This window comes from Leptodactylus fuscus, chromosome 1 (assembly GCF_031893055.1).
Source record: "Leptodactylus fuscus isolate aLepFus1 chromosome 1, aLepFus1.hap2, whole genome shotgun sequence".
NCBI lineage: Eukaryota > Metazoa > Chordata > Amphibia > Anura > Leptodactylidae > Leptodactylus > Leptodactylus fuscus.
In genome coordinates this window covers 200,717,992-200,773,229 of record NC_134265.1, presented here as the reverse complement: position 1 = coordinate 200,773,229, position 55,238 = coordinate 200,717,992, and the positions used below count along the sequence as shown (strand labels likewise).

The following is a 55,238-nucleotide window of genomic DNA, read 5'->3' as shown; positions in this document are numbered from 1 at the left end:
GGTACTGTGTGCAGAGGCATGTATCTAATCCTCCAAAGTGTGGTACTGTGTGCAGACACATATCTAATCCTCCCCTGTGTGGTATTTTGGTGAAGATGCACGTATCTAATCCTACGGTGTGTGGAACTGTGTGTAGATGCGCGTATCTAATCCTACGGCATGTGGCACTGTGTGCAGATGCGCGTATCTAATCCTCTTGCGTGTGGTACTGTGTGCTGAGATGCGTATCTAATTCTCTAGCTTGTGGTACGGTGTGCAGACGCGCGTATCTAATCCTCCCCCGTGTGGTATTGTGTGAAGAGGCGCATATCTAATCCTACGGCGTGTGGAACTGTGTGTAGATGTGCGTATCTAATCCTACGGCATGTGGTACTGTGTGCAGACGTGCGTATCTAATCCTCCCCGTGTGGTACTGTGTGCTGAGACGCGTATCTAATTCTCTGGCTTGTGGTACTGTGTGCAGAGGCATGTATCTAATCCTCCAAAGTGTGGTACTGTGTGTGCACACACATAGCTAATCCTCCCCGTGTGGTATTGTGTGTAGACGCACTTATCTAATCCTACGGCATGTGGTACTGTGTGCAGACGCGCATATCTAATCCTCTGGCGTGTGGTACTGTGTGCAGACACATGTATTCAATCCCCCGGTGTGTAGTGCTGTTTGCAGACGTGTGTATCTAATCCTTTGGCATGTGGAACCGTGTGCAGACGCACGTATCTAATCCTTCAGTGTGTGGAACTGTGTGCAGAAGCGCGTATTTAATCCTCTGGTTTGTGGGACTGTGTGCAGACGCGTGTATCTAATCCTCTGGCGTGTGATACTGTGTGCTGATTTGTGTATGTAATCCTCTGATGCGTGTATCTCAGTTTGGATATCAGTGTTGGATTGTGCATGTGGAGTGACCGTGTGTATTGCAGTTGGAATATGAGTGAAAGACTTGCAGGTTTGTATTGGCTAAGGGGGGGGCACTGTGTTTGGAATGCTGTATCTCAGCAACGGTACGTCCGAGCGAGTTGGAGTCTCGTCTTAAACCATCCCGGATACCTGAAGTATCTCTGTACCAAATTTGGCGAAAATCAGTCCAGTCGTTTGCATTAGAGAACAGACAGACAGACAGACAGACAAGAATTCATTTTTATAATATAGAGAGATAAATATAGACTGAGACTCAAATTCATTTTTTGGCTTAATTGGCCACGATGCTTTATTAAGGGGTTACCTAAGAAATATATTTAATTATAAATAATCAATAATAAAAAGTTAATAATCCAGATAATCAATAAACTAATCAATAACCAACCAATAATATGAACCAATAACTGAAAGTCCATAAAGCAAGTCCTTCCAGCATTAGCTGAGAGACTAAAATTCCCCACTAATAAAGCAATGCGACAAGGTGAATTCCAAATAAACGGGTGGGCGAGCGGGGAGCTGCTCCATTCTTGATCCTGACAGAACTGGCACCTCATCTGGTAAGAGCTCCACCTTTTAACTGCTTCATTTCCCGCCGGCCGGCACAGCTGTCCAATCAGCTGTTCTGGCTGTTGTTGGGCAGATTAACATCTGGAAGATTTCACTCCTGACATTGGAATCAGCTGGCAGGAACCTGTTACTGGGCAGGAATAATAACCTGCTCGTGGATTACCACAGCATGTACCAAGATGCACCTTCAATCAAACTGAGGAGAATAAAGGGAAATAATCAAATAACCAAGACCATTTATTAATTTCAGAAACCAATTAATTAATAAAACTTAAAAACATGAAGGAGCTGGGACCATGTGCCCTATATGTAAAACTCCTGAGGGCACATACATTAGTAATATTGCTTGCTATAGTGTCGGCAATAGACACTATAGAGCCCCCAATCATAATAATGCGCCTCATCAGTAACATTATCCCCATAGAAACCCCAATAGTAATTACAGTGTTGGCCAAAAGTATTGTCACCCCTGCAATTCTGTCAGATAATACTCAGTCTCTTCCAGAAAATGATTGCAAGCACAAACTCTTTGGTATTAATATCTTCATTTATTTTGCTTGCAATGAAAAAACACAACAGAGAATGAAAAAAAAGTCAAATCATTGATCATTTTACACAAAACTCCAAAAATGGGCCGGACAAAAGTATTGGCCCCCTCAGCCTAATACTTGGTAGCACAACCTTTAGACAAAAAAACTACGAACAACCGCTTCCGGTAACCATCAATGAGTTTCTTACAATACTCTGCTGGAATTTTAGACCATTCTTCTTTGGCAAACTGCTCCAGGTCTCTGAGATGTGAAGGGGGCCTTCTCCAAACTGCCATTTTGAGACCAGGCTATGACTAAGGAACCAAGTGTTCTGAAACGCGTCAGCCGACACCAATTTATTTGATGCACAATCCAGGCAGGGAATGCCTTTTGCCCAATGTACTCATGTTTTTACTATGGACTAAATAAAAAATCTGATTTTTTAGAGGCTGCTGGATTTACGTTTGTTTCCTATTGGAGTGCTCCGAGCCGACGGAGCTTATCATCCGTGCACCTAATTTACTTCGCTACAACCCTGAGTGTTTTCTTCAGTTACAATATACTGTATATAACTACTTAATACAAGGTTCAAGGTTTCTTCTTTGGGCTGTGTACTTCCCCTTCCCCTTTCCCGAGTTTGTTTTTGATTTTGAGATCTCTCCACAGGTGTTCTATGGGATTCAGATCTGGACTCATTGCTGCCACTTTACAAGTCTCCAGTGCTTTCTCTCAAACCATTTTCTAGTGCTTTTTGAAGTGTGTTTTGGGTCATTGTCCTGCTGGAAGACCCATGACCTCTGAGGGAGACCCAGCTTTCTCACACTGAGCCCTACATTATGCTGCAAAATTTGTTGGTAGTCTTCGGACTTCATAATGCCATGCACACGGTCAAGCAGTCCAGTGCCAGAGGCAGCAAAGCAACCCCAAAACATCAGGGAACCTCTGCCATGTTTGACTGTAGGGACCGTGTTCTTTTCTTTGAAGGCCTCTTTTTTTCCCTGTAAACTCTATGTTGATGCCTTTTCCCAAAACGCTCTACTTTTGTCTCATCTGACCAGAATATTCTTCCAAAACGTTATTGGCTTTCACAGGTAAGTTTTGGCAAACTCCAGCCTGGCTTTTTTATGTCTCTGGGTAAGAAGTGGGGTCTTCCTGGGTATCCTACCATACAGTCCCTTTTCATTCAGACGCCGACGGATAGTACGGGTTGACACTGTTGTACCCTCTGACTGCAGGGCAGCTTGAACTTGTTCGGATGTTAGTCGAGGTTCTTTATCCACCATCCGCACAATCTTGCGTTGAAATCTCTCATCAATTTTTCTTTTCCATCCACATCTAGGGAGGTTAGCCACAGTACCATGGGCTTTAATCTTCTTGATGACACTGCACATGGTAGACGCAGGAACATTCAGGTCTTTGGAGATGGACTTGTAGCCTTGAGATTGATCATGCTTCCTCACAATTTTGCTTCTCAAGTCCTCAGACAGTTCTTTGGTCTTCTTTCTTTTCTGCATGCTCAATGTGGTACACACAAGGACACAGGACAGAGGTTGAGTCAACTTTCCATTTCAACTGGCTGCAAGAGTAATTTAGTTATTGCCACCACCTGTTAGGTGCCTCAGGTAAGTAACAGGTGCTGTTAATTACACAAATTAGAGAAGCATCACATGATTTTTCAAACAGTGCCAATACTTTTGTCCACCCCCTTTTTTATGTTTGGTGTGGAATTATATCCAATTTGGCTCTTTGACAATTCTTTTTGTGGTTTTCCATTGAAGACAAATTAAATGAAGATAATAATACCAAAGAATGTGTGCTTGCAATCATTTTCTGGAAGAAAATGAGTATTATCTGACATGCACGGGTGCCAATATTTTTGGCCAACACTGTATGTGCCCAAAACAATAATAATGCTGCATTACCTAGACAAAAAACATAAAAAAAACATATACTTTTCTCACTCCTGTTCTAGCTGTTATCTGAGATGTAGGCCACAGGCCTCAACCTTCCTCAGCGAACATGAGAACATCACTTAGTTCTTGATCCATTCTGTCCTAAGGTAGCCTGTATCATTTCAAGGTGAATGGCAGAGAAGAAGCCATCGGCTTACGTCTCCCTCTGCAGTAATCTGCTATATTGCCATCTTAAAAAAGATGTTGATACAGTTGATTGTAGAGTCTACACATTTGGAGCACCAGACAAGAGATCATATGCAAAGACGTCAACCTGGGAAAGCCCTTCAGGGCAGATTGAATGGCAGATGATAGAAGTGGGAGAGGCCTTTTTATTGTGTAATTCATAACTATTACAGTGATACCAAATACATCTGTTACAATGTTTTGTGAAGGCCATTTAATAAAATGTATTCTAAAATGTATTATTGAAATTCTATATATTAAAACACTAAATTTAGACAGCATAACCCAATGTGAACAATTGCAAGCTGCTATGTTAGTCATACAAATACCAAAACTACTGCAGGACTCTGTAAACAGCACCAAGACCTATATAAATAGAGCTGAAAATATATTGTTTGTTATACAAGATATATATATATATATAGTTCTTTGTATACTTAATTGATCATGCTTGTAAAATCCCATCTGTCCATATAGGGAGTGCTGCTGTAAATGTTGTATTTGTATTACTGCCATAGCAACTTACATCAGTTCACATTGGGATTTGCTGTCTATATTTTGTGTTTGGTTCGTCAAGCTGATGTACTCCAGATTTTTTTTTTTTTTTTTTTTTACGGCAACTCTTTAAACATTCCAGTAAGTTGGTGGAGTCAAAATGTGAGACCAAATTTATGCCACATTTAACGACATTTGAAAAATTTGACAAAATTTACAGCAGTGTAGACTCCAGCTAAATTCTACACCAACAGGTGGAATTTCACACACTTTTAATCCACAGAACAGATGCCCACACAATTGTAATCCATAGGAAGGGTGACTGCTCACTGGCAATCCACAGGATAGGGACCCACATCAGGTCAGTCATTTCCAAAGTCAACTATAGCCTGCAGTCACAACACTTGTACTCAATGTATTCCTTACTCTCACGCAGTAAGGGTCAGTTCACAGTAGCGTATGTATTCCATCCGGTTAGCGTCCGGACCCTCCGGAAGGAATACAATTGCAAGCGCTGTGCTATAAAAGCACACGGACCCCATAGACTATAACGGGGTCCGTGTGCTTGCTGCGCACTGTCCACACTAATCATTCTTGCGGGCACTGCGCAGCAAGCACATGGACCCCATTATAGTCTATAGAGTCCATGTGCTTGAAATGCACAGTGCTTGCAGTTGCGTTGGTATTCCATTCAGGGGGGGGTCCTCATGCGGACTCCCCGGACGGAATCCAAACGCTAATGTGAACCAGGGGTCACTCAAAAATAAGGTCACAAATGATACAACACAACTCAGCAGCGTTTTCAGGCTTTGGTAAAGGCTAGTACACACTCCAATTATAGTGCAGTACTCACTTAATGTAGTTAGGTGTCGTTGTGGTCTCTTGAGGTTACAAGCTGGTCTGTTCACAACATATTCTCTCAATTTCTCTTTGTCTTTTGGTCATCCATGGGCAGTGCTCACCTATCTACCAGGACAAAGCCTGTGTCTTTGGTTCACACAGTCTAGTCCTTCAGGGCAGCAGGGAACTGATAAGACTATTATTAAAGTAGTTGGCCACTTTCAGACCAATATTGAGAGACAAATGTTATGGTAAAATAAAAAAAGATATACAATTTTCCAATATACTTTCTGTATCAATTCCTCACGGTTTTCTAGATTTCTGCTTGCTGTCATTCATTCTGTTACCTCTAGGGGATAAAACTCTGACCCTGGTCATGTGATTTACGGTCCATGGTCATGTGATGAGCACACAGGTGCCGCTTGTTGTAGTCACAGCACAATAATTAGACATCTGCCTGGTAATCAGCTGTGCACCTGTGTGCTCATCACATGACCATGGACCGTAAATCACATGACCATGGTCAGAGTTTTATCCACTAGAAGTAACAGAATGAATGACAGCAAGCCGAGATCTAGAAAACTAGGAGGAATTGGTACAGAAAGTATATTGGAAAATTGTACAACTTTTTATTATACAAACCATAACATTTGTCTCTCAAAATTGGTCGGAAAGTGGCCAACCCCTTTACATAGCAGGAGCATACAATGGACAGTATAAATAAGCCAATAGTGACATCTATTGCACAGTTTAGACTTCAACACCCTTGTGAGATGAATCAATTAGTGTAGCCCAAAATTCCATCATAAGGGACCAAATAGACCAGTGATACTGATGGATATTAGTTTTTTGAATGCTATACTGTATAGTTAAAAAAAATGTATATTTTAATCTACAGTCACTTGCTTTCTCATAATTGGTTTCAGGAGTCTCCTAGGCTAAGGCCCCACATTGGTGAATGCAGCTAAAAAATGACAAATACAGAAGCGGAAACATAACTCATTTTTTCCTGCAGCATTTCTCATTGCATTTTTGCTCAGTGTTTGCTGTGGGGTTTTTTTCTGCATTTTTCCTATGATGGATGTCAGCAATGGACATTAACAACAGTAGTGAAACACAAATGTATACAGTCATATATTGTAGAATGTTGGAAGTTTCCATTTCTTATTCGTGCTTGATGTAAATCCCTATTTTTCTGGCAGAATTCTTTACTTCTCGATTTCTCAGGCTGTATATTAAGGGGTTCAGAAAAGGAATAATTACTGTGTAGAACACAGCAATAACCTTATCTTGTTCTGGGCTATAAGCACTCGAAGGTCTCAGATACATAAAAATAATGGTTCCATAAAACAGAGTCACAACGGTCAAATGAGAAGCACACGTAGAAAAGGCCTTTCTCCGTCCTTTAGCGGAACGTATTCGCAGAACAGCTATAATTATACACAAGTAAGATACAGAAATTACAAGGAGAGATGAGAGCTCAATGAAACCTACTAAAGAAAAGAGTATCATTTCATTAAGCCTCGTGTCCCCACAAGAAATCTCAATGAGCGCTATGACATCACAGTAAAAATGGCGAATGGCCTGAGGATTTTCACAAAAATCCAGGTGGAAAAATGAGAAGCCAGTCTGAACAAAGCCATTAAGGAAACCTCCAATGTAGGACAATAAAATAAGGGTTAGAAGGGTTTGCTTGTTAATTATTTGTAAATATGTCAATGGGTGGCAGATTGCCACATATCGGTCATAGGACATTGCTGCTAGAAGAAAGCATTCACTGCCACCAAATCCAGCATAAGAAAGCATCTGTAGGCTACATTCAGCTACTGAAACTGAACTTTTAACTGATACAAAGTCCATCAACATCCTAATGGTGACAGAGGAAGAATAACACACATCAATAAATGATAACTGTCTCAAAAATAAATACATGGGACAAGAAAGTTGTACATCATGGCTGATAAGTACTATCAACGCTGAGTTCTGAAGGACAGTCAAAGAATAAATGATGAAGAACAGGACAAAGAGGGCAGACTTCAGGTCAGAGCTGTCTGATAACCCAGCAAGTAGAAACTCGGTTACTATAGTTCTATTCTTATAACCCATTTTTCTGAGGATAGCCAGAGAGACTTATCCTACATTATACCACATCCATTACGGTGACGTAATAAAACGAATATAAATATGGCATCTCCATATCTGTAATGCTGGACAAAGCTGCCATGTTATTTTTTAATACAGAGCAAATTCTGTGAAAACAAAATACAAAAACATATGATAGAATTTTGTGTTATTTCACATGGACCCCAAAAAGGTAAATAAAAGCTAATGACATTTATATGTACCTCAAAATGTTGGAAATGAACAACAACTCATCCCACAAAGAATAAGCCCTCACTTAGCTATGTAGACAAAAAAAATTAAAAAAAAATTATGAATTTTGAAAGATTGGGAGGGAAAATATGAAAAAAGTCACCAAGCATTAACGTACAAACTACCTTTCATCTTCAAAGGGTTAAGGGCCCTATCATGAGGGCACTTTTATAGCTTGAACTCTGTGCCATTTTACAGTCCGTAATGAGAAAATCATGTTACACACTTCTATACTGTCAATAGGGTCAGTTAAAACTGACAGTATGTAAGAGTCATCAGTGTTCAGCCATTTTTCATTTTGAGGCCTAATGTACATGGCAGAGTATGGAGACTGAGGCTCCACTCCATACTGATGAATATAGGGCTATCCTGCTCTGTGTCTTTGGATCAGAACTCCCATTGAGCATCATGGAGTTCTCTCAGATGGAGCTATGATACCACTCCGAGAGCATTACGCTGCAAACCTGGCTCCAGCAAGGACAGTACAGTCAGTTGAGTGCATAGGGCCTGACAGGAAAAACTGATGAGGAACTGAGGAAAACTAATGCCACATGATCACGAAAAAACTGAATCGGGACCATTTCTGAAGGAAAACCAATTGTGTGTAGACCATCGGGGTTTTTTTTCTCTTAAGGCGCACATTTTAATTCTACTATCAGCACAAGCTTTGTGTATCATTTTGTAAGTTCGTACACTCCAAGTTAGCTTATCTGTGTAAGACCCAAATGAATCAATGAATTTGTATATTTGACTCCAGAATAGGGACACACTAACCATTTGCAATAGAATTTAACCCCCCTATTGCCTGCCCCGAGCTGGAGTCGTACAGCTTGGAAAGGCCACTGCAGTCCATTGCATGGAGAGCTGTCTCCCGGCAGATCCCCTCCAAGATCCGGTCTGTGCCTTTTCACCATGAATAAAGCAATTAACCCATCTCCATATATCCATGGAGATTGTGTATTTTTCAATGTGTCGTGTGATCTGAATGGTTAATTCTCTGTAGATCCGCACCATGTCCTCCATGGCCTAAATATTGTTATCTCTTTGCCTGTCTTTAATCTCTTCCTCTCTGTCTGAGTACTATACATGATACGAGGGACCCCTCAAAAACACCTCAGAAACTGTGGTCAATGCCGACAGCTTGTTCTGCGTGACACAAGGACTCTTAGGGGGCATTCACACGGAGTAACGCCGGGCATGTATTACAGCCGTACACGCCGGCGTTACGGCAGACTGCCGAACACTTCCCATTCACTTCAATGGGAGCGCTCATAAACGCCGCTGTTACGAGCGCTCCCATTGAAGTGAATGGGAAGTGTTCGGCAGTCTGCCGTAACGCCAGCGTGTACGGCTGTAATACATGCCCGGCGTTACTCCGTGTGAATGCCCCCTTAAAAAGTTACATTTTTGGAAGGGTTTTTACAATTGTAATGCAATGTTAGGGGGTTAAAGCCATTTATGCCGACCTGGTATAGAAAAAGGATCAGAATATTATCCAGTGCGAAAATTACTGGCAGTGACATATATTGTGACAGATCTATCATAGGAGGGAGATCTAGCCGTAATAATAATAAGCCGTAAGGTTTGTTAAATTATCCTAGCTTTTACTAATATAACATTTAGCTATAGACATGTTAATGGAAATTTCTATTGACAAATATATAATTGTAACATTAAAACTATTGTAGTAGCAAAATATACATATGATATAGTAGGATCATGGAGTTATGATGTACAGCAATAATACCATGTTACGTTACTTACAGCAAATGGGATAAGAAATCCAGTCACATGTCCATCACATATATGCATATGCATTGCTTAAGTCTTTCCTCTCTAACAATCATTTATGTCCATAGTGAAATCCCTTTTTGTTGCTGTTCAGCGTTTTCTGGTATTGCAAACTTGATCCAATATACTAAGCAGATATTAACCATTGTCATTTGTAAGTAACTTAAAGGGGATATCTGGACTCCGCAGACACTTCATACTGATGATGTATCCACTGGATAGCTCATCAGTATCTGATCTGTAGGGGTCCCACACCACTCAGCTTATCTAGATGCCTCCAGCCGTCAGAAGCCACAAGGATGGAAAACAACCTTTGAAACATGTACAGTAACTGATACCTCCTATCACAACAAATTATCCATTATGTGTCTAATGAAAACAAAATTACAAATATGTTCATTTCTGAGCAATGTAGTAGTACTCGAATTTACAATACGTATGCAAGTAGGTCAGTATATCAATGTGAAGTGTTATGTGCGTGTTAGTGCACCAAATCTTTCTATGTACATACGTGTCAGGTGATTCTCCTGAATGCAGCAGCATTCTTGTCTTTGCTTTACTATGGCTAGTATGTGAGCTATTTTATAAACATTATGGCACTGGGGGATTTATGATGAGTTTCTTTACATAAGGGAATTCAGCTTTCTTCTATTTTTCCATACCGGATTCTTTTTACAGAAATAACTTCATATGTATATTGAAATCTATTAGAGTTGGCCATTCAAATATTCACAGAAAATGATCATTTATGAGGTTGGTCCTTGCAAAAAAAAGTAATTATTCTGAATGTGAGTTAGTGCATAATGGAGTCAGCAAACATGTATAGCTCATAAAGCCATGTATTTCACAAATCACACATTAAGGCTTAGTCTAGGACTAATGTAGCATCTGTACTATACACAATCTCCAGACATTTTTGGATGTTCTGATAGGAACACATTTTTCAAATCTGATTTGTCACTTTACATGGTATTTACCGTATATACTCGAGTATAAGCCGAGTTTTTCAGCACAGTTTTTGTGCTGAAAAAGTCCGCCTCGGCTTATATTCCAGTCATTACAGATAATACTGTAGTTACAGACCCGGCATACAGACACAGGGGTGGGTGTCGGGCTGCAACATCGCCATGCTCCTGGCAGAAGTACCAGGGCCTTCTAGCAGAAGTACCGTAAGTACTTCTGTAGTTTGAAATGAACAGCATCGCCATGCTCCTGTCAGGAGCGTGGCGATGCTGCAGGCCCAGCATCCGACCCGGTGTCTGTATGCCGGGTCTGTAACTACGGTAGCTATAGTCTGTAGTGGTCTGTAGCTATAATGGCGCCGCTCTGCTCCAGAGCAGTCGCCATTGCAATCGGCACTTCCACTGTAATTCTTACAGTGGTAATGCCGGAGTTCCTGAGCACTGGATTTACAGTGGAGATGCCCTCCGCTGCAGGGAAGCGGCAGGCGCCGCCATGCCCCTGGAGAGAGGAGGGAGCAGGCGCGACTGCTCTTTCAAACTCGGCCCTGAAGCACTGAGGGAGATCCCCGGCCGCAGGAGCTGAAGGGGAATCCCTGGCAGCCGGCAGGAGCGCGACCTGAAGGAAGACCTCGGCCGCCGGAGATGAAGGGGAACTGCGGCCAGCCGCCGGCAGAAGCACTGAGGGGAATCCCAGGCAGCCGAGTCTGCCGGGGATTCCCCTCAGCGCTTTTGCCGGTGGCCAACCACAGTTCCCCTTCAGGTCCGGCGGCCGAGGTTCTCCTTCAGGTCCGCCCCTCAGTGCAGCCTGCAAAAGAAATGATGATTTTTGCAATATATTGCAATGCATTAGCATTGTAATGCATTGCATTAGTGATCAGACCCCCTGGGTTCAAGACCCCTAGAGGGTGTAATAAATTCAAAAAAAAAAAAAGTAAAATTTAAAAAAAAATAAAAAAAAAATTAAATATAAAAAATTCACACACACCCCCTTTCTCTAGAACACATATACTGTCCTATGAAAAAGTTTGGGCACCCCTATTAATCTTAATCATTTTTTGTTCTAAATATTTTGGTGTTTGCAACAGCCATTTCAGTTTGATATATCTAATAACTGATGGACACAGTAATATTTCAGGATTGAAATGAGGTTTATTGTACTAACAGAAAATGTGCAATATGCATTAAACCAAAATTTGACCGGTGCAAAAGTATGGGCACCCTTATCATTTTATTGATTTGAATTCCCCTAACTACTTTTTACTGACTTACTGAAGCACAAAATTGGTTTTGTAACCTCAGTGAGCTTTGAACTTCATAGCCAGATGTATCCAATCATAAGAAAAGGTATTTAAGGTGGCCAATTGCAAGTTGATCTCCTATTTGAATCTCCTCTGAAGAGTGGCATCATGGGCTACTCAAAACAACTCTCAAATGATCTGAAAACAAAGATTGTTCAACATAGTTGTTCAGGGGAAGGATACAAAAAGTTGTCTCAGAGATTTAACCTGTCAGTTTCCACTGTGAGGAACATAGTAAGGAAATGGAAGACCACAGGGACAGTTCTTGTTAAGCCCAGAAGTGGCAGGCCAAGAAAAATATCAGAAAGGCAGAGAAGAAGAATGGTGAGAACAGTCAAGGACAATCCACAGACCACCTCCAAAGAGCTGCAGCATCATCTTGCTGCAGATGGTGTCACTGTGCATCGGTCAACTATACAGCGCACTTTGCACAAATAGAAGCTGTATGGGAGAGTGATGAGAAAGAAGCCGTTTCTGCACGTACGCCACAAATAGAGTTGCCTGAGGTATGAAAAAGCACATTTGGACAAGGCAGCTTCATTTTGGAAACAAAAATTGAGTTGTTTGGTTATAAAAAAAGGCGTTATGCATGGCGTCCAAAAAGAAACAGCATTCCAAGAAAAACACATGCTACCCACTGTAAAATTTGGTGGAGGTTCCATCATGCTTTGGGGCTGTGTGGCCAATGCCAGCATCGGGAATCTTGTTAAAGTTGAGAGTCGCATGGATTCCACTCAGTATCAGCAGATTCTTGAGAATAATGTTCAAGAATCAGTGACGAAGTTGAAGTTACGCCGGGGATGGATATTTCAGCAAGACAATGATCCAAAACACCGCTCCAAATCCTCAGGCATTCATGCAGAGGAACAATTACAATGTTCTGGAATGGCCATCCCAGTCCCCAGACCTGAATATCATTGAACATCTGTGGGATGATTTGAAGCGGGCTGTCCATGCTCGGCGACCATCTAACTTAACTGAACTTGAATTGTTTGTCCAAAATACCTTTATCCAGGATCCAGGAACTGATTAAAAGCTACAGGAAGCGACTAGAGGCTGTTATCTTTGCAAAAGGAGGATCTACTAAATATTAATGTCACTTTTCTGTTGAGGTGCCCATACTTTTGCACCGGTCAAATTTTGGTTTAATGCATATTGCACATTTTCTGTTAGTACAATAAACCTCATTTCAATCCTGAAATATTACTGTGTCCATCAGTTATTAGATATATCAAACTGAAATGGCTGTTATAAACACCAAAATATTTAGAACTAAAAATGATTAAGATTAATAGGGGTGCCCAAACTTTTTCATAGGACTGTAAAACTAATACTGTGAAGCACATACACGTTAGGTATCCCCGTGTCCGAAAACGCCCACTCTACAACTTTATAAAAATATTTTTCCTGTTCGGTAAACATAGTAGCTGGAAAAAAAAGTTGTCTAACTGCCCCTTACCTGAGACTGTTCCCCCCCCACACACTTGGAAATCAATCTGACTATAGCCAGGCTGAATACAGGGTATCTGCAGTGCTCCTAATCCGTCGGGAAGGGGTCAATAGAAGCACTGCAGATACCCTATGTTCAGCCAGGCTGAATTCCAAATGGGGAACAGTCCTCAAGCTCAGGGAAGGGGCAGACAGACAACCAAAACATCCCCTCCCCTTCCCCAGCACCCAGCAACTACTGCACCCAAAAACTCCGACCATTTTAATTTTTTAAATTTTCCAATACGTTTTCCCAGTTTTTTGTGGTAAAATTAGGGGCCTCAGCTTATATTTGGGTCGGCTTATACTCAAGTATATACGGTAATTTAGGCCTGGTTCACATCTGCGTTCGGCATACTGTTCCGGGAGTCCATATGAGATCATCCCCTGAACGGAATACCGAACGCATTGACAAGCGGTGAGTTTATGAAAGCACATGGACCCCATAGACTATAATGGGGTCTGTGTGTTTTCATGCGTGGTCTCCACACGAGTCATGCGAAGAGAAAAGTACTTCAAAGAGGGCCTGGATGCCTTTCTTGATGAGAACAATATTATGGTTTGTGGACTCTAGATTTTAAGCACACTTTGATCCAGGGTTTTTATACTGACTGCCAGATTGGAGTCGGGAAGGAATTTTTTCCCCTGAAATGGGCAATTGGCATGAGCCTCATAGGGTTTTTTGCCTTCCCCTGGATGAACACTGTAGGATATTGTAGGGTTATAGGTTGAACTTGATGGACTGATGTCTTCATCCAACCTCATCTACTATGTAACTATGTAACTATGTAACTACTTTCCTCTCCACATGACTCGTGCAAACACTGCACGGAAAACACACAGACCCCATTACAGTCTATAGGGTCCATGTGCTTTCATAAGCTCACAGCTTGTCAATACGTTTGGTATTCCATTCGGGGGTCTACAAGTGGACTCCCCAAATGGAATACTGAACGCAGATGTGAACCAGGCCTTAAGCTTTAGGGTGCATTAACACAATGTATTTTGGCTCGTAATTTGGCATGTAGACGCCGCGGGAGCTTTTGCGGGCCGTATACGCTCCCATTGATTTCAATGGGAGCCGGGACTGTATACGCAGCGCTATTTTGCGGCCGTGATTTTGCGGTGGCCGCAAAATAGCACCGCGTATACGGTCCCGGCTCCCATTGAAATCAATGGGAGCGTATACGGCCCGCAAAAGCTCCCGCGGCGTCTACTTGCCAAATTACGAGCCAAAAGACATCGTGTGAATGCACCCTTACTTTTATTGTGAAATTTTGAGTGATTTTGTAACATATTGTACTTTGTTAGTGTTATATTTTGGTCGAGAGTGTTAGCATTTATTTGAGAAAATATAGAAAATTTGGTAAAAACTTGGAAAAACTTTAAAAAAATTTAAAAAATTAGAAATTTTCAGATTTTCAAACAAATAATCATACCACTCAAATTATCCATATCTCTGGTTTTTGTTGGACTCATCTTTTAACCCTTAGGAGATGCAGACATTTTTATTTTTGTGTTTTCGGTTTTTACTCCTTACCTTCAAAAAGCCATAACTTTCTAATTTTTCTGTCTACGTAGTCCAATGAGCTTGATTTTTTATGTGGCAAGTTGTACTTTAAAGTGGTACCATTTATTATTTTGTACAATGTACTGGGAAGATGGAAAAAAATTCAGAATGAGGTGGAATTGAGAAAAAAATGCAGTGCTAACGTTTTCTTATGGGTTTTGTTTTTACAGCTTCCACTCTGTGGTAAAAATGCTATGTTAGCTTTATTCTCTGGTTCGCTATGATTTCAGGGATACCAAATTTATATAGCTTTTTTTCATGTTTTAATAGCTTTACAAAAATTCTAAATTTTGAAGAAAAAAAAATTCTTTGACTCACCATATTCTGACCCCTGTAATTTTTTTTATATTTCAGTGTATGGAGCTGTGTAAGGCGTCTTTTTTTGCGGGACAATATGTAGTTTTTATTGGTACCATAATGGGGAATGTATGTTGTTTTGATCACTTTTTATTCCATTGTTTTAGGGAGGTAATTTGGCAAAAAAAAAAAAAAAAAAAAAACCCTGCTAAAACAGTCATTTTGATTATTTTTCCTGCTACGGGCAGAGATATATGGAGGGGAAAGGTTGTGAATGGCTTTGTATGTTAGTGTTAGTAACTTGAACTCTATTCACTAGGCAACAGTTAGCCAGTGAAAGGATTGACAGAGGGGAGCGGTCGATGAAGAATAGAGGAGAGGTGTATTAAGCGAGCAGCACAGTTTAAGATGGACTGGAGGGGGGCGAGAGTATTCGCTGGGAGGCCATGGAGAAGGGTGTTACAGTAATTCTAAGCAGGAGATTATGAGGGCATGGACTAGTATCTTTGCAGATTCTGGGGTGAGGAAGGAGCGTATTTGATGAAGTTTGAGTTGGAGGCGGCAGGAGGTGTTGAAGGTTTGAACATGCGACTTGAAGGATAGGTCAGAGTCCAGGTTTATCTCAAGGCAACAGACTTATGGGAAAGAGCTAAGCGTTAGAGATGAGCGAACACTGTTCGGATCAGCCGATCCAAACAGCACGCACCCATAGAAATGAATGGAAGCACCTGTGACGCTGACTTTGCCGGTGGCTGGTCAGCGTCACAGGTGCTTCCATTCATTTCTATGGGTGCGTGCTGTCCGGATCGGCTGATCCGAACAGTGTTCGCTCATCTCTAGTAACCGTGATTCCATTAACTTTGATATATGGGTCAAATAGAGGGGTCGTATGAGGTTTGTTTCTATCTGGTGAAAAAATACATGTGTTTTTATTTTATTTTTTTCATGAGCTGACACAATTCTAATCTAATGCTCACTAGCCAGTTAGTCCTTATAGAGCTTTGGAATTTTTCTCGAAATATTTCTTGTTACAAAAATAAACAAAAAATACACAGTTTCAGAGTTGTTGCTAAATCACTATGCAATGTGCAGTACAATTACTATAAAAAACAGGGCAGGGGATAGGCAAAAGGAGTGGGAGAAGGAAATACTTGTGCAAGTACTACTATTAACAATAAGAATGTAGATACCAACAGCAACATTACTTCTGCTCTTGACAGAGCAGCTAGTAGACGCAGTGCTGTACTTCCTAAGAATAAAGACTTTTTTTTTAAAGTAGTGACCCACAAACATTGAGTGAGGGTTTTGTGTGTTCTTCCTCAACTGTAAATAACTATCCTGTCATTCTGTACTGTCAACCATGTCTTCTTTTTTATCTTCACTGACACAGCTCCAATAATCTCTCAGCATCTGCTGAGAGAAATATTCCTCATAGCTCAAGATTTACTCTTCTTCCTCCTCTTTTTGATGAGTTAGATAAGCTGTTTGACCTCGTAGCTCCAGTTACCAGCCAACTCTTATCATTCGGCCCCCAGTGTATAATGTGAGCAACATGACCACCGGCACCTCCGGGGTTACAGTGTCATATGGTGCCGGTTTCGGGGGGTGCCGGTGTTCGTAGGGGGCAGCCCGGGTTCTGATCAGTGACCCCGGGTCTGCCCCTTCACTTACCCTGTCCTCGCACCTGGCTGATCCTGCCGTAAATGAAGCTGTCGGCCTGTGCGTCTACACAGGCTGACAGCTTCCTATACAATGCAATACACGTGTAAGACGTGTATTGCAGCGTATATCTATTGAAGCAGTGATCAGCCGATCACTGCTTCAATCCCCCATGGGGACAGAAAAAAAAAGTTGGACAAAAGTAAAAATAAAAAAGTTTAAATAAGTTTAAAATAAAATAGAAATAAATAAAGCCCCAAAAATCCCATTTTCCCCATATAAAATGTTTTATTATGTAAAATAAAGAAAAATAGAAAAAAACATTACATATTTGGTATCGCCGCGTCCGTAATAACCTGAACAATAAAATTAAAACATTATTTAACCAGAACGGCGAATGTCGTAAAAAAAAAAACGTAGAAAACCGCACAAAATAATGATTATTCACCACCTTTCCCTTACAAAATGTTCAATAAAAAGTAATCAAATGGTCAGATGAAAACCAAAATGGTACCAGTAAAAAGAAGAGGTCTTCCCGCAAAAAATAAGCCCTCAACCAGCTCTGTCTAGCGAAAAATAAAAACGTTATGCCTTTCAGAAGATGGCGATGCAAAAACAATAGATTTTTTTCCCTGAATTGAATTCTATTCTGCACAAATAGCAACGCATTAAAAAATCATATAAATGAGGTATCGCCGTAACCGTACCGACCCGCAGAATAAAGGTAACATGTTACTTATGCTGTACGCTGCACGGGGAAAAAAAAATGCTAAAAAGCAATGCCAGAATTGATGTTTCCTTTTACATCCCACCCAGAAAGAGTTAATAAAATGTAGTCAATAAGTTACAGGCCCCAAAATGGTGGCATTGAAAAGTACATCTAATACCGCAAACACCAAGCCCTCATATGGCCACATTGCCAGAAAATAAAAATAAAAATCTACCTTGTACAATGTGAAGACAAAAACCCCAAAAGTCGCCAAATCATTAGAACGTAAGTGGATGCGACTAGAAGGAAATGTATAAGCTGTGCGAGCGTTTTCAGGGGACCCCCCATATTTAGAGCTTATGAGAGAGAAGACACCAGCGCTGATCCCCCAGAATGCCCCTCTTCCCCGTCCGTGTCATAGGAGCTAGTGGGAAAATAGAATGGGATTTGGTGTGCCCAATTTACTCCGCACAGCTTACACATTCACTTCGGGGTTACTAATGCTCACTACATCACTTGATAAATTCTTTGAGGGGTGCGGTTTTCAAAATGGGGTCACTTTCTAGAGGTTTCCACTGTTTTGACTCCTCAAGGGCTTTGTAAATGCGACAGGGTTCCTGAAACTGATCACAGCCAGATCTGCCCTCTAAAAGCTCTTTGGCGCGCCTTCCCTCCTGCGTCTCGCTGTGCGTCCATATATTAGTTTACACCCACAAGTGGGGTACTATGGTAGTCGGGAGAACTTGCCTAACAAATTGTGGGATGCGTTTTCTCCTTTAACCCCTTGTGAATGTGCAAATTCTAGGGCTAAACGAAAATATTAGTAAAATAAATTCAAATTTGAAAATTTCACCTCCATTTTGTATTAATTCCTGTTAAGCACTTATAGGGTTAAATTACTAGGTATATGTTGTTTTGGCTTATTTAAGGGGTGCAGTTTTGAAAATGGGGTGATTTATGGGGGGCTTTAATACAAGGGTCTTTCAAAACCCCTTCATAACTGGATTAGGCCCTTTAAAAAATGGGTTTTGGAAATTTCTTGAAAATTTTGAATATTGTTGTTTCACTTGTAAATCTTATAATGTCCGTAAAAATTAAAAGGGTGACTAAAGTTTGATGCCGACATAAAGCAGAGATCTGGGACATGAGATTTATGATATAATTTTGGCGGTCTGACTATCTGTATGTAATGCACATCATTTCAAACTTTATAAAATGCATATTTTTCAAAATTTCCACCAAATTTCCAATTTTTTCATAATTAAACACAAAACATATCAACCAAAATTTACCACTAACATGAAGTACAATGTGTTACGAAAAAACAGTCTTAAAATCACTTTGGTAAGTTAAAGCGTTCCAAAGTTATTGCCACATAAAGTGACATGTCAGTTTTGAAAAATCGAGCTTGGTCAGGAAGTCAAAAAGTGCCATTGGCGGGAAGGGGTTAAAAAACAATGTTACTTACCTCTCCCAGGCTCCAGCGCACTCTCTGCTACTTTCGACCATCTTCAATGTTGGACCAGACATCACGTGAGCCAGGCCTGTGTCACGACGCATAACGACATCTGGGACATCATCAAATAGGGCGAACAGGAGAGGTAAGTAAGTGTTTTTAATGTTCCCTCAACTCCCCTTGGTTTCAGATCATTATATTCTGGGGTCTGAAAAGAGTTCAGAGTATAATGATAGCGGTGTTTGTTGGGATTCGCGGCCCGCAGCCTCACTTACCAATCCCTACTCTTGATCACAGCCGCCTCTGCTTCCACAGAAGGGGAAGTGCAGGCAGCTGTGAGCAGGAGCAGAGATCAATAAGTAAATAAGGCCCGTTACCTGCTGGGGATTCTCCAGCATGTAACGGGCTATAAAATTAAATAAATAAATAAATAAAAAACAGGCACCCACTGGGTCCCCTAATGTCTCTGGCCCTGTGGCATCTGCTACTGCTGCTACCCCTGTATTTGTGCCATTGTTCATTATACATCAGCAGCATAGACATTCCAACAATATTACATTTGATAAGATAAATCCAAAGCAGAAAATACAACAAATGGTTCACCATTTGTTACTATACTAATGTGAAGCCTGAAAGGATGATTAAAAACTGACCTCCTTTTCTGTTTTGGGGCCAGCACTTGGTGGTAACCACAAAAGAAAATGGTTGCTCTAGCAAGTGTGCCTTACCCAGAAAGTACCAAATAGCTTAATGTCATATGTAAAAAGTGCATTTTTCAGCAGTAATATTGCACTTTAACACAAAAAGGTTATGTTCAATATATCACTAAAGGGCCTTACAATATAATACGTTGTCTAGATATAATTTTGGTGCCTTTTCAGATTAATCATTTTTCCATGTTATATTCAGGTTTTGCTTGATAGGTTTTCAATTAAGCATTTAAGGAATTATCCAGTTTCTAAGATTGGTAACCTATCCTCAGGATAGGCCATCAATACTAGATATTTAGGCATCTGACACCTTGTACCCACAGAAAAATACCAATTCCAGGGCAGCGTGGGAGAGCCGTGATGCTCACTTGCCATACAAACTGTAGTGGCAAGAATAGGTATTACAGCGCTACCCCATAGACTTCAACCTGGCAGAGATAATATTGATGGTCTACTGGGAGGATAGGCCATCAATCTTAAAAACAGGATAATCCCTTTAATATTTTTCTTATTACATATAATATTCTGGAGTTCATACAGTACATTTAAGAACTTATTATCTTACTTTAGCTGAATTTCTTACTTAGATGTGAAATCATTACATGAGTGTCAAAATGAAACACTGACAACATTAACATTATTGTTTTTTTCTTCTCCAATGCTCTGTGTGCAAATAAAATCTTAGGTTTCCCTCTGAGACTAATTTTGTTTTCCATTTGTATATAATATTATTACTAATAAGAAAAGTCATTTTGAATGCCCCAAGAGACAGTCAGCTAAATTAAGAAATATGATCAGGAGACATGATGAAATTGATCTTAAATGTGAAATAAATAATTTCTTTAAGCTAATGTAGATTTACAAATAAAATGATATATCCTTAAAATATTATAGTATTATTTTATAATATTAAATTATTATAATGCATGAAAGGATATTATCAAAAATATTTTTTGTAACCACTTTCACCAAAAGTATATTCATAGAATATAGGCTAATTGCATTATTCACGGTTGGGGTCAAACTCTAGAACTCTTACCAATCACTAGAACAAAAGGAAAAGAGCAGAGTGGGGCCTTATTGTAAGCAAATGGCTGGTGATCCTACACTTGTATAATATAAAGTACCAGTGAGTAGCCAACAGGTTAAGACTAGAGGGGTAGCCACCTTTTTCATAAAAACCTACCACTAAAGGTTATCGATTCTCTCTTTGGCCAATTAGGCCAGAAATCCTTCTTTGAATGGGGTAATAAAGCAGTCACCTTCTTGCTCATGTGGTTAGGTACAGGAATGATGCCTTTCATATTATGTCAATCAAAACGTCCGTGGGCCTTGTTTCCCACGCCATTAGTGATATCTCTATGTATAAAGATTACTACCATTTGCTTTCTAACCTCCCACACAGTCACCTAACAGACTGACCCTCCCGCCCTTTGACTCAAAATATATCTGTAACACGGCGCTCCCGTCCCTTTCACCAGAGAACACGACTCAGTTAGAGGCTCCATTTTTTCAAACAGAGTTGGAATTAAGTGTCTTTGGACTTCTGAGTGGTAAGAGCCCTGACTCCCAAGACTACACTGTGTGTTTTTACAAAACACTTCTCCCAGGTCTAACCCGACGTCTATTAAAAGCATTTAACTCTGTCTCCCTTGATACTCCTTTCCCTCGTTCTTTTCTCCATGCCTACATCACCATCCTACCCAAGTAAGGGAAAGACCCCTCCTGTGCCCCAATTATCGCCCAATCTCCCTGATTAATTCGAATGTCAAGCTCTTCACTAAACGTATAGCGAATCATCTGGAAACCTTAGTACATCGGGATCAGGTGGGTTTTATCCCTCAAAGAGAGGCTTGTGACAATACCTTGAAGACCTTCTCTGCTATCCACTGCACACGCAGATCCCTCACTCTCCTGATGTTGCTTTCCCTGGATGCTGAGAAGGCCTTCGACAGGGTTGACTGGAACTTTCTTGCAGCTACACTGCAGCAAGTAGATGTAGGTTCTGTCATGCTCTCCTGCATTCACGCCCTCTATGACACCCAGCAGGCCCAAATTTGTGTCAATGGCACCCTCTCCTCCCTCTTGACCATCTGCAATGGCACCCGTCTGTAATTTCATGCCATGGTCATGGAGCATCTACTTGTGATCATCACAACCCTGACATCCAGGGTTTGAGATCAGGGGATATGCATCTCAAGATGCATCTCTCTGTTCTGCTCTTTATCTCTCAACTGATAACGACCCTTCTCCTTGTACGAAATTGCCACTTATCGAAAATGCCAACTTTTATAGCAACTACAAGATCAATCTCTCCAAGACCATCACGCTCAACATTTCCCTGCCTGACACATTCTGCTCTTCCTTTCCCTTCTCTTGGTTTGCTCAATCCATCAAGTACCTGTGGGTCCTTCTCCACAGTTCTTTGGTACATTCGCACTTAATTTTCTCCCCCTCCTATGCACCCTACAATCAGATTTGATGAAATGGAACACTAAAGGGCTTTCCTGCTTGGGTTGTATAAATCTATAAATCTCCTAAAGATGAATGCCCTCCCTAGATTACTTTACTGCTTTCAGGCTATCATCATTTTTTTCCCAAAGGAATTTTTTGTCTCCATCACAAAGGCCTTTACTAAATTCGTATGGGCCTCCAAACCACCGCGGATTGCCAGAAGTACCATCTCCAAACCTAAGCAAGCTGAGCAACCTAGCAGTTCCAGATTGTACTCAATGTTATCTGGCAGCAGTCACAGCTCGTATTCGACTGGCATAATTTCTCCTTCACTAAGCTCTGGGTTGCCCTAGAGAACACTTTGAGACCACTCCCTCTCCCATTTTTCCAGTTACTCCATAGATTGAGGGGGAACATGATGAGGGAGGCACATGAAACTAGGGGCAGAGTAAGGAGAGGGACATTAAACTAGGGGCAGTTGAAGGGGGGACTTGAAACTGGGGGCAGAGATGGAGGGGGGCATGAAACTGGGGGTAGAGATGAAGGGGGACATGAAACTGGGGGAGAGCTGGAGACAGGGGAGCGATGAAGAGGTGACATGAAACTGGGGGAGAGATGGAAGGGTACATGAAACTGGGGTATATGAAGGGGGCACTTAAACTGGGGGGATATTAAGGGAGATATTAAACTGGGTACAACTGGAGGGGGGCATTAAACTGTGGCAATAGCTGGAGGGGGACCTGTCTGCCTCTAGTTGCCCCCAGTTGAATGTCACCCTCCAGCTACCCCTATGGTTTAATGCCCCCTTCCAGCTGTCCAAGTTTAATGTCCCCCTCTAGTTGCCCCCAGTTTAATGTCCCACTTCAGCTGCCATTAATTTATTGTCCCCCTCCAACTACCCCACTGTTTAATATCCCCTTCCAGCTGCCCCAGTTTCATGTGCCCCTCTAGTTTCCCCAGTTTAAACTGGGGCATTAGGAGAGGGACTTAATAATGTGGGGCAGTTGGAAGGAGAACATTATTTTGTGGGCACATATAACGTAAAGGTGCCTATAGGAGGATTATACTGTGTGGGGGCACATTAAAAAAAGAAGAAGAAAGAATTAAAATGGGCGGAGTCAATGTAAAAGTGGGTGGGGCTAAATTTGCAGTGGCGCTCAGCACATTTTGTCTCTCTTTCTGTTCTTCAAATGTTGGGAGTTATGCAAATAGGAAAGCTTATGGTGCATACCCTGTCTGTATTTAAGGCCCCCCATTTTACCCAGTATATGCAAAAAGGGTGTACTCTTGGTATAAAATGGGCCTGTGTGTGGCTGTCAGCATAACTTTTGTTTTTGTCCATTAAAAACAGAATATCACAGTTGACAATGACAGGCTATTGTACATTTCGGTATAGCTTTATAGTGTCATACACAATTTGTAATATAATCAAACATACCAATATAAATGTGATGTGCATGGACATACACATATATATATATATATATATATATATATATATATATATATATATATGTGTGATAAGCCTGGTCATATCTTTATATATGTGCTATACTTCATTTTAACCTGACATATGTATGCCTTTTTGCCCTTAATATATGTTTTATGTCTGCATCACAGCTGCCTCACTATAATCTTATGCATGTGTGAATTGCTCCATGGCTGTCATTCCCCAATTAGTACTGCGCATGACCTGGCCATGGAACTACTGGGACATGCACAGTATTATGGGGGAGGAAGATCGAAGGAAAATAATCAGTAATGCGCAGCACTGGTTGAAGTTCAGTCAGCACATATGCAAGATTTCAGTGACGCCGTGATGTAGACTATTATCAGGAGGCTGTTGGATGGGTCCCCAGAACAACTTCATCTGGTGGGCCCTAGGCAGTTCTGTCAGATACTGTACATGGATGACATTCATGTGCCACCTGTGCCTCCACTGAGTCAGTCACTTCAGCTTGTGATCTTTGGGCTTACTGGTGCATAAATGAACCCCTGATAATACACAGGCATATGTTTGCAGTTTTAGAGATGAATAGGTCAGTGTTCTCACCATTAAAATATATATATATATATACATTCACTAACAATGTTGGATGTATTCTTCGGTAGGAACATGGGTGGTGAGGGAAGAGCCTTTAATAAATGTATGAGTGGGTGACGGGATCCCTCAGTAATTGTGTATAGGGGTGATCCCTCAGTAATTGTATGATTGGGAAGAGGAGGTCCTCATTAAATGTATGTAAGTGGTGGGGAGGGGGCCATAGAACATATATGAGTGGATAGGAGGGGTCCCTCAGTGAATGTGTGAGTTGGAAGGGGCCTCAGTACATATATGAGTAGTTGGGAGGGGTGCTCAGTAAAAAGTATGAGTGGTGTGAAGGGGGCTCAATACATGTATGAATGTTGGGGGGCTCAGTAAATGTGTGAATGGTGTGGGGGGCTCAGATCATATATGAATGGTGTGGTAGGGGGGCTGAGTACATGTAAGAATGGTGTGGGAGAGGGATAACTACATATATGAATGGTGTCGGAGGTGGATCAATCCATGTATGAATTGTGTGGGAGGGGGATCGGTACATGTATAAATGGAGTATGGGAGGGATCATTACATGTATGAAAGATGTGGGGACAGGGGCTCAATACATGTATGAATGTTGTGGAGAGGTTAGGATATGTATGAAGGGTGGGGACTCAGTACATGTATGAGTAGTGGGGAGGGGTGCTCAGTAAACGTATGAGTGGTGAGGAGGGGTGATGTATGAATGGTGTGAGAGAGGGATAATTACATGTATGAATGGTGTGGGAGAGGGATAACTGCATGTATGAAAGGTGTGGGAGGGGGGCTCAATACATGTATGAATGTTGTGGGGAGGTTAGTACATGTATGGAGGGTGGAAAGGAGTCTCAGTACATGTATGCAGTTTGTGGAAGGGGGCATAATACATGTATGAATGGTGGGGTCCTTATTTCTGATTGTTCACAGACATTGGGAACTCCTTTATTAAGTGTGTAGTTGTGTGTGTGTGTAGGGGACATAGCAACTGTTTGAAGTTCCCATTTTGTTTTGAGATATTTAACATATTTTATGTTCTTCTGTACAATCAGTGGCGTAACTACTGCCATAGCAGCAGAGGCAGCTGCCACAGGGCCCGGGACATTAGGGGCCCGGTGACAGCCGCTACCACTGCTATCATTACACTCGGGGGTCTTTTCGGACCCCCGAGTATAGTGATTGGCGGACCAGGAGAGGTAAGAAACATAAAAAACACTGTTACTTACCTCCACGATCCTGGCCAGGCCTCCTTCCTATTTGTCTGAAGTCTCTGATGTCACATGAACCCGGCCTGCTTCCCGGGTCATGTGACGTCCGATGTCATTGAAGAAGGACGGCAGCGGAGGCCGACAGCGTAGGAGCCGGGGGACAGGTAAGAAACAGTACTTTTTTATTCCCCTGGGTCTCCGATTACTATACTCTGGGGCCTGAAAAGACCCCAGAGTATAATAATTGTTTATGGGTGTCCACAGTGGGACATAATACTGTGTTCAGGGGCCGCTATTGGGGATAATACTGTGTGCAGGGGCCACTATGGGGGATAATACTGTGTGCAGGGGCCACTATTGGGGATAATATTGTGTGCAGGGGCCACTAAGGGACATAGTACTGTGTGCAGGGGCCACTAAGGGGCATAATACTGTGTGCAGGGGCCACTAAGGGATATAATACTGTGTGCAGGGGCCACTATGGGGGATAATACTGTGTTCAGGGGCCACTATTGGGGATAATACTGTGTACAGGGGCCACTATTGGGGATAATACTGTGTGCAGGGGCCACTATTGGGGATAATACTGTGTGCAGGGGCCACTATGGGGGATAATACTGTGTGCAGGGGCAACTATGGGGGATAATACTGTGTGAAGGGGCCACTATGGGGCATAATAAAGTGCGCAGGAATGCGTAGGAGGGGTCGTTCGAGGTCTTCGGCGTCGGTCGGGGAGGGGCCATTTCAAAAGTTCGCCACGGGGCCCCGCCATTCCTAGTTACGCCACTGTGTACAATAATATAATAAGATGCCTCAATCAGTCCTCTCTTGTGTTGCCCTTTTCTGCCTGTCACTTGCCGAACTTCTCTTCTGCACCCCATCATTCACAGTCAGTCCTGTGCTGAGTAATGAATGAAAACGATCCTGGAACTGACTGGATGAGGCTCAGCCAACCAATATTAGGCTTCAAATCCACACTGCTCATCTAAATTAGGCTAGGTTCACATCTGCATCAGAGTCTCCTCCACAGATTTCACTGAAAATCGTCTATACAGTTTTAACTAATGGTCACGTGATGTAGCTTAATGGGCCCTTCTGCCCCCACTGGTTCATATAAGATAAGATGAGATACTCCTTTAATAGTTCCACCATGGGGAAATTCAATGCTCCTAATTATAGTTCACACGGGGACATGGACGCTGATTTTGACAGCTGATTTCGCAGCCAAATCAGCCTCCATAAAATGTAGCCCTATGTGAATTGCTAGCTTTTTTTTTCTGCTAGCTTTTTTTTATTGCTAGCTTTTTTTGCTAGCAGAAAAAGAAGCGACATGACCTTTCTTCACGCGTTTAATGCCTGAAAAAATGAATTGGAGTCTATGGGGCACTGAAAAAACCGCTAGCGGTTTTTGGTCGCTTATTTTTGCAGCTGTTTTGGCAAAAACAGCGACTGAAACCTCTAGCGGTTTTTTTATCATGTACTTTTTTGTAGTGCTAAAAAAAAAAAAGCTTCAAAAAAACAGCGACCGAAAAAGCATCAAAAACAGTGTCAAAAACAGCGTCCAATGCAAAAAACAGTCTCCAAAAAAAGCGACGCTGAAAAATCAGTGACAAAATCAGCTAGGCTTTTTTCACGTGTGAACGTGAGATGAGAGCTCCCAATGTTTAAAATAAAGTCTACGTAGAGGCATATTTTGTAAGAAGGTCTTTTATGTGATATAAATGTTTATTTATTTATTTATTTATTTATTTTAAATTTAGATTGTGAGCCCCACATAGAGCTCACAATGTACATTTTTTCCCTATCAGTATGTCTTTGGAATATGGGATGGAAATCCATGCAAACACAAGAAGAACATACAAACTCCTCATTGTTGACAAACACCAGTCTGTTATCTCTCTATGTAAACACATAGATAACACTTTGTTTGTTCTGTACAAGAGTCTGCAGATTATCTGACTTGCAGAAGTGTTCTATGTTCTGTTCAGCAGGGGGTGGGGGAGGGAGAGAAATACAGGAAGTGAGAAGCAGACACTGCATGCAGCCTGGCTGAAAGGCTGACATGGGAGAACCCCTTTAACATATAGTTGTCTACTGACCATATGATAATGGTGTAACAGAATTTTCTTCTTCTGCAAATGGGGCCATGTTTCCTCAATTTCCGCTTTCAGCTTGTCAAGTAATAGTAATAGTTTTTCCTTTTTCAAGAAAATCTATTAACTCCATGACTAACCCAGAAAACAGCTGCCATCACTTTCCCAACCAAAGGAACGGTCTTTGCCTTTTTTGAAGCCATTTCTTCTTTAGCAGTCCACTGTTTTGACTGTGTTTTTGTTTCTTGGGTGTAATGATGTATCCAAGTTTCATCCACAGTAATTAACTCTGATTTATTGCGCCTAAACTGTGCCAACAGAGCTTTCATCCGAACACGTTTTTGGTCCAGAGTGAGCAATCGCTGCACCCATCACGCGTTGAATTTTCTCATCCCTAAATTTTCAACCAATATGTGGCAAACACGTTTTTTCGATATGCTCATAGCCTCTGCTATCTCTCTAACCATCATTCAACGGTTCTCTAGCACTATTTGGTGAACTTGAGCAATGTTTTCGTTCGTGGTTGCAGTTTTTGGTCAACATGAACGTTCATCGTCAACCAAGCTAGTACGGCCATGTTTAAATTCAGCTGCTCAAAATTTGACAGTGGTACATGATGGTGCAGAGTCCCTGTACACAGCATCTAACTCGTCTTTAATTTGCAAAGGCGAATTGCCTTTCTAAACCAAATATCTAATGACAGCTTGATATTCGATTGTATCTATTTTCACAAAATCACTCGCATCGACTCACTTCAATGACTATCAAAGAAAAAAACGCTGGTGCAAAATGACTGAAATTTTTGTGAGTATATTCCAACGCATGTGCGAACACATTCCCCAACTTCGGTTGATGAGTGTTGCCATCTACATGTGGAGGTCGGAAAATACCCTCGTATATCTATACAATCCCTAACCCCAAGAAAAGCTCCCGCCCTTACAAGGGAAGCCCACAGCTGTCCCTCTTCATAATGTCACCTCTATTTGTCAGCCTACGCATTTTGTCACCAGTATTCTGTGATTCATCAGGGGATGATCCAAGGGAGGCCACTAGGAGGCCCAAAATAGGTAACAGAAGGTGAGTATACATTTTCTTTTATGTATTTTTATGGGTCTGAAGAGGCTCGAGTATAATATGATGGTCATTTTAGTTCATCTGAACAAATCTCCATTTGTTTGGTTTGGTTAAAAAAAAACCTTATACAGTAGTTTAAGATTGTTTTGATAAAGACTTGGTTGTTAAAGCATATTATATATATTCAGCATGTATACAAATTTAATTGAACTGTTCATATTTCTTTATGGAGTTATATTATTTCAAACACATATGTAATGAAATGGCTACAGTATGCTATATTCACTGATGCTTTTCCTTCACGTCAACACTCAGACTGGGCCACAGGGGAGCAGGTGGGCCACTGTCCCATTGTGGGTTCCTATGCCAGGGTAGACTCCTAGCCCCCACCACATGCACTAGTGGTTCATGACACAGAACACAGAAAGATAGGTAGTGTGTAGCTTCTTATCTGGCCTATGCATCCATATGTGGCTGTTTACGTGAAAAGGGCCCAGATCGTCGATACTAATTATAGAGAAAATAGTCCAAAACATATTTGGGTAAAAAAAATCACAATTTTGTTTTATGCAAAAATTTTATTTAAAAATATGTCAAGTTTACAAATTTGTTGAGACTTTTAAGAATTTGTACACTTTTGGTGCAGATTTCGTTAGAATTAAAGTGACAAATTAAATCGACGATCTGGGCCCTTTTCACGTAAACAGCCACATATAATAAAATTAAACAAGTATCAATATATATTTTACTTCAACCCAACATAAGGCTGTAAATTAATATGTATGTAATATATATAATATCCCACCAATTACGGTATAGCATATGTTTTGTAATTCAGGAGAGATTGCAGGTAACTTGTCCAGTTCTTGTTCTGATATAGCCCAAAGAAAATATATCAACATTAATAAACAGTCTGCACAGGCCTGTATAGTACTAATAGCATTAACAAACTGTTACACATACGGATGGCTGCATTGCATAAGACACAAATGTCTCTAAAGACCGTCATTTTTAATTGTGTGCTTTGCGTCCAGAAAATAAATATGTTGTCCTTCAAGCACTTATGGGCACTATGTAATTCCCTGTCTTATGCAACAATAAATGATGCTGGAGAATAACATTGGTCAATTATTATTATTATTATAAATGTATTTGGTTCTTTTTCCCAATTCACATAGAAAGACATGGAGGAACCACTAAGGAATTATCTTCTACGTATTCATCAATATAGAATGTCTATAAATTTAACATCTTCTTCTTTTTTCAGAGGGACAAGTGAAAATCTCAGAAAGATAAAGGTAAGTCAATGTTTCATAATATTCTTCATCACAAGTAGCATCCATAATAAGACTTTTTGAAAAATTATTTTATTAACAAAATAACATCGGAATCACAATTTCCAAGGGAGTTTCAATAACATTATTGATAAGTAATGATTTTAACATGGATGCTGATATTCTGAAAGGATTTATTTATCATTATTATTATTATTATTATTACTAATTATAATTATTATTAGTAGTAGTATTATTATTAAGTATATTAGCGTGTATAATACAGAAAGATTTTTGACCAAATTTTTAAATTTAATAGATAATCTATCACTGTTTAACAATACGTTTTACACACTTTAAAAAAAAAAGTTTCAAAAAATTCTATGAGCCAGTTGTTCAAGAGCAATGATTTTTATTCTTTTGCTCTTGGGGGAGTAGATGGGAATTCAATGTACTGAATACCTTTCAATGATTGTAGTGTGAGGTATGAGGTGTGATATCTATGCTAGCTAGGTATAACTTACATCAGTTTTCTGGCCCAACGCACTTTTCTAAAAAGTGATAAGAGCAGCACATACCCCTTACAATTTCCAAATTTTTGTGCAAACCTGACCATAAATCTGCTATAAAAGAGTTGATAAATTCCTGCAGTTATATACGTAACTACTGTAAAAATGATCTGGGTATATTTAATCCAGATGTTCTAGCCCCAATGGCTTAAGTCAAAGCACCTTCATTAATATGTAATTATAATAACTCATATAATCAAGTAGACAGAAAACTTTAATATATAATATTGAAATAAAGTTAAATTATTTGGATTGAATAATCAATATCAGATAACTATAGTAAAATTATACATGCAGCAAACAGCGTAGAGTATGGCATACAAATTTAAATGTGCAATTCACATTTATTTAGGGACTTATATTATTTCAAACACATGCTGTATTTTAATCTACCGGTATATATATAATACTCAAACTCTGTAGTAGTCTGCTCTATACAAATCCACATTTCTCACCCGATTTGGGTGAATTTGGCACGCCCCCTCTCCACCCACAGGAGCAGAATACTGCGCACATTACATCTCGCTAGTGTCCCCCCGTCATGAGATTTGGGTCCCCGAATTTAGGCCCTATACATATAATGGGGAAATGTGAAAGTGAAAGTGCTGAGGGAAAAACAACAGTTGTGACTGACAGAGACGGATTATAGCGACGGCGCCAAAGAGTCGCTGCTAAAAGGGCTGCACCACCACACACAAAACACAAACATTTAGCAAGCACCATATAAACAGCACACATACACCAACCCACTAGCACAACACCACACAAATGCTACAAGACACCACACAAACACCAGACCACTCTAGACACACAAACACACTCGGATGGATGCACACTATACACAAGGAGGAACAGAGCACACACAACTACTGCATGCATAGACACTTGCACTGCACACACACAAACACATGGATCACCAACTTGTTTTTGGCCCTGTTTTTGGAGTGGAGCCTGTAATCAGCTTAGTTTTTGGCCCTGTTTTTGAAGTGGAGCCTGTAACCAGCTTAGTTTTTGTCCTTTTCGGTGAGTGGAGCCTCTAACCAGCAGAGTTTGGGGGAATTAGGGTGGATTGAGCCTAGTAGGAGCAGAATTGTGCAACGCTGATGGTGGAGGAGTATGAGGAGGAGGAAGAGGAACTGGAGAGGTTGAGCACACACATTGAACTTCATGTTGGGGTGCTTGACACTGGTGGACATGTAAATGATGGGTTAATCCAGTGACTGTTCGTTTTGATGAAAGTCAGCCAGTCAGCACTGTCAGCTGACAGCTGGCTGCGCTTATCTGTCATGATGACACTGGCTGCGCTGAAGACCCTTTCTGATAGCACGCTGGCGGCAGGGCAGGAAAGGACCTCCAAGGCGTAAAGTGCAAGTTCTAGCCACAAATCTAACTTGGAGACTCAATAAGTGTAGGGCACATAGGAATCGGAGAGGACAGGGCAGTGGTCAGCCAGGTACTCCCACAACATGCGCCTATACTTGTCCCTCCTGGTGACACTAGGCCCCTCAGTGGCGGTAGTTTGGCGAGGGGGTGCCATTAATGTGTCCCAGACCTTGGAGAGTGTGCCCCTGGTGGGTGTGGACCGGATGGTAGTTGTTAGCCTCTTGGAGGAACTCTCCTCTCTGCTGCCAACGAGAGTTGATGGAAACCTTTCCATCATATTCTGCACCAGTTGCTTGTGGCAATCATTAATGCAATTGGCCCTCCCCTCTACCGGAATAAAAGTCAAGATGTTATTTTTATACCGGGGGTCGAGGATTGCAAAAATCCAGTGTTAGTTGCTCTCCAGGATTTTGACAATGCGTTTGTCACTTGAAAAGCACCCCGACATGAATTCAGCCATGTGTGCCAGTGTTACTTGGCATGACTTCAATGCCCCCACCGGAATGGCCACCCTCCATTTCCTCCTCCTCCCTTTCGCCCCATCCGCGCTGCAGCAATGGGATGCACTGAACTTCCCCGCTAGCCTCCTGTTTGACAATGAGATCATTGCGCCAGGGAAGGTGGGAGGGCATACGAATTTTTAGTGCGTTTAGCGCGTGGTATTCGATTGGAATCAAATATCACAAGTACCTTACTATTCGATCGAATACCTATTCGATCGAACGGTGTTCGCTCATCTAATCACCATAGCATTTGCCAAAATAGACTTGGCAGTGGCATTAGCAGGGAAATTATCAAGACCATCCTACTCTTCTCCCCATGATCTTCCATATAGACAGACCACATCTACACCTAGCACATGGCCGTTGTTATTAATCATTACCAACCGTTTTCTCCTCCTCCTCGATGTCAACATCAGTAATCTATAAGGGAATGTGTTCCCAGGAAACAGCCATATGTGCCCAGTCATCTGGCAGATCTGCATCTTAACTCGCACTTTGTCAAGCTGCGAGCAGTGCAGTCTATGCCACACCACTTATTGGATTCCTCTGCATTTCACTGATGAAATGCGCTCAACCTCGAAGGGAGGATACCTAGCTGCCATTATTTCTCTAGGAAAACTGTCCTTGCTTTATATTGTGTTGGATAATGTGAGCCTTTCCTTGGCTATGTAAATACAGAAGAACACCATGGTACTGCTTACAGGAATCAAATGCAGGCAAAAATATCTGCAATGCAATAATGGTACTTGAAGCAACTAAATATCAATCCACTAGGTGGTGCTCACCTCAATCAAATCTCCAAATGTATATAGTACAATGTCAAAGTTGAAGTAAAGAGAGGCACTCGCCAAAAAATGGTTAAATAAAACATCCTTTATTCCAACACATGGTAAAAGAAACAGCAGGCAGGGAGGACTGGTAGGACTTATTTCAAAACCCCTTTAGCATAACGGACTCCTAATAACGACATTAGACTTTGTGTGGTGAAATGGGGTTGGCCACAGCTTAATTTATTTAAATTAAGTACCAAGGCATCAAGCCAACCAGTGCCTTCAGCCCTGAGCCTGTCTGTAATGAGCCGCTCCATGTCCATGACGGTAAGCGCTCGATCCTCTCGTTACGTTCTGTACGGAAGAGAAGGTGATGCCCAACCACGTGACCTCATATATATATGACCTCCTAACCCCTCCCATACAAACTTTAACCCAATCAGGGGCCATTAGGAGTCACCAATCAGATTAAATGTAAACCCTCAGTTACCATGCCAACCAGTCCTAGCCCTTTTCTCTAGTTGCTTTAAGGGCTACATAGAGGTTTACTTCAGCCATATGGATATGTCAGTCTGTAGAAATGTGCATGCCATCGACAACATATGGAAAAGGACAATTCATGGCTTTCACTATCCACTGGGTCAATGTTTAGAGCAGCGGAAGAAACAGTCCAGAAATGCAACGAGATCAGGTTCCAGTTACAAACTGTTTGTGACGGCCCCTAGATCCTGCTCCCTGACTGTTTCCTGCCCCCATCTTCACTATATCAAGGCTTTGCTTCCACTCCTCCACCCTTGTGTCATGGCTGTAAGGTGAAGCGCTCCTATGAAGTTTTACAGCTGATGAGCCTGGATACGAGGAGCCGCTCTGCTGTGTACTCACCAACTACCACGGGCCAGTTTTGCCAGTGACAATGGCGACAATATAGCGGCTGCACTGCAATTGGGTCGGATAACATATTGTCAATGTATGGCAGCACCGTGGCTCTGTGTTTAGCACTGTTGCTGTGCAGCACTGTGATCCTGAGTTTGAATCTGACCAAGGGGAACATCTGCATAGAGTTTGTATATGTGGGTCAGATTCCTCCTATATGCCAGAAATATAATGATAGATGAATTAGCTTTCCAATAGAAAAAAACTACTGCATTCCCTCACCTTTGAGTCACCGTCCGAAAAAAAAAGTGTTTGTCATTATGGTGCATGCGTTGAATCTGGTGGTGCCCTGCACTCTATTAACATATATAGTGGATTAAAAAAGTGCTGGCCTGAAGCTGAAGTGGACCAGATGCTTCTTTCTTGGGCTCTTTCATCCACCCTGGAATATTGAGCTTTTGGGGGTTGCCATCTGGGTCACCCTGTTACCTGCTTCCATCAGAAGTTCTCCTGCCCTATCTAGTCTTCACCTCTTGGTACCCACAGTTAGACTGTAGCTGGTTCTCCTGATGGCTGTTGCATGTGTAGTGCCACCATTTTGCTACCTTTACTGTGACCTGGGCGCTCCCTGGCCGACCTCCTCTCTGGTGGCATCAATGCTCAGCCACATATACAGTTCTCCAGCCTCTTTCATTAGCGTTGGACTGCAGACTCCTGTGTCTCACCCAATTCTCCACTGGCACTTCCCTGCTGCAAACATCACAGACCCAGCAGGCTGCTACTGCAGAGTCCAGAAAACCTGCTGGCACCCGCTCACATGGCACAGCCATCATATTAATAAGTGAAAAAAGGCACAAAGAAAAAGAATAATACTCAGCCCAAATGTAGTTGAATCTCGGTTTCCATGAGATGAATTTCTTGCCACCTGTGTGTCTTCTGTGGGGCTTTGCCCGGACAATATGTGCTCTCTCGGCTCAGAGCGATATGCATGAAAAATCAGCGATAAAAGGAAATCCAGCAAAAGCCACGGTGAATATATTGAAAAATCTTCTTTATTATAAATTACATCTTCTTAGTAAAAAAGCAATGGTACAAAACAGTGCAATCATGATGCGTCAGACTGACGCGTTTCGGACCTTTTCCTTCCTCAGAGTCTGAACTACAACTGTTAAGATCCCCACGCTACTTGTAATAACACTAATGAAATCACCTGTGGCTAATTTGTCAGGTGATAACGACCTTCCACCAGCTACAAGAAACGTGAGGATCTCGGACTAGGCTTCTTTAAAATTTGAAACATGCATAGATCACCTAATAGATCACCTTATGAAATCCATGTGAAGTCATTGATATATCTACTAGATCTATATATATTATTTTTTCTTTTCTATGCATGTTTCAAATTTTAAAGAAGCCTAGTCTCTATGGATATTTTCAATTTACTTACCTCTTTTTCAGTGGTGATTCCGTTTTTCCATCTTATGTTCATCTGAAGTATTTCTGCTTGTCAACTCTTTGGCCGATGGTGTTTGTTTATAGCAAATACAAGTTTCCAACAGGAGCATGCGCAGTATGGTATGGAGAATACATACTCTCCATCTTTAGTGTGGGCACAGCGGAACTGACACGAAGCAACGTAATGTGTTGGAGGACACTACGCAGATATACAGGAATCGTTACTATTTTGTATTATACATGAAAGTTTTTTCTTTTGAACTGTGAGTGTTTTCCTTTTGATCACAGAATAGTAGGAATATGATAGTCTTCTGCAAATTTGCTTTTATTTCTATTTTATCATACATGGATCAGCGTGAGATCTCTGTGTATACATGTAGATCTCTCCCGGTGTTTTAAATGTACACAACTGTGGGGTGTTGGGTTTTGATATTGTATTGTGTTTGTTTTTGTCTTGTTTCACATGATGTGGATTGAGATCCTCACGTTTCTTGTAGCTGGTGGAAGGTCGTTATCACCTGACAAATTAGCAACAGGTGATTTCATTAGTGTTATTACAAGTAGCGTGGGGATCTTAACAGTTGTAGTTCAGACTCTGAGGAAGGAAAAGGTCCGAAACGCGTCAGTCTGACGCATCATGATTGCACTGTTTTGTACCATTGCTTTTTTACTAAGAAGATGTAATTTATAATAAAGAAGAAGTTTTTTCAATATATTCATCGTGGCTTTTGCTGGATTTCCTTTTATCGCTGATTTTTCAACCATCATATTGCCCGTACGGCAGCATACCTGGTTACTCTGCCTCTAACCCAAGCAAGTAAAGTGCCTTTATAGACTATTCTACTTATGTGCCCAGGACCTGCTTCTCCAAGAGATCCTGCTTCTCCCCTGCCTTAGGGCATACTTATTTGAATGCTCTATACTTTATTGGGTCCCCTGCTGTCCCCCATGCTGCCCATAGAAGAGGAGAGAACCCACTTCTATGACTATGCCCAAAAACTTGAGAACATTGATTTGAAACTTAAAGACCTGCAAAATAGATCCAGGAGGGCTAACATCCGTGTCAGAGGACTACCAGAATCCATAACCACGTTACTTGAGACTATCACAACTGCCTTACTCCCATAGGCCAACTCCACATTGCTTCGGATAAATCGTATTCACCTGGCCCTGGGATGACCTAAAAATCGGAATGTGCCAAGGGACATTATCCTCAAGCTGCATTACCTGTAGCAAAATGACCAAATCCTCTCAACATCCTGGAATCTACCACCTCTGCCAGGTATGGACCCATTGGTACAGCTCTATGCTAATGAATTGTATGTCTCTAAAATAATTGGTGTGGGGAGTTCAATTACACTATTAATGCTACTCTACGTCACTCCTTCCCCCTTTGCAAACAAGCTTTCCTCCAAGGCTAAAGGGAAGATCCACTCTGCTTTACAGTCCATCAATGTTGTAGATACCTGGTGTGATTTTTAACTGAAATCGGAGGGGCTATACATACTTTTCCATTGCTCATCACCATTACACTAGACTTAAAAGGATTCTCCATGCAATTCCAGCAGTTGCCAACCTAACTCATTATATGTTGCAATTATGTTGGAGAGTTTGTTTGATCGATTGCAAAGTTCAATTTCACCACTGATACCCTTGTTTCTTAACTCCATCTCCCATCCTGTCCTATCCCCTGAGGTGTTGGTTTGGTGGAGGGACGTTAATTTTCGCTATTTAATTTCCTTCACCAAATATTTATATTGAAAACACATACTTTTACCTTTTCAGGACTACACAGGTCTTTCATTTGCTCCGTTCCCTCACCCCACTTAATCAGGAAATCTCCCCCACCAGCTTTGAGAGACTGTTTATTCAGAGCACTAGAGAGGAGTCCTCTTTAAAAGTATTTCATAGGACATATTTGGTCCCTCACCAACTCCATAATTTTATTTTTACAGTTTCACCCCTTTGCTTTAAGGGTTGTAATACCTTAGGTACCACCCTCCATATGTGGTACTCATGCCCTCAAGCATAATGCCTTTGGCTGGCTATCCATAGAATAGCACAATGGCTTTTTGGACAGCCTTTCCCATTTCAGACCCCCATATTTCTTCTCAATCATAAGCCCTGCAACTTGAAATACGCCCATTTTAAGTTTCTCAAATATATTTTGATAGCTGCCCGGATCCACATTGCCTCCAACTGGAGAAAATCCAGTTGACATCATTATGACCTTTAACAAGGTCTGGGCACCTTGGGCTCACTGGTCTCACATCCCCGGTCTTCCCTATTGTCTTCAGCTTCAACTATATCACTAGATTGAGTTCCCTCTCCCACCATTCCACCCCTCAGGCGACTCCTTAGATATCGTTTTTTCGTTGCCCATGGGCACTATAGCACTACTTCCAGTGGTGTAATGATTGTGGTCAAAGAGAGTGCAACCACGACCGGGCCCGGAGGAGTACGGGGCCCGCGACCAGCTGGAAATGTTTTTATTTTTTTATTTTTTTTTTACAAACAAGTACTTCAAGAAAGTCAGCTTTAAATAAGAGCGGGGTTTTTTTTAGCATTAGCGCAGGTTATTAGACTGCATAGTGGATGAACAGCAACCAAAAAAAAAATGTTTAATGACGACCTTTCACCACTCCAGGGCTGTGCAGTTTTTTGCACCTTTTTATAGGTGTTGCTGCACAGACCCTGGGGCACTTTGAAATTTATTTGTAACCTCCACTATTGAAGCGTTATGAACCCCGTTATTTTTAGCGCCATGTATGTTAATAAAGCCTTTCACTGTCATAAGGGCGTTCCCTGACAGTAAGTGAAGGATTACATCATTTGCGTTGGTCTGACACTGTCCAATTAGCAGAGGACAGTGTCAGAGCAGCTGAAAGTTGTAAGATCTTGCGAGATCATACAGCTGAAGCTGCTCTAATACTGTCCTCTGCTAATTGTACAGCGTCAGAGCAGTGCGAAAGACGTAGCCCTTCACTTACAGAGGACAGTATCAGAACAGCAACAGCTGAAAGCTTCAACAAAGGCATAGAATCCTTCCTGCTGCAAAATAACATTAAGGGGGCGTTCACACGGAGTAAAGTGACACCCAAAAACTCACTGTGCATTGACCCTAATGATTATGTAAGGCCAGCCGAACACATGAGATGTTGGATAGTTATCTGATGGTTGATTGGGCATTATAGTTATTAGCCAAATTCCAAATGGAATAATTAGTATTATTAAAATATAACCTTTATTACGTGTCAATGAAAACACATAAACGACCAAAATAATTATACACGGCATCCTCCAAGAAATGAAACCATGTCATTCACCAGTATTGAAGGTATGGTACGCCCAGTCCACAATATATGCTTCAAGAAATAGCAGAGACAGTAAAAGAGTAAAGTGAGGTAATACAGATGTGATGAATCGCATATACCACCACTGTACTAGTAACCTATTTGAAGAATATCAATCTGAAACTGTTCTTGCAATAAAAGTGCCAGCATTAATATGAGCGCCTAACACTAGAACAAAATGAATGAGTGCAAAGGAGTAAACTTTATATGCAATCCATAGCCAACCCTACATGCATGTTTCAACAGGGCATTCAATAACTGACCATTCCCTGAATCATCAGGGGTTAATAGCAATTAACATTCATACAAGTAAGTATTCCAAGAGGTAAATGGTATTCATTCACAACCCACACACATGCATACCAACCATAATAAATAGTATAAAGAATTAAAGAGAAGGAGTGCGTGTAGAGACTGAAACAAGCGCTGTGAGCGCAAGTACAAAGCGCCCTGGGGTGCCAGCAAACGCTACTTGGGAAGAAGCAGACCTCAGACAGTGTGCGACCCGTGTGAGAAGCCAACAGAATCTGAACAGCGCGCGCTACTTAGTCACTAACGCGCATGCGCTGTAAGCCGGATCCTGAATTAATAACACGCACACGCAAAGTCACGATCATTTGCGCATGTGTAGTACCAGTCCGGTACAGGAATGCACAAATCCAAAGTGCAGAGTTCTGATACCAGACTTAAAACAAATTATAGTTATTACAAAAAGAATAACATGCAATGGGTCTTTGAAAGTTGGCTTATGATCGGCTGATGATATTGGTGTTGGTATGAATGAAAAAATAAAAACATGTGTGGCTTTTGGAAAGCAGAGAGTAAAAACTGCATAAAAAAATTACTGCAGTGGGAAGGGGTTATGTAAGCACTGAGTAATGCCTAACTACCCTTGCAATGTTACTGGACAGCAGAAAGTTCCTAGGTTATTTGCTGTGAAAAAAGTTGTTCCAGGTACACAAGATATTTTAATGACAAACCTAATATTTTGCTCAAAGAGATATTCATACAGACTTGATAATTTCCATGGATTATCTTTTTGCATATTAGTAGTTTATAGATTCTGGAGTTAGTAAGAACAAAAAGTTTGCTATATCCCACTAGTTGCATTTAGTGGGTAACAATTTTTGTATATGAAATATATTTTTTTGTTTCTGTGAACCTGAATTTGTGTTTTCCAGGTTTTATGAAATGACGTCCAAGATGAATGAGACTTCGTCCATGCAATTCCTCCTTGTAGGCTTGTCCCACTATCCATATCTCCAGCCTCTCTTCTTTACAATATTCTTCATGATCTATTTGATGGCATTTACTGGAAATATCCTGATAACTGTAGTTATTAGCGTCGATCCTCGACTTCATACTCCAATGTATTTCTTTCTTGTTAATCTTTCAGTCTTAGATATTTGTTGCACAACTGCCGCTATCCCTAAGATGCTCCAGATACTTATTGTAGAGAAGAAGGAGATCTCTTACTCTGCCTGCATTTCCCAGTTATATCTCTTTACAGCTGCTCTGAGTACTGAACTGATTCTTCTGACAGTCATGGCTTATGACAGATATGTGGCAATCTGTTTTCCTTTACGTTACAAGACAATAATGAACAGAACAGCCTGCGCATGCTTGGCTGGCACTGCCTGGATCCTGGGTTCGGTGAACTCAATGACACACACATGTCTTATATTGAAACTCTCTTTTAAGGAAATTAATATCATTGATCACTTTTTCTGTGAGATTCCACCTGTACTAAAGTTGGCTAATTCTAACACATATGTCAATGATGTTGTTATTGTGGCATCTGATGTACTGCTGGGAATGATATGTTTCATGCTGACTGTTATATCATATACATATATAATTACAACAATTATGAAAATTAAATCTGCAGAGAAGAAAAAGAAGGCCTTCTCCACCTGTGCATCTCATCTCACAGTAGTGACTATTTTCTATGGTGGTGTGATCTATACATACGTACGACCTGCATTCAGCAAACACTTGGAAGCTGACAAAGTTGTATCTGCTCTTTATGCCATAGCATCTCCAGTGTTAAACCCTGTTATATATAGCTTGAGAAACAAAGAGGTGATCAATGCTATCAATAAAACATTTGCCAGAAAAAAATCCTGGCTAAAGTGAGAGCTCACTGGCTATTGAACAATATCCGTGCAAATGGCTCAACTGTGCATTCAGCAATGTAATAAAATTGTGTACAATTAAAGCAAGTTATTATATATACAGGCCACTCAGCATTGTATATTTCCCCATTTCTCTCTGCTGAAAATCATATAAATAATCATAATCATTGATTCACTTACATCCTACCAGAAGCACAATGTGGGGATGTAGCAAGCAATCCCCCTTAGGGAGGGTTTCCTCACCTTACCGAATCCAACACGGAACACCCAATGGCAGTTGCCTCTGAACCATGACAGTTTAACCTGTAATGTTTAACAAACGTGAGGTGAGAAGACCGAGGCCTCAGAGCAGATCTGATCTAGAGGCAGTGCCAGTGGCCACGTCTCAGCCCAAAATGTAGATACAGCTCTGGTGGAATGGGCCTTTAGAAATTCAGGGGGAGGTAACCCCTGAGCTGAAAAGGAGATCCTGATGGCCTCCTTGACCCATCTAGAAATTACAGGTTTAGAGGCTCTCAGACCCATGAGCCTACCAAACATATTAATTAGGAGGTTTTCTGACCTCCTGAAAGAACGAGCATGGGATATATGTATGGAGGCACCTCACTATACCTAAGGTATGGAGACTCTCTTCCTCCACAGAGGAAGGAGATGGGAAGAAAATCAGCAAGGAAAGCAAATGATTGATGTTAGGTGAAGATGGTACCTTAGGATTAAACCCTGGAAGAAATCTGAGTTGAACTCTGTCATTGAAGAAAGCTATATATGGCTCCTCATAAGAGAAGGCCTGAAGCTCACCCAACCTCTTAGCAGAGATGATCACCAAGAGAAAAGTAGTTCTTGAAGGCCAAAAACTTGAGATCTACCTCCTCCAAGGGCTCAAAGGGAGAATCACAAAGAGCAGAAATGACTGAGGCCAGATCCAATTATGGAACCGGGGTAGAATACAACAATTTAAGTCTCACAGCCCCCTTAAGAAAATTACTCGCCAGGGAGAGTTGAAACAAACATCTCCCCCAAACAGGCGGATAAAGCAGCAACCTGCACTTTAAGAGTGGCCAGAGAAAGGCCTTTATCCAAACTGTCCTGAAGGAAATCCAGAATCACCCCAACAGGAGAATCTGAACTATCAACTCCACGTGACAAGCTCTAAGACCTGAAGATATTACCATTTCTGAGGTAGCTTCTATTGGTAGTCTCTGCCCTGGCACAGGAAAAGGTCTTCAGGACAGCTTCTGACAGTCCACTAGATCTCCATAGGGATTGGCTAACTTCCAAGCTATCAGGTTGAATTTGCTCAGATCCTGGCACTACTAAGCTCTTTGAGAAACCAGGTTCTGGGTTGGGGAAGCCTACAATAAGTCCATCGATGCATGAGCTGGGCAAATCAAGACCTCTTTGGCCAGAAGGGAATGATGGCTATCACAGAGACTTGGTTCTGTCTAACTTTGATGAATACCTGAGGTATCATGTTAAGTGGAGGCCAGCCTGAACCTCCAAGGGATGGACAGGGCATCCACTGCCAAAGGATTTTCCTCCTGGTATAGTGAGCAGGCACCTGGTTCCTCCTTGTTTGTTCAGATACATTATCATTGTCATACTGTCTGAACGGATCTTGACAGGCCTCCCTCTTAGGAGAGAAGTGAAGTAATGCCAGGTAGACAGCCCTGAGTTCCTTCCAATTGGAATTGGAATTGTTCTTGTCTCCGGTTCACTCCAGAGACCTTGCATGGTCTTTTCGTCCAGATGGGCTCACCATCCCAAGGGGGATGCATCAGTAGTCAACAGGGTCCAACGAGGTTGGACCGTGGACATTCTGTCTTTCAGGTGTATCCACCACCTGAGGGAAAGACGGGTACTGGGAGAGAGACAGATTTTCTTGTTGAGACCACGTGTCGACTGATTCCAAGACCTCAGAACCTCTAACTGGAGGGGACGTAAACGCTATAAAGCCCATGGGACCACCATGGCCGAGAATGACATTAGGCCCAGGACTCTCATCGCAGTCCTGATAGATACCCATTGGTTCCTGAACAGATACCGAACAGTTACTATCCTTTCCTTTCTTGGAAGAGTTAAGGAGATCTCTCAATTTATCAGCCATCCCAGACATTGAAGGAAGGACACATCTAACTGACACATCTAGATTTCGGCTGATAGCCACAACTCTGACCAGAAGGTCTAGATCTACCCCTAAAGGACTGGGGTAAACTTTTACCTTTCCAGTCAGCCAGCCCTTCCATCAAATCATCAAGACTCTTACCAAACACCTTCCTTGGTTCAAAGGGAAGAGAAGACAAGGCAAATTTGGATGCGTTATCCACCATCCAGGGCTTTAACCATAAAGATCTCCTAGAAGCAGTGGAGAGGGCCATGGATTTTTCCGCCAACCTACATTGTTGCTGGGATGCCTCAGCCAGATAGTCGGCTGCCAGAAAAATGGAACTCAGGGAAGACAGCAAGTCATCTCTGGACACTCTTGAGTCAATGTCCTTCTCAAGCTGAGTCAAGTTAGAGCGCAAATTGCTGGAGACCTCACTGGAAGCAATAGCCAAGGAGGCCTACACAGAGGCTGCAGAATAGGACTTTCTTAGGGTCCCCTCTATCCGCCGATCCATTAGGTCCTGGAGGTTGGACCCATCATCAACTAGCAGAACCGTGCAACGAGATAACTTTGAAACCGCAATATCCACTTTCAGTGGAGCAACCCAATGGTCCAGCTGATTTTCAGAGATGGTAAACAAGGACTTGAATCACCTGGTAATGATATACGCTTTCTCCAGGTGCTTCCATTCGAGCTGCATAAGCTTATCCAGTGAGTTATCCACATGAAAGACGCTGGGCCCCCCTATTAGTGGATGAAGAAGCTTTTCCATTAACATCACGGTCCCTTGACCGGATGGACTTCAGCATCCTATTCATTTTTTCCACAGGGAATAGAGGTCTGGTGGAATCATCCATAGCATTGTAATCAGAAGACAGTGTCTCATCTATTGCAGATCCTCATCAGAGGGCAAAGAGAGAGAATGCTTCTTCTGCTTCTTTATTATTTGGGCAATGGAGTCACGCATTTCCTTTAAAGAGTCCTCCTAGAGGAAAAAGAAATAACATTACCTGAGGCAAGAGTTCTGGAGCCATCAAGACTAGTGCTCCACTCACCATAAACTCTTTAACTCAATTAACGACATCCCAAGTAGAGGGCTCCTCACCAGGGAGCCCACGACACTAGCAGCAATGGGACCACTCATAGCCTGCCGATTAAGGAGGAATAGCTGAGGGTTCAAATAATCAAGTAGACTGTCACAAATAAAACAACAGCCATACAGGAGCTCACCATCAGGAAGCGGTGTGTTGCAATCTGCACAAGACAAAGCTTACGCTTAGAACTAATTTTTTTTCCTTCTAAAATCCCCATCAGCACCTGAGGTGACGATGACATCTACAGGAAACACCTATTAGCAAGTACAAAGCTGAAAATAAAAGTACTTTAAGAGAGTACCTTAAGGGACTTCAGCAGGTCTTCACAGAACACAGTAGTGGTGGTAGAAGCAGCAATAGCAGTGCTCCAGACAACTGTCAGAACAGTCACGCACAACCTTGCTTGTTAGACAAGTAAGGCAAGTAAGTGAGTGTAGGGGGAGGATTTAAAGGGGCTCCATCATTTTTATGCGGTCTTTTATGCCCGAGCACCATTTTCTTGTGCACTTTCTTCCATTGTCCACAAGAAAATGGCACTCGGGCATGTGCAGTAGCTCTCAGAAGGGAGCATTACTGCGCATGCCTGAGATTTCAAAGCGCAGGGATTGAGACTACAGAGAATGGAGGAGGTTACACCTATGGAGGAGGAGAGCATCTTGGAGCACAAGCAAAGGTGGGGGCGTTACAAAGGTATGACTCAAGGGGGTGCACAATGGCTTGGGGAAAGCCCAGGGTGCACGGAGAGGTTCATTTGCATATCGGTTTTACCAATATGTAAAAAAAAAATGGGGGGGGGGTCTTTTCAAAATCTAATAGCACCACCTGAATAACCTTTTTAAAGGCTATTCAGGCATATCACTATCTAAAAACACGATTTCCAAATGATAGAGTCCCTTTAAGAGGTCAGGAGAGAATGGGTGGAGTAAAAGCGCTGCCCCCTCTACATTCCACAAACCCCCACCATCAAGAAAAAGACCGCATAAAACCAGTAAATAAATACAGAAGATAACCCATTGCAAGGGCACAAGCCGCAGAAGACAATGCATATGGCAAAATCTCTCTGGTAAGGAGCCACACGGTGGCTCAGTGGTTAGCACTGCAGCCTTGCAGCGCTGGAGTCCTGCTGTTCATATCCCACCATGGGCAAATAACCATCTGCAAGGAGTTTGTATGTTCTCCCCGTGTTTGCATGGATTTCCATCCCATATTCCAAAAAAAGACATACTGATAGGGAAAAATGTACATTGTGAGCTCTATGTGGGGCTCACAATCTACATTTAAAAAAAAAACAAAAAAACTCTGTGGTAGCGCGAATTTGCGCTACTGGAAGTAGGCCACGATAAAACAAACCACTAAAATTGTTCCCCCTGGAAACCCGGAACCTTCAGAGAGGTTCTGGGCCCTGAACATCCTGCTGAAGCATGGAAGAGGCCTGACAGGCCTTCCTGCCGTGCAAAGAGATACTGATGTTATAGGAGTCTTGGGACACCGCCAGGGGTGAACCTGCTCCTTTCGCCGCCCGAGCGAAGTACAGAAAGCCGCCCCCCCCCCCCCCCCCGCCAGGAGGAGGGGGCAGAGCGGGGGCGTGGCTTAGTGGAGGGGCCGAAGGGGGCAGGGCTTAGCGCTGTTCACCGTCAGAGAGCAGGCCCGGAGACTGCCTGCGCTCTGCCTGAGCTCCAGTGGCCTCCCCAAACCACCGCTCCGTGCTAAGCCAGTCCAGGACAACTTGTCCTGGACTGGCTTAGGTTAGCAAAAATGCCGCCCTCCCTGAGGCCCTGGCATAGTGCCGCCTGAAGCGCTCGCTTCAGGTCGCCTCATGGGAGGTGCGGCACTGGACACCGCCCCGCACCTCCAAAGACTAGATGGAACAGGATAGGAAGGACAGGAGCAGGAGACTTAGGGGATCATGAACACCACTACAAATGGACCCCAGGCACTAATACCTGCAGAAAAAAAAAGCAGGTATGTACAGTATGCCTGCAATGAATAAAGGCAGAAAAACCTTCCTAGACAATCATATATTCTCTCTTCCAGAAAAGAAAGAAAAGAGGAAGAAAAACCGAAGAAAATAGCAAGAGACTGGACCCCCAGTCTCAAGGTGCTTTTTTTTTTTTTGGGGGGGGGGGGGAGGACACACAGCTTCCTCCACCTGTCCCACCAGACAGGACAGAAACATGATACAAGATACAACAAGATACAAGATACAAATAAGCTTTATTAGCATTACCAAAGAATAAAACATTTGGTGTTGCCAAAAGAGAAAGAAGGTTGGGGGTGGTGGAGGGGGATGGGTACAGGGTTCGTGGGTTGGGGGTTTGAGTGTCTTTAGGGTCTCCTCGTTCTTGTTTGAGGCGTTTGGGTGTCGGTGCGTCATGCATATTTTATGTTAATTAGAATTCTGCCTGTCCTACCAGCAAACAAGGGGAGAAATAGCCCGCATTGTGCTGCTGGTAGGATGTAAGGGAAAATTGGTTAGGGTACCATAGTCCTAAAGGTAATTTTGCCTGTAGCCATTGTAATGCTTTTTCACAGAATTTGAAAGCTAGGAACTTCACTATTGCTAAGGCCCCACATTCTGAGCCACAGTGAAAAAGCACTCCGAAAAAAAACACAGCGGAAACTAATTGCAGTTTTTCTCACAGTGCTTTTCACAGGAAGTCTGCAGTTTTTACTCTGCAGACTTTCTGCTTCAATTACACATATACAGAAAGCGCCAATGTTTCGGTAGGTATAACTTGCTGTGATTTACAAAAAGGCAACGGTTTTTGTAATCACAGCATGTCTGCTGTGGATATTGCAGGTACTATAATCTGATACAGGATTCCCCATTAGTGAGTGATCTCTTTCAGCTGTATGTGAAAATGCACATACAGCTGAAAGCTGTCAGTGTAGGCCGCAGGTCCAGACAACTGACGGCAGAGTGTAACCTCTGCCCCAACGCAGGCGTGATGACGTAAGTTATACTGCAGCCATACTGGGTAAATAACATAAACTACTGTGTGGGTGCCTACTGTGGAACATATACTTCTCTGTGGGGGGCACTATTGAGCATATAATACTATGTGGGGGCCACTGTGGAGCATATAATACCGTGTGGGGGACACTGTGGAAAATATAATACTGTGTGGAGGCCCACTGTGGAGTGTATAATACTGTGTGGGGGCCCACTGTGGAGCCTATAGTACTGTGTGGGTAATACTGTGGAGCCTATAGTGCTGTGTGGGGAACACTGCAGAGCGTATAATACTGTGTGGGGCCACTGTGAAGCATATAATACTGTGTGGGGGCCACTCTGGAGCATGTAATACTGTGTTGGGTCCCTTCACTATTCACGTCACACACCATCTGTTTTATAACAGCCGTGCACTATTATTAACGGCTGTAATAACATTGTTTGGTGATTACAAAACTGATGCTGTGCAATGTAAATAGGGAAGGAGTCTTGGCACTCACAAAAGCACCACAGTAACTTCAAATAATTGATCAGCAGGGGCCTCAGGTATTGGACCCCCACTGATCTTTATATTTTAGACTGTTAGGACCCTGCAGATCAGCTGTTTCCCAAAGCACGCACCTCCCAGTATTGTTTTTATATGCCAGGCACTGCTCACTCATCAAATTCTTAATAACTGCAGTTGTGGGTACTACAGCTATATCCCTTTCAAGTATCTGAGATACCGCTGTAGTACCCGTAACCGTCACTGTCAAAAATTTGCTGTGGGGGACCCAGACAAAAGTTTGCATCCGGGCCCACATACTTTTGTTATGCCATTGACAATATAGCAGTACTTTGTAGCATCAGAAAGGTTGTAGACATCTTGTCTTATTCTGATTTTGCTTATCAAAATATCTAATTATCTCAAACTCAAAGGTATCATAAACAATTGCACAAATAGATCATTTTGTTGCTTGAAATACATGTATTTTTAATCCTACACTTGGCATTGCAGACAAATATGCTGTCACCCAGGTATTCAGTGGCGTAACTAGGAATGGCGGGGCCCCGTGGCGAACTTTTGACATGGGCCCCCCCCCTCGACCGACGCTGAAGACCTCGACCAACTGACCCCTACCACCGCCGCCACCCCCCGCGCATTTCTGCACACACTATATTGGCCCCCATATTGGCCCCTGCACACAGTATTCCCATAGTGGCCCCGCACACAGTATTATGTCCCCATAGTGGCCCCTGCACACAGTATTATGTCCCATAGTGGCCCCTGCACACAGTATTATGTCCCCATAGTGGCCCCTGCACACAGTATTATGTCCCCATAGTGGCCCCTGCACACAGTATTATGTCCCCATAGTGGCCCCTGCACACAGTATTATGTCCCCATAGTGGCCCCTGCACACAGTATTATGTCCCATAGTGGCCCCTGCACACAGTATTATGCCCCATAGAGGCCTCAGTACACAGTATTATGTCCCTATAGTGGCCCCTGCACACAGCATTATGTCCCTATAGTGGCCCCTGCACACAGTATTATGTCCCTATAGTGGCCCCTGCACACAGCATTATGTCCCTATAGTGGCCCCTGCACACAGTATTATGCCCCTATAGTGGACACCCATGAACAATTATTATACACTGGGGTCTTTTCAGACCCCAGAGTATAATAATCGGAGACCCAAGGGGGGGATACAAACATAAAAAACTCTCTTACTTACCTTTCTCCCGACTCCCCTCCTCTCCGTCGGCCATTTTCCGGGACGTCATGTGACAGGGCCCTGCGTCGCGGGTCATATGATGTCACGCAAGTAGGCCGAAGCCTGCGCGGAGCCTGGAGAGGTAAGTAACAGTGTTTTTTATGTTTCTTACCTCTCCGGGCCTCCGATCGTTATAATCGGGGGTCCGAAAAGACCCCTGAGTATAACAGTGCTTGTGGGGCCCGCGGTGTCACTTACCGATCCCAGCCCCTGCCAGGATCGATAAGTATATGGGGCCCGTTACCGGCTGGAGTAATTCCAGCCGGTAACGGCCTATTAAAAAAACCAAAAAACGCAGCGGTAGCGGCTGTCACCGGGCCCCCTAATGTCCCGGGCCCTGTGGCAGCTGCTACTCCTGCTACCACGGTAGTTACGCCACTGCAGGTATTAATGAGCGCTGTGTTATTACTTACCTCGTATTTTACATTATGCTGGAGAATAACATCAGTCAATTATTGTTACAATTGTATTTGGTTCTTTTCCCAATACACAATAAAATCATTGAAGAACCACTAAGGAATTGCTTGTTTGCATTTATCAATATCTATAAATTTAACATCCTTTATTAATGACAAAAAGAATCTCTAAAACAGATGAAGATTATTCAACAAGGACAAATAAGAATATCTACAACATACAGGTAAGTATGAGTTATCATAACGAGAATATTTTATTATTATTATTATTATTATTATTAGTGACATCACATGAGATTCAGATGATTTATTCCTATGGATAAAATATATAGACTCTGAACATTAAAGGTTTACTTCTTAGAACTGTTTTGTTATGTTTTGTTTAGAGAAGGCTGAATTGCAACAGTGAGTAAGTGTGTTTCCAAGCAGAGCCGCAATTGCCAACAATTTATCTCTTAGTTTTTTCATATGTTCTAAAGTACAACTCACATTGTTAAATATTCAAGTTTTTTTGTTTTTTTTTTAATGTGGGGAAGGGAGATATCAAATGTGCAAATTTTCCTATCCTACCACCAGTTTCTGTTGAGGTGATGATGTGAATACCTACGATATCATGTGTTTTACTAACTGTAGAAGCAAATATGTGGTTGTGTCTATATGGTTGAATGTACCACATTGTGCCATCTATCACAAGGGTGATCTTGCAGTATTCTGTTTTTACAGTATAGAAAGGGTGACCCCCTCTTAACATGTGCCATCTATAAAACTGCCATCTTCTCATGTTGCAAAGATATCTTTGGTGCCCTGTGGCTACAGAGCTCAGTAGCAATTGCTACCTCAGTAAACCTCATAGCTATGCACCTGAGCAACAAAACTGAAAAGACATGGTGACTTGCACAAACATCTACTATATAGAGAAGTCTTTGGGATCTTTCAATTAAACACAACATTTGCAGAAATTGAATCCAGGGACGTAGCTATAGGGGATGCAGAGGCAGCATTTGCTACTGGGCCCTGGACCCCAAGGTTGTTCCACAAAATATACCACTATTCTAAATGGCGCAAGGTAAGCAGGGAACCCAATATAATTTTTGCCATGGGGACTAGGAGTTTCAAGTTACGCCTCAGATTCATTCTTAAGACTAAGGACCCAAGTAGCGAGCCACAGACAAAAAACGCATTATGTTTTTTTCCACAGCATTTTTCACAGAAAGTCCTCAGAGTTTTCCTGTTTGCTGCCATTTTTGGAAAAAAAAAATTATTCGATGTGTGGATGGGATTAGCCAGAGACCCATATACTTTGTAGATAATGTAAAATGCAGTGTTATATTTGCCGCAGAAAAGTGCGTTTACGTAACATGGAGCCCTGGCTTAACACTGATTATTTTATAACTTTTGATTATTCACCATTTTATATCTTATCATTCCAGGTCATTTATTTCAATACTATTACCATTTTTTACATATTTTATATTATTTTTTATATAGACTACATTGTTGCTACGTTGCTTTAGCTACAATTACTGTTGATTTCCTTATTATCATGTATTCAACCTTTTACATCAAGTTCACACTGCACTGAACTGCAATATTGCAGATTAGTTTACAGTTTTACATCCATTACATTGCTGTTGATGTTACGTTTTCAATGCAATGAACTATAGCGCTTATAATTACTTAATTACCATGAATTTATCTCATTGTCATTTGGGTTAAGTTCACACTGAACTTACTGAATCATATTGCTATTAATTATCAGATTGTTATGTATTGACTTAATTGCAATGTTAGTCTAGTTCACATTGCGCTGAACCTGAATGTGCTATTATATTGTCTTGTATACATTTCATTGATATTTGGGTTCATTGTACCTAACTGTAATGCTGTTGATACTGTTATGTATTCACTCATTGTTTAGGTCAAATACATAATTCTCATTTTTGTTATGAATTCATTTTGTTGCCATTTTAGATTAAGGTCACAATGCCGCAGATTAATATATTGCTATATATGTATATAGTTGCTCAGTTGCTGTTTTGGTTGAGTTCACATATTGAATTGCAACAGTATTTATTATGATTGTTGTTTGGGTCCATGACACTGAACTGCAATATCAGATATTTCATTGTCATGCTTGCTTTTCTTTGCTGATGATTACCTTACAACAGTTTATCTAATTGGTTTTTGAGTGGAGTTCACACTGTATTAAAAATGCATAATGTAAAAAAATAAAATGAACAAACATATTAGGCATCCCATGTGCATATAAATCCACAAAAAAGTGTTAGAAAACAAAATTGTCTAGTCTTAAAAGTTGATAGAAATGTTCTTTAGCCCCATGTTAGAGGATTCCACTTCACTGGAGTTTTAGGGCTTTACAAAAGAGTCATGACATCCAAAAACCAAACCATGTAAATGTATGCCCCAAAAACCACATGGTATCCATTCCCTTCTGGGCCAAATTTTACCCAAACAACAGGTTATACCATATATGACATTACGTACTTTATGACGGGTACAACAGTGTCCTACATATGGGCATAAACTACAGTTTGGGCACACAGCAGGGTGCAGATGTGAAGGAGCGAGATGTGGCTTTTAGAGTGCAGATTTAGATGATTGGTATCTGGATGAAATGTTGCATGTGCAGAGCCTCTAAGGTATAACTAAAGAATTTATCAGGGAGTGTAGTGAGCATTAGTATCCCAGATATGAATGCACAAACAGATGGTGAAGAGTGAATATATAAGCTGTGCAGAGTATATTGGGAACACCAAATTACTTACTATTTACCCAGTAGCTCCTATGATTTGGGAGGGGCGGTCTGGGTCATTTCTGGTGTCTTTTCCCTTGCAATCACAAAATCTGGGGTTTCCCCTGACATATGCTTACTCAGCTTATACATTCTCTTACTGCCACAGACAATTTTGTTCTAATGATTAGTGATTTGGGTTTTTTTTGTCTTCGCATTGTTCAAGCTATATATATATATATATATATATATATATATATATATAATAATTATTATTATTATTATTATTTTTATCCTATAAGGTGAATACAGTAAAAAAAAATCCTAAAATGCACAAATTAATGTATTTTGGTCACCTCGCTTCCCCAGAAATTGCAATAAAAAGTGACCAAAAAGTCACACATGCCAAAAATGGGTACCAATAAAAACTACAACTTTCCCTACAAATAAAGAGCCATTATATAGCTCCGTCAACGAAAATAGAAATAAAATACAGAACACAGTAACCCCAGGCAAATCGTTTATTTTGGAAAAATGACATGTTATTTAGTAAAAGGGGTAAAATATAATAAAACCAATATAAATATGGTATCAACAAAATCATAATGATTTACAAGATAAAGTTGCCATGTTATTTTAATGCAGAGTCAGCACTGTAAAAGCAAAATGCAAAATAATTATAGAATTGTTTTTTCTCAAACAGATCCCACAACAATAATAGATAAAGCATAACATTATATGTACCCCTAAAATAGTGCTATATGAAAGTACAACACTCAAACAGTTTGTCGACAGAAAAATAAAAAAAGTTTTGCGGCAGAGATGGAAAATATTTTAAAAAAAATCCCCTAGCATTAACGTCCAAAAACCCTACATCCTTATGGGGTTAAACTGCCAAGCTGTTGATTAGTTTATTATTATAGTCATTCCATTGTTGTGTTGGTCGAGTTCATACTGCATTGAATGACACTAGTGTTAATTATTTTATTGTCATGTTTTTATTTAACCATTGTTACTCTATGGTCAGGAAATTATTCCATAATGATGGGTAATTCATGAACTATTAATTCAAAATGAACTGATCTTCATAGTGAACTAAGCCAATTAGTTCATATTCCTGGCATGGCCGGCATTGGGGGGGGGGGGCAAACTGGGAAATCGCCCAGTGCCCCCATCCTCAAGAGGTTCCACTGAGGATCTGAACTTCTGCCCTGGTACCTTGGATCCTCAAACAGTAGCATTTGCAGAATGCAGACACAGTTCCTCCGTGTTTTGACATCATCTAGATTGATGCTTTGACCCATTATTTGACCATTTGCGCTGAGATACAAACCTCACGGTAGCAGATTAGATGAGGATGCAGCCAATCCACTTCTCATGGGATTGGGGATAGGCGAGTAGAACATTCATTATTTTACAAAGGGAATTTTCAAGGACCGGTTCAGTTTTGATGTAAGGGCACATGACAGCGCTTTGAACAGAGAGCACTAATTGATTTTAGGAGGACAGATTTTGCTAGGATAGCTTTCAAGCACCATGTCCCATTTGCTCCCAAGGTGCCAAACCAGTGAAGACTAGAGATGAGCGAACAGCGTTCAATCGAATAGGTATTCAATTGAATATCAGGCTATTCGATATATTCAATTCCAATCGAATACCACCCTGCAAACGCAGTAAAAATTTGTATCTCCTCCCACCTTCCCTGGTGCTTTTTTGCACCAATAACTGTGCATGGGAGGTGGGACAGGAACTATGACAACGTAGGCATTGAAAAAATATAGGAAAAAGCCATTGGCTGCCGAAATCAGTTGACCTCGGATTCATAAGAATAGTGGCCGCCATATTCGTCTCATTTGCTGCTTGGAAAGATAGGGACAGAGATCTGCTGGGGGCTAGAGAGGGATTAGCTTCTGCTAGGCAGGAAATCTGAAGAACAACAATAGCTCTTTTCAGAGCTATACTGCAGGGAGAGGAGTCCATATACACTCAATCCAGCTTTCCTCGGTGTATACCCCCCAAAAAACCTAAGTGGTATACACAGCAAATCCATCAGGCCAGATACACTCACTCCAGCTTTCTTTGGTGTATACCTACAAAAAAAACCTAAGTGGTATACAACAAATCTGTGTATAGTGTATATATATGCTGAATCCAGCTTTCCTGGTTGTATTCCACTCCCAAACAAGTGGTATACAGCAAAATAGATGCGAAATCCAGCTTTCCTGGTTGTATTCTACTCCCAAATAAAAGTGGTATACAGCTAAATATAAAATAACATCTCTGTTTATGGGCTGAAGCTGAATGGTGGGCCTGACACTGTATAGGCTGCTGGGGCACGTGAGAACTCCAAAAGGGGGTAAGAGAATTTATTTTGCGGGTGGCACGGCTGAATTGGCACTAATGGGCACAAAATAACATCTCTGTTTATGGGCTGAAGCTGAATGGTGCGCCTGACACTGTATACGCTGCTGGGGCAAGTGACAACTCCAAAAGGGGGTAAGAGAATTTATCCTGGGGGGTGGCACGGCTGAATTGGCACTAATGGGCACAAAATAACATTTCTATCTCTAACTCAAGAGAACATAGACACGCAGGTTCTATCATGCAGTTACAAGTAGAAGAGTGGCTCAGCAAGTGACAGTTGGGGTTCATTGTGTACACTCTATGCCACCAAAAAGGCTAACTTCAGGGCGTACTTGCATCCCCTCGCCAAACTCACCCAAACCTCAGCTGGGGGAAGCCTCCACTCACCCCAAGGAACACAGGTACAACTTCTACACCCAATACGTGTAAGGTGCAGAGGAATCGGAAAGGACAGGGCTGTGGTTGGCCAGGTACTCACGCAACATGTGCCTATACTTTTCCATCCTGATGACACTAGGCCCCTCAGTGGCGGTAGTTTGGCCAGGGGGGGCATTACTTATCCCAGACATTGGAGAGTGTTCCCCTGGTGGTTGTGGACTGGATGGCAGTTGTTAGCCGCCAGCCAGGATTTCCATCATATTCTGCCCAGATGCTTGGGGAAATCATTTATGCAATTTTTCCTCTCCCCTACCAGAACAAAGGACAAGATTTTTTTCTTATAGCGGGGGTCGAGGATTGCCAAAATCCAGTATTGTTTGCTCTCCATGATGTGAACTATGCCTTTGTCTCTTGAAAAGCA

General features: G+C 41.8%; 2 protein-coding genes across 2 annotated transcripts; one reads left to right on the top strand and one right to left on the bottom strand.

Annotated features, from left to right (window-relative positions):
- Positions 1-6,650: 6,650 nt before the first annotated feature.
- LOC142189618 (olfactory receptor 5AP2-like) lies at positions 6,651-7,592 on the bottom strand. The gene has a single exon (XM_075262224.1). The coding sequence runs from the start codon at positions 7,590-7,592 to the stop codon at positions 6,651-6,653; it is 942 nt and encodes a 313-aa protein (XP_075118325.1).
- Positions 7,593-40,067: 32,475 nt separating this feature from the next.
- Positions 40,068-41,000, top strand: LOC142189617 (olfactory receptor 13G1-like). Its single transcript, XM_075262223.1, has one exon. It carries the CDS (start codon positions 40,068-40,070, stop codon positions 40,998-41,000), a length of 933 nt encoding a protein of 310 aa, XP_075118324.1.
- The last annotated feature ends 14,238 nt before the right edge of the window (positions 41,001-55,238 follow it).

Coding starts and splice junctions, on each gene's coding strand:
- LOC142189617 (XM_075262223.1), top strand. CDS start 40,068: ATGAATGAGACTTCGTCCATGCAATTCCTCCTTGTAGGCTTGTCCCAC.
- LOC142189618 (XM_075262224.1), bottom strand. CDS start 7,592: ATGGGTTATAAGAATAGAACTATAGTAACCGAGTTTCTACTTGCTGGG.